A 63,244-nucleotide genomic window follows, 5' to 3' on the forward strand; every position below is an offset into this window, starting at 1 on the left:
AGTTGAATTCTCTAAACTCTTCCTATATAAAGAGAGCCTTGGGTCATTATTGACTCGCTTGAATTCAAGAGAAAGTTGTAGAAAGAAAATTCTCTAAAGAAATTATTTCATAAAATTTATAGAAATATTTTTCTTATTACAACTTGGCCCAAAAAATTTATAGAAATTATGAAATTACCCCACTAGTAATTTTTGCGAATTTTTTTATTCAAAGCGAGCCCACACTCGACAGACATGAGCTTGAGGATAACCGAGAAGACTACTCGGTCGAAGCATTCATCCTATACAAATCGAGAAGGTACAATTTTAATTAAGTGCTTACTACTTTAGATATCACAACCAAGTTCTTATTTTGAAAAAGTTATTTAAAACTCTGGTTTTTTTCTAAATTTATTTTCTATTGCGTTTTCCAAACCTGATTTTCCAACAGATACCACTGAATATGACCTCAATTCTTTTCGTTTCAACATTTCCAGAGGTATCACGATTTCCAAGCTTTATATCACGATATCCCCCTTTTGGGTGATGTTTTCTTTACGTTTGAGCCACCATCAACTCCCTACAACACTCAATCAACTCGTTAGGTTTTCTATGATGCATTTGACCAACTCGGCTCTCAAAAATAATATAAATCACACAAAATCAATTATTTAAGCGAAAAGCTAAAACCAAATAAAAACATGAAAAAGATATCCAAATTGTTTGAGAATAAGCTCTTCAAGTGTAATGGAGAGCATAATTTGACGTATCAAATTACGACAAATTAGAAAACTTTTGGGCTAACATCGTGACGTCACCTACTTAGTAAGTCACGTCATGACTTCATACTTACCAATATCACAATGTCATTTACTGTCAACATCACGTTATGACGTTGGAAGTTGGTGGTCATGATGAGTACCCTATTTTTTGAAATAACAAAAAATACCATTTTGGTTCCATTTCAAGATATGCAATACTACCTAATTAATTCATACAACCTTACACCATCAAAACAAATTCAAATTCATGTCATTTCATGCAAAAAAAAAATCACCTAGCCAATTCCATTTAAAACTAACTCAAACATGAGCTTAGCCTTTTCAAAATCAATTCATTTCATAACATGCCATTAAACTTCAATACATACATTTCTATACAGGATATGCATCAATGACTCATAGGACTTAAGCATGAATATCAACAATCATGTACCAATTACATATTTCAAACATACTTCCAAAAATCACTTTCAAATATATCAATTTCAACCATTCATTTACTTAGCTACCTTTTCTACCTCATTTTATATCATTCCACATTTCAAACATATAAGCATATATCATTACTTATTCTAACATGAAACATGACTAATACCATACGTTTACCAAGTCACAAAGGAAACATATTAAATAAGATGGTTTATGTTACATTTTCCAAGTAGTAAACTTTTTTAAAATGCCAAGGTACACACTAATACCCTTATATACATGCCAAAACCTTGAATTCAAAATAACCATATAACTACCAAACCAGTGATAGCGTGAGCTTCAAGACAATTCGACTTAGCGAGTTCCGCAAGGTGATGTTCTACAGGAGGAAAGAAAACAACGAGATTAAGCATATAGAATTCTTAGTAAGTTCAAATGAAAAGTATTGTGCTTAACTTATTTTCACCTAAGCATGTTAGTTACCTTAGTTTGGCATAATGTTAGCTAAATCATAGCACTTTACAACATTCACAAGTTGAGCATATATTTATACATATATATGTCCATGACATTAAACATTATAAGCAACTCAAAGTATATCAATTCACCAAGGTACATATAACCGATCATAAAATATATTCATCCAATAATTCATAAGTGTAAGTTTTTCCTTCATAATTCATTTCAATCCCATTCCCTATTATCATTACATAATTATGTAACATTCACACTTAAATCATTTCAATAGCATTTCAATTGTTTAACAAGTTCATTTCATCATGTTTTCAAGCTTTCAATTTCGTTTATACTATTTCGCATGATGAAACTCAAGCAAATAGAACCGGGTACATGGGCAAACTACACCACTCCAGGGCACCGAAGTGCGAAGCCCGTAGGCACAATACACATGTTCAAATGTTAATATATCCCTCCGCCACACCAGGGTCTCCATGGAGACATATAAAACTCAACGATCCATAACAAATGTTAGATCTCGATAAACTTGTGACAATCTTCGTATAATCACATATCTCATACAAGCATGCGTAAGACTCTATTGGCATGCCAATCATATCCTAACCCTTTACTAAGTTCATATGGACATCTTTTACATATATAAGTATCACATATCCTTAGAATTATCTATTTTTAATATCATACTTTGTGCGTATAACATATTTCATATATACGCTTGTAACAAATCAAACTTTCACATTTGAATCATATACCAATATGAAATAACCAATTCTCACAAAACATTTTAATTTGGTCCATTTCTAGCCTTTCATGTCAATTCACAAATAATCAATTATATTCAAACATACATACATTTATATATAAGAAATCAATCATAAAATCATACATAAAAAAATAGTAAGTTACATATGAAGTTACTTGTTCAAAACATGAAAAGAATGGATATTTCAAGGACTAATTGCAACTTTAGTTTTTCCCCTATTAGCTCCACTTGGATCCAAATCTTGATCTATACAATTATTTTATACAATCAATCAATACTAAACACTTTCATATTATTTCATGATATGAATGAACCTATATGAACTCATTTTTTAATACCCCTAAAATTTCACATTTTATTCAATTTAGTCTTTGAACTCAAGATAGTCATAACTTTCGAGTCCTAGCTTCGGATTAAAATTTGATTTCGCATATATTCATTAAGGGAACTCTACTCCCAATTCTTTCTGAAATTTCATAACAATTTTTCATTTTCTTCAATTTGGTCCTTAAGGTACGAAACTAACAATTAAACTTTACAATCTAGTCATTTTCATAATCTAAGCTTAAAATCTATCAATTTCAAGTCTAATTCTTCAAGAAATAAATTATTGAAACGTTCTAAAACTTTAACAGTTTTACAAATTGAAACATAGACTAGTTAAATTAAGCTTTCATGACCTCAAATCTATAAAAATTACAAGAAAAAGACTTGAATTTCATACGAAATTAAGTGGCCAAATGTTGAAACATCCAAAATTGGTTTTTATTTGGATTCAACAATGGTGGATGGTGAGTTGATGAAGGAAATGGTGGGTTTTTCCCACTAAGTCACTTTTTATACTATAATTGATAGTAATTAACCTAGTTTAATTGTTTTAAACTTAGTTTTATTAACTTAATTTAACAATTATTTAATCATAATGGAATATGGCATCATCATCCAATAAATTTTACTTTATAATAGTTTATTAACCATTTTCTTCCTTTGGTTAATTGTCATTTAAGTCCTCAAGCATTTTGTCAATTAAAATTCTCTAGTGATTGGACTTTACAATTTAGTCCTTAAGCCTTAATTAACTATTAATTCGACACAATTATCGAACCAAACTTTAATATATTAATACATTAAGCCCGTAAATGTTTATATTTAAATCTTACAAACTTGGCTTACCGAAATGGGATTCTAAAATCATATTTTCTAGTACCATTAAAAATCTAATCATTACATGTGTAGCTAGAGGTAATTGTACGCACTGCGTAATGTGGGTGGGTTAGGGTTCAAACTGTCAGATGTCATTAATGATATGTTATTATGTAACACAAGCCTAAATATTTCTAACTAAGACGAAGTCCTTGACGTAGTCCATGCAGTAGACAAAATATTGTAGTCACTAGCATTTATTAGAAATTCAACCTAAAGCACAAAATATTGTAGTCACTAGCCTTAATTTAGGGGCATTGCTGGAATTGCTTCTAATGTGGCTGAGTATTGGATAGAGGCCACGGAGTATATTATGGATGATCTTGATTTTACTGTCGAGCAGAAGCTCAAGGGGGCTGTTTCGTTGCTTTGCGATGAAGCATATCAATGGTGGCTGACGGTTAGAGATGGCCCTCAGCCTGACAGTCTGACATGGGATTTGTTTAAGACAGCTTTTCAGAGTCAGTATATGGGGGCTAGTTATATTGACGCTAGGAGGCGTGGGCTCCTGAATCTTACTCATAGAGACCGTTCGGTGGCTGAGTAAGAGGCCGACTTTCTGATGCTGAGCCGTAATGCACGAGGCATGGTGGCGACTGAGTATAAGCGTTGCGTTCATTTTGAGGACGAATTTAGGGATAACTTGAGGGTCCTGATAACTCCTCAAAGGGAGCATGAGTTTACCGTGTTGGTCAAGAAAGCCAAGATTACGGAGGAGGTTAAGCGCGCTGAGCTCTAGAACCGTGACAGAGGGAAGGCTAAGAGGGATGTAGAGTCTTCAAATCCTGGGTGAGGCCTAAGAAAAAGGCTAGATCTGATAGGCCCGTGAAAGTTGGGCCTATTGTTGCACCTGCTGAGGTGGCGATTTGTCAGCTTTGTCATAGACGCCATCCGGGAGAGTGTTGGAGGTCTATTGGAGCTTGTTTTAGATATGGGTATACGGATCATCGTTTTAAGAACTTTCTATTGAGGACTAATCAGATGCAAGCTCCGACTACTGAGACTGTACAGCCACTGAGGGTAGTTCAGCAGCCACCTAGGGGCCGAGGTCAGGCTAGGGGTGCTAACGGTATGGGCCAAGGACAGAGAGCACTGGGCCGAGGTACTGGGCTGACTGAGGCGAGGCAGCCTGCGCTTGTGTATGCTTCACGTCGTCATGAGGATGGAGACGCTCCAAACGTCATTACGGATACGTTCTTAATCTTTAATGTACCTTATGTTGCTCTGATAGACATAGGTTTTCCACATTCCTACGTTGCATGTTCTGTGTCTAAGACTTTGGGAATATCGTAGGTGAGCGCTTCCAGTGAGATTTCAATGGTGAGTCCATTGGGGCAGTCTATTAGGGTTAGTAAATTGTTTAGGGACATTCCGTTGGCAGTTCAAGAAATGATATTTCTGGTTGATCTGATGGAACTTCCGTTTAGAAAGTTGACTTAATTCTGGATATGGATTGGTTGGTGAAGTATCGTGTAAGTCTGGATTGTGCTGAAAATAGGGTTATTCTGAAGACCGAGGAGGATAACGAGATAGTCGTGATTGGTGAACGACAAAATTATTTGTCTAATATGATATCTGTATTGGTAGTAGAGAAACTGGTGAGGAAAGGATGTGAGGCATTTTTGCCTACATCAGTGTCTCTGATTCTGTAGACTTACCGATTAAGGACACCTGTGTTGTGAGGGACTTTCTAGATTTTTTTTCAGAGGAACTACCAGGATTGCCTCCGAGTCATGAGGTAGAATTTGGGATTGAGTTGATCCCTAGTCAAGCTCCGGTGTCTACCGCCCCTTATCGAATGGTACCGAAGGAGCTGGCGAAACTGAAGGCTCAAATTCAAGAGCTGTTGGATCGTGGGTTTATTCGTCCCAGTGTGTCTCTGTAGGAAGCACCTGTTCTGTTTGTAAAGAAGAAGAACGGTACAACGAGAATGTGTATCGACTACCGTTAATTGAACAAGTTGACGATTAAGAATAAGTACCCACTTTCGAGGATAGACGATTTATTCGATCAGTTCAAAGGGGCTTTTGTGTTCTCCAAAATCAATCTGCGGTCAAGTTATCATTAACTGAGGGTAAAGGAGGCCAATGTGCATAAGACAGCATTTAGAACTCGTTATGGGCATTACGAGTTTCTAGTCATACCTTTTGGATTGACTAGTGCACCAGCGGCATTTATGGACTTGATGAACCATGTGTTTCTACCCTACTTGGATCGATTTGTGGTGGTGTTCATCGATGACATTTTGGTGTATTATAAGTCTGAGGACAAGCACGACGAGCAGTTAAGAGTGGTTCTGCAGATCCTTTGTGAGAAACAGTTGTATGCGAAGTTCAGCAAGTGTAAGTTCTAGCTTCGGGAAGTGACATTTCTGGGTCATGTAGTTTCTGCTGAGGGGATTCGAGTGGATCTTCGTAAGATTGAGGCTGTAATGGATTGGAAACAGCCAAAAAGTGTGTCAAAAATCTACAGTTTTTTGGGACTAGCAGGGTATTACCGACGCTTTGTAGAGGGGTTCTTGTTGATCGTAGCGCCGTTGACTAAGTTGTTGTGTAAAGGAGTTCCTTTCGTTTGAACTGACACGCAGCAGGAGAGCTTCGTGAAACTCAAGTCAATTTTGACTCAGGCTCCGGTTCTGATGCATCCTGAGCTTGGTAGGGACTTCATGGTTTACAGTGATGCGTTACATGTGGGTTTAGGTTGCGTCTTGATGCAAGACTGTAAGGAACTGCCTATGTGTCTCGATAGCTTAAAACTCATGAGGCTAATTATTAGACGCATGATTTAGAGCTGGCTGCAGTGGTCTTCGCATTTAAGATTTGGAGGTATTATTTGTATGAAGAGAAGTGTACCATCTACATTGATCATAAGAGCCTCAAGTATCTCCTCACTCAGAAGGAGTTAAATCTTAGGCAGCGTCAATGAGTTGAGCTGCTCAAGGACTATGACTGCAGTATTGAGTATCACCCTGGAAAGGCCAATGTGGTGGCCGATGCATTAAGTCGTAGGGCTGTGACCGATCTGAGAGCAATGTTCACTCGATTGAGCCTTTTTTACGATAGGAGTCTCCTGTCTGAGTTGCAGGTTAGACTGACATGACTAGTTCAGATTAAGGATAAGCAGTTAGGAGATGAGTCTCTTCAATTGCTATTTCGTCAGGTTGAGACTGGGACTATTATAGATTTTGGGTTGAATAGTGATAGGTACTGTGTTTTCGAGGTAGGATCTGTGTACCTAATGAAGAATATTTGCGACTGTCGATTCTGAGGGAAGCGCATAGTAGTCCTTACGCTATGCACCCTAGTGGGAACAAGATGTATAAAGATGTTCGAGAGTTATACTGGTGGCCAGGGTTGAAACGTAAGGTTACCGACTTCGTTGCCTGTTGTTTGACGTGCCAGCAGGTTAAGGCTGAGCATCAGTTATCGTCGGGTTTGCTACAGCCAGTGAAAATATCGATGTGAAAATGGGAGTAAGTAAGATAGACTTCGTTAATGGTTTCCCCTAACACCCACTAAGGACTCTGTTTAGGTCATTGTGGACCGATTGACCAAGATCGCACATTTCATTCCGGTTAGGACTGACTTCTATCTACAAAAGTTGGCCAAGCTTTACATTTTTGAGATAGTAAGGTTGCATCGGATACCTGTCTCGATCATTTCTGATAGGGATCCTCGTTTTACGTCTCGATTTTTGGGGAAGCTCCATAAGGCTTTGGGTTTGCGACTTGACTTCAGTACTACATTTCATCCTGAGACAGAGAGGGTGATTCAGATACTGGAGGATATGTTAAAAGGGTGTGTTATGGATTTCCGAGGTAGTCGGGAGGAGTACTTGCCCTTGGCAGAGTTCGCTTACAACAACAGTATCAGTCAAGTATACAGATAGCACCGTATGAGGCACTTTATAGTCGTAAGTGTTGCACTCCTTTATGCTAGACTATGTTGGGTGAGCGACGTGTTCTGGGTCTGGATTCAGTATCAAAAACTGAGGATAAAGTCCGTTTGATTCGAGAACGTCTGAAAGCGACTTCTGATAGACAGAAGTCCTATGCTGATCTGAAGAGAAAGGAAATCGAGTATTCTATGGGGGACATGGTTTTCCTTAGAGTCTCACCATGAAAAAAGGTTCTGAGGTTCGGTCGCAAGGGTAAGCTGAGCCCTTAGTTTATTGGGTCGTACTAGATTCTAAAGCGAGTAGGGCTAGTCGTATATCGGTTAGAGCTACCTCTAGAGTTAGATCGTATTCATGACGTGTTCCATGTCTCGATGTTGAGACGCTACCACTCTAATCCTACGCACATTATGCCTGTGGAGGAGATTGAGATTAGACCGGATCTGAGGTACGAGAAGGAGCCTGTTCACATTCTAGATCATGACGTTAAGGTCTTATGTAGGAAGTCTATTCCCTTTGTGAAGGTGTTGTGGTGGAATCATAGCATTGAAGAGGCTACTTGGGAGCCAAAAGATTCAATGCGAGAACTAGGGGTGAGCATTCGATCGAATCGAATCGAATCGAAAATTTTTGAGTTAATCGAGTTTTCGAATCTTATTTTATCATCCTAACTTTATTTGAAATTTTCTCGAATCGATCGAGTGAGATGGAATTCGAATCGAATCGAATCGAATATATTTGTTCGAGTTAAGTTTTAAAAAAAATGACTAGCGTTATTTATTTTTATGTAATTTTTCAAAAAAATAATTTTCTTTAAAGTTTTTAAACATGATCATACAACAAAAAATTAAAGTAAATAAGTGAATAAATACAAGGTTTGACATTTATGACGTTAATACAAATTCTAGTTCAGGTATTCCAACTCACCATGTTTGATTAGTTCTTCCTTTAGTGGTTCAGGTATTTGTCGAATAAAACTGGCATTTGCATCTGCAATCAACTTCTTCCTACACAAAAGTAGTTGAAGGTAAGAATCAAGGTTTGACATTTATGACGTTGATACAAATTGTGGGGATATTATTGCAATAAAAAGAAAAGGAATTAAAAGAAAAAAGAGTGTGTAGTGTATCTAGCAAAGGAAATAGAAAGGCCATTTGTTATGTTTTACTCCTGGAAAATTCAAAAACTTGCTGCAAAGAAAAAGGCATACAAATTGAAATCCATGGTGAAAGGGAACCAGACATCACACAGCATCCCTCATAAAACAAACATTACATCTCAAAATGACCATTTATCCTAAAACGATACATTATGAACAAAACCAGCAGCATTTTTGCAGGCAAGAAAGCAAACTAAATTCTTGCAAACTAAACATAAGCTCAAATCAGTTCAATCACAGCAACACTTCTATCTCATTATCCAGGTCCATGTATGCGCATGTTTATATCAAGGTTGAGTAATAAATAAGCCTTAGGTTTGAAAAACAATGCTTGAAAGCATTTTATTGACTCAAAAGCTCTGGGGAACCAAATCAGCCTTAGCTTGGGAAAAGAAAAAAAAAATTGTCTTTCTTTGCAAGTATATGCTTCTACAGAAATTTATCATACATGCCAACAATTTACACCATTTTGATGAAAATCTACAGCAAGGAGATTGCATCAAAATTCCTAAAGAAATCATGCATGCAAAGTAAACATAAAAATTAAATTACCCATACATGGGCGTATTACATAACAGTTCAACAAAGACAAAGACTTACCCAATTTGGAGTAAAGATTTTAATTTGAAGGTTGGAATGAATTAAAAGAAGAAGAAGGATGAGTTTAATTTTAGGGTTTCATTTCATACAAAACAGAGTCGGGGGCGGGGAGAATCAGAGAATAAGAAAAATAATTGGAAATTGATATTAGCTGCAGCTGGGGTATGGGGGGTTTGAATTAATTTGGATTTAGGGGAGGAATTGGCCAATTGGGTTTGGAAAAATAATATTTTGGGCAAACGGGCTTGGGTTGGGGTGGGAAAAAAATAGGATAAAATAAATTAATAAAATATTTGGGCTTGGGTTTATAATTACTAAAAGCTTAAAATCTAAAAAAATTAAAAATATAGTTTATATTCGGTTTATTCGAATTATTCGAGTTATTCGAATTCGAGAATTCAACTCGACTCGAACTCAAAATTCGAAAAAAAAATTCGAGTTGATTCGATTAATTCGATTAACTCGATTAACTCGATTCGAATAATTCAAAATTTGAATTTTTTTATTTTTTTTAATCGAATCGAATTTTGCTCACCCCTAGCGACAACAGTATCCTCACCTTTTCTGATCAGGTAAAATTCGAGGACTAATTTTCTTTTAGGGGGTAGCATTGTAACGCCCCAAAATTTTTGTAATTTCGGCTTTAGTAATTGTTGAGCATGGAAATATCAAAACTTTTATTTTAATCCTTTTTGGTATGAATATATGTGGTTTAAGAGGTTATGTGCTTTGGGGTGTAGTTGGGAAGTCCCAAGTTTTAGCCTTAACTTGGGCTTAAATTTTGGTTTTTATTTGGATAAAATTGACTTTGTTTAATGGGCTTATAAGAAGTTATTTGTAAGATTATGACAGAATGGGCCTGCTGGTCTAGTGGTTAAGATGTGTGTTGGTGTGTTGGAGGTCTGGAGTTTGATTCCCTGTAGTCGTGATGGGATTATTTTTGCTGCAAGTTTCAGTTAAGTGTTGGGTTTTATTAAAATTATGAGTTGAGGGTTTTAGGGAAATATTAAGGGGTTTTCTTATTTCCTTCTTTTTGGCAAAATATTTTCGCTGCCGTTCTTCCTCTTTCAAATCTTAGCTGCCAAAATTCTCTTCTTCTTTTTCTCTTCTTCTCCATTTTTCTTCTCCTTCAATTAGTTGTGGCAATTGCTAGTGATTTCGTCGATTCGGTAGGTTTGGTCTTTAATAAGTTAAAAGATTTCCTTGAAGATTGTTTAAGAGAGATTTTGGTTGCTGTTTAGGGAATATTCTAGGGTCTGTGGATAATTATTTGAGCTCTTAACAGTGAGGAATCACCGTTATTCGTTGAAGGCTTTGAAGTGCTCGTGGTTGGATTAGCAGCGGAAACAAACCAGGTATGTACTCTGATTACGCAGAAAACGAGTTTTGGCGAAAGCCAAAAAGTGGCCCGTCGACGTCACACGGGCGTGTGGTCTACCAGTGTGGTAGCCTACGTCGCGAGACACGGGCGTGTCACTAATGAGTCAGGCCGTGCACGCGCCACACAGGCATGTGAGGCTGGCAAGGTCGTGTGCGAGGCACGGGCTCGACCTTTTAGGCCGTGTGGCCTACACGGGGGTGTGGGTCACATAGGTGAACCACACAGGCATGTGGAAGTCTGGGCTAGGCCGTGTGAACCACACGAGCGTGTGAACCCCTTTAATCTAAAATGTTCTATAATGTTACACGGGTCGCCGAAGTCGACTGTGACCTGTAGTAGGGTCGGTAAGCTTTATCTAGACTCTTAATTCTATGATGTATGTGTTTGCATGATATACTTAGCATGATTATATGATCTGTTCTGTAAATAAATGTATGATATGTTTGTCTGCATTACAGCATGCCATATTTGTATGATGCATTGCATCGGGGTGGGCCTGACGAAGTGAAGGGAGTATTTGAAGGGCTTCATAAGCCAGTTATCTGGCAGCTAGGCTGCATACTTATGATATGTGTTGCGATGCGGTACCTTATGGTGTGTAAGATTGGATGGGTCGATTATATCCACATATATAGTGTGCAGGGATGGGTGGGTCAATTTTATCCCTACATGGTGTGATAGGTTGGACGAATATGGTGTGCAAGGTTGGTGGGCATGATATTTCTGATATCTAATATGTTATGAATATGATATCTGTATGGCTAAGGCCGAAATATTTGTATTCTGTTATCTGTTTGTATGTATGCTGTTATGAGGATGTACACACTGTGTTTGTGAAAACTCACCCCTTTGTTATTTTATGTGTCAGGTAATCCTCAGTAGTAGATGGATCGGTGACGAAGGGCTCGATGGTGACCACTGGTAGACATTTACGGATTTTTGAGTAACATTTCATTTTGTCTGCTTTAAATATTTATTTTAGGATTAATATGTATTTGGACTCGAACTATCATTGGGTTTATTTTGAGGATTTTAAATTATTAAATTATTTGATTTATGAATTAATGATGCTTTAGCTTCCGCGATTAATGAAATGTTTTCACTTAAATTTGGAATAGAGATTTCATGACTTAAGTAAAGATAACAAATTGGACGATTTTTGACTTGCTAAGATTTTCTAAAAAGCACTCACATGTGACACCGTCATATTCGACCATAGTGTCTTGGCCGGGTTTGGGGGTGTTACAATTTTTCTTGTATTGCTTCTTTGACCTTTGTTTAGGCTATCTTATATAAAATTTTGGCCTAGTCTATTTGTAATTTCCTCGTCTCTTTTTTTTTTAATCTTAGTAATTGCATTAAGTCCAATTACTTTGAAATTATGTAAAATTGGAATGTTAAAAAAAAATTCTATTTTTTTTGTTTATTTTTTATTCTCAAAACTTAAAATAATTTTATTGCATTTCCAAAGTTTAGCTTTATTCATTACAAATTTTTGAAGCATCTAAAAGGAATAATGTTGATACAAGTGTTCAACAATGGAAGAGATACGGAAAAGAGGGTGGTGGTGCGAGGAAGGTCAGTTTACCTAAACAAGCGAAGAGCTAAAGAAATGAGGAAGATAAGTAGAAAAGGAGGCTGAATGCTGGGAAGTGCTTAGGGTTGCTAAAAAGCTAAAAAAATATCCTTCCTGCATTGACTTGAAGTGTATTGATTAGGGGAAAGACCCCTAGTTGGTAGAGCCACATCACCAAGTGGCAAATCAGTTGTCCTCATGCATGGTATTGTTCTGACATTCCCTTAACTAAGGTAGTACGAGATTATTACACCTACTGATCTCTTTTTTTGGAGGTGAGTGCATTGTCATTAAAAGTGGGTGATCAGGAGGATGAGGTGTCCAAGTGTTGTAAGGTAATAGACCATCTAGATACTTTTCAAGTGAGAAGCTAAATGATTTGAAGGAGAACCGTCTATAAGTGTCTCTTAGATACTTTCTTAGTGTGCCATGTGTCCCTGTCGAATAGGCGTATAACAAATAATAATTTAAACATTCTTATTCTTCATTATCAAATGGTCCAAGTTACTTTACTGCTACCGAAAATAAGTCATGCTTAAACCTATAAAACCCTTCATAAATGCACTAAATTTGGTAATATAAAAATTATGGATTTACAAGTATAAATCCTCATATTATACTGCTACCAAAGAGAGAAATAGTTTCAAACATGTTCTTACATTAACAACCATAAATGAAAAACTTAAGAAACACTAGCTTGAAATTACTAAGACGCACCAAAACTCAGTTAAAAAAGAGATTTAGGGTCAGTTCTACATTGCTTTTCGAAAGCACTTCTGGCTCTAAAAACACTTCTGGAAGAAAAGCTATGCAGAACAAGCTGCTTTTTGCTGAAATTTTTAGCTTTTCAGAAGTACTTTTGAAAAGCACTTCTGAAAAGGAAAAGCTAAAATTTTTAGCTTTTCCTCTCCCAAAAACACTTTTAGTGCTTAATTACTTTTTCACCCCTCCAATAACATAGTACTTCCCCTTTTTTTTCTTGGTACTTAATTACAAATGTGTTAAAATCATTAATTAAAAATAAAAAATATTTTTTAAAATAATAATTACAAATATTTAATAGCTATATTTAAATATTTAAAATATAGTTTATATATTCTAATTAAATTTTATAAATAATTAATATTTATTGCTTAAAAATATTTAAAATTTATATTTTATATATTAAAATATTAACAAGAAGTTATAATAAATTTTTTTATATTCTTATAAAATATAATAATATTAACTAATTTAAATATTATTTAAATGTATATTTGTTACTTGATAATAACATGTTTAAAATGACCATTTTATTTCTCAAAAGTATTTTTTGACATCAATGCTAAACACTCAAATTTTAAACCAATTTTTCAAAAGCACTTTTCCATAGCACTTTTCAAAAGCACTTTTCCAAAGCATTGTCAAACTTGCCCTTAATCGATGTTATTCAGTTTAAGCAGTCTGAGTATATTGGTTTTATTTTATACTAAAGATTTTATTTCAATATTATTAAAAATAGGTATAATGACTTTTTTGGCCCTCCAGTTTTACAAAAAAAAATTCATTTTAGGTTTTCCATTTATTTTTTTTCTTTTTTAACATTGTGTTTTTTTTGTCAAATCATCTCAAAATAGATGAAAAAGTTAACGTTTTTTAACTTTGTTGATGTGGTATATACGTGGATGATACATCAACATTTAATTAATTTTTAAAATTTTAAAATTTGAATAAATTGTAAACTTTATTTTTAAAAATTTAAAATCATTAAAATTATTAAAAAAGTATAAAAAATATAAAAAATATTTTTAATAATTTTAAAAATTTTAAAATTAATTAAATGATGACATGCCATCCATGTGTATGTCACATCAGCAAAGGTAACGAACGTTAACTTTTTATTCATTTTGGGTTGATTTGACAAAAAACGTAAACTCAAATATTAAAAGAGATAAAAAAAATTAAATAGAGGGCTAAAATAACATTTTATTTGTAAAGTTAAAAGGGTAAAAAAAATTAATTATGACTTAAAAATATTTAAAAGATAATAAATGCATAATCCTTACATATTAACCTAAAGTCTGAACCCAATCAAATATTTTTTTTAGTTTAATGGAGTTAACAAATTAACCTTTTAACTTAATTTCAAGAGGATCTATCTTAAAGGACGAGAATAAAATGAATTATGGAGTTTCTCGTAGATGAAATAGTTGGGAAGGCTTTTAACTTTGAAATTAACCATATGAGGATGTAGCCATTAAAAATGATAAAGTATCTGCTACTTCACAAAATTTTAAAATTTTTGTTTGCTTTCGAATTTTAAGTCTTGTCAAAGAAAAAAAAAGGAAATTAACTACGAATTATATTCCTGGAATTTACATTTTTCGTTTTCGTTTTCAAAATGAATTACTACTCTTAGCTAAAAATAATAATTTACTAAGATGTATTAAGAAAAATTGTATAGAATGTATCTGTCTAGATTTAGTCCCTTCATTCTATTATTTTCTTTATTTATTCAAAATATAAAAAAATATAAATACTCTTAAAATAATATTTATTTACCTATAAAAAATAATTTATAACTGAATTAAAATCCGATCAAACTAACTAAATTATATTGATAGACAACATATGACATTCAAAAATTCTTTATGATCGTAGTTCATATTAACTAACCACTGTGACTGGTAAATTGTGAACATTATATTAAATGTGCTGACTGTTTGTTTCAAATATTCCGGAAAAGAAAATCAAAACAAAACAAATCAAAAGCTGATATTTGAATGACTGGTAGATATCGTGGAGCTTCCCATTAACCAACCAGTCCAAACATGAAACTGAGTGACTCACCGAGTTAAAAACTTCCATGTTTTTCAAACACTGGATTGGGTGAAACAGCCAAACTAAGGTTTAAGCTGAATAAAACAAGATATTTCCAAAACGATGGAATCATACACTAACTCTCACTTTCACACACACACACACATATTCGGATAAATATAAAAATCCTACATCATTATATATAAATTTTAATTTAGTGTAATTATACATATAAAATATTAATTTTTAATTGATTATACACACAAAAAAGTTTTGATTTTTAATTTAATCATATACAATTAAAAAACTAATAACTCTTCTTATTTTCACATCAAACAACTATAATTATTTCTGTAATAAGTAAGCATAAAATTATGCTAAGTTGATAACAGGGTACAGTATAACACATTAAAATAAAATTTATTTGTAGTTTTGATATTTATCCTATTTTTTATAAAAAAAATTAATATTTATTGTAATTGAAGTGTGAGTAGTTAATGATTTGTAAATACTAAACTCACATTTTATATAGAAAAAAAAACATAGTATGTTACGAATTAATATAAAAAAATGAGTGAATGTGATAGTCAAAGTTTTAAGAATTGGACTCGATCACTTGAATTAGTCAAACTACAAGTTTTAAGTTGTTGGGTCCGATTAATTTATCTAGTTTAATCAAATTAAATTAATTAAATTAATTTTTTAACTTGATTCTAAGCAGTTCACTAATCAATCGATCTAATCTCTCTTTAATTGATATCTTTATTAATTTTTTATTTAGTCGATTCGGATAATTAATCTAATTCAATTCTAATAACATTAGTGATAGTAATTATAAATTTTAAGGCAGTATGCTTAACATTGTTGTCGAAAAGATGTGTAAAAAAGAAAACGTGGGTGGGAGAGAAGAGCTTTAAAAAGTGTGATAAGAAATTGAAATGAAAGAAATATACATGATTGAAAATAATAAAAGCTAGATCCGAATTTTTTTTTTAAAAAAAAAAAAAGTCAGATGCGAAGATAGATAGGTGGGTTTTATCCAAAAATTCAGGTACGAAGTAGGAAATAAAAAAGGGTTATTTTCAGGACCTTTTAAATTTTAAAACACAAAACCAAAAACATTTTAACCATTTAACATTGGATTTCAAACTTGGCCAACAGCGTTGCAATACGAGATCAGTACATGCAATAATTGCAAAACCAAAAGAAACTTTTTTAATGTAAATGGTTTACCTTCAATTTTTCAAATTAATTACTCTCAACATAAAAAAAATTTGCAGTCCAGCAATGTCTAATTGAAGTTGACCTGACTTGGTTGAAATTAATTTTTTTAATAAAAAAAATATGAAAAAGAATTTATTAATTTAAAAATAGTAAAATGAGCAAATTGGACTTCATCCATGCATAGTTGGAGGTTTTCATTGGTGCGTCTTTGTCAACATAACTCCTCACAACAGCTCATACGAATTATGCAAAGAAATAAAATATGTTAGGGACTTGGGGCAGTTGGGTGGTAATGTGATTTTTCTTTAAAAAAATCATTTGAATGAGTTATCATATAATATAAAATATAACAACCTTAATATTTTAGGAATGTTGTAGTTCTACATGAATTCTCTTCTTCACAACTATAGTATTTATTTTATTCACAAATCTAATTTAAAGGTCAAAACATATTTTTGAAAACAATTCATTATTATATAATCACTTTAATTAATTAGGGTAATATATATATATATATAATAAGGTATACATTCCTCCATTTGCTACAAGTGCCACATTTCCCTTTTTTTATTTTTAAATATAATTAAATAAATAATTTATTTATATAATTTAATTTTTTCAAATTTGTGTTTATTTAATTAACTATTTATCTTAAACATAAAAATCTTAACTCATGCATCTCACAAGCAAAAAGAATTAGTATATTATATATTATAAGGTTTTAAATTTTTAATGCATCCTTATTATAAAAATTTGACCTGCAGCAAGTAAAAATGTAAACAGTTGTAGAGGGAAAATTTGCAACATAAATCCTTGTACTTTATTTATATAATTTAATGATGTTCTAACAGTTATATTTTTAATTCCGTTTAAATAAAAATCTTTTTTAAGCTTATCACTATTTTCACAAATTAAATACATTATTAAAATTAAAATAGATATTTAAAAATATAAATAATTATTTAGCAGACACAATATTTAGATTTAATTAATAATCTACATTCAATAACTAATAATTAAAATTAAGCTAGACACTATTTATAAAAAATAAAAATTCACATACCTACTATTATAATATTTATATCTTAAAATTAAATTTATATATTATTATGTTTTAATTTCTAACATGTGTCAAATAAGTGTTGACAAAAATTTTAATCATTGCTCCAAAAAAGTCAAGACACATATTTTATTCAATAAAATATAATATTCATGTATTTTAATTTTTAATAATTTTTTATTATAAAATATTTGCGATGAATAATAATATTTTAATTAGAGATTGTAGAGACTAAAAGATAAATATTTATTTTAGAAAAAAGAAAAACTTTGGAAGAATCCATAAAAGGACTAGCTGCGGAAATTAATTTTCTCACTTTTTACGATGGAATCACATTTTTAGGGGTGTTTTGATTCATGTCATATTATATATTTCGGCATAACATTTTTTTTAAAAAAAAAGGGAAATTTCCTGATCTTCTTTCGCACGCATCCCAATCTTAAATTCTAACACAACATTCTTATGTTTGGTTTAGAAACATCATCTTGAGACATTAATTTTACATTCTTAATGTGCCAAAATTTCATAAAATAGAGATAATTTCAATTTCAACTTTTCCTTAAGCAATGTAAAATTCCAAGGATAGTATTTATTTCATGAAATTTTTATACTTCTTTTTTTTTATATATTAAGTAAATACATTGTACATATATTTTTAAAAATTACTATTACTTAATATATTAATAAAAATAAAATAAAATTATTGATTATCATATTTAATAAAATAGTATATTAACCAAATTTACAAATTATTTAAAATACTTTTTCATAAAAAATTATAGGTAGTAATAAAATAAAAGAAATCAAAATTAATCTATTCAAATAGGCCCGGCTCAAAGGCCCGCCTGAAAAGTGAGAAGGTTTGGGTAAAAACATAAGCTCGAAAAATAGGTTTGGGAAAAAATAAGGCCCGTTTAGAAAACAGGTCGGGCCTCGAGTAAGGCTTTTTTAGCTCGAGCCCGACCCATCCCGAATATCCAAAAAATAAAAAAGCTGTTGTTTTTTTTACTATTTTCTTTTTTTATTGTTTTGTTGCTATTTTCTTTTTCTTTTTTTTTTACTATTTTGCTACCATTTCACTATTATATTGCTATTATTTTGTTATTATTGTTTGGATATTATATAACTATTGTTTTATTGTTAATTTTGTTACTATTTTAGAGACATTTACTTGTTAAGTTGCACCTATCTTAGTGTTATTTAAGTTTTCATATTTTTTAAAAATTTATTTTCAATTTGCTGAGAAACATTTACTTTGGTGCTTTTAGTATTTTTAATATATTATAATTTTTTAAAAATAATATAAAAAAGTAATACAATCAAGTCAGGCTAGGCCCGAGTCTTAGCATTTTTATCCGAGCCAAGCTCAAGCCTAGCAAACGGGCCTAAAATTTTGGTTGAGTCCGACCTGGCCCATGGACACCTCTATTAAATAATAAAGTAAAGTTTATATTTAAAGAAAAATTAATATATTAATTATAATAATGCTATATTAAATGTAAAATTTAGGGTTATGAAACAAAAATAAGAACATAAAGTTTTAGAATTCAATGGAAGAGCTCCATGAATTTTTAATAAAATATACTTTTAAGTAATTTTATATTATGTCAACCAAATAACAAAATCTTATATTTTAGATAATTGAACCAAATATGGTAATATATCATTCCTAGCAATGTATCAAATAATCTTATATTCTAATAATTATATTATCGGAAGTAATCTCATATTCTATTAACTAAACATTCTTATGATTTGTGAGAAAGTAATTTCCAAGAGATTGTTACATTCTAAGGAAAGTAATTAAATTTCAATATATAAATGTTAGAATCACATTCCAAATTGATTGCTTGAGTTCTTAAATTAACATTGATATTTTAAAATAAATCTAATTGATTTCAAGTTAAATGTTTTGTTGAGTCCAAATTGGTATTTGAAAGCAGAAAGTAAGAAGTGTTTAGAGCAGTTCTAACTGCTTTGGGCACCAAGAATGAAAAGTGTAGAAAACATAAGAACAAACAATTTACTTACGCAATTCAATTTCCCTACATTTATGAGGCCTTATCCAAAGAGAATATTCACTATCTTACTACCATGTACTATAAGTGTTTCTAAGCTCTAACACTCACTAATTCAGACTACATTTAAAGAAGTCGCACACTTGATTATTTTCACTCAATGCGCTCACATAAACATTTCAGAATGAACAAAATAAAATACTCTTTCAATTCAATACAAAACCTATACAAGTCTCCACAATATATAAACAAGTCAAACTTACTAACATATTACATCTTTTACAATCAATTTCCCTCGAATTAAGCAAGATAACATGCACAAAGAATATCTTCAAAACAACAGAAGATAAGTCTTGAATATTTAGAATATACATTCTGCTTTAGCCCGATTCACTTGTTCCTACTTCACAATCATGAGAAGTTGATTACTTTGGTCTAAATTAAAAAATTATCTCCAAATAAATTGTTATGAGCAAAAAGTGGTACTATTAATTTGCACTAATCTGGAAACTAGTTGATACACAGCTTGAAAAATAGCTCAATAGATTTAACATATATTAGGTTAAAATTTAGATTTAATTCAAGAATTATTGTTTAATTATACCTCGAATTTCTCAAGTGATATTTAGTCAAGTAATTCAAAAAGTGTAGTTGCCAAATCGAACTACTTACCTCTAAACCGTAACTTGAATTATTATTATTATTTTTCTTTAATGAAGCTCTTTTTTAAGTTGACTGGTAAGATTGAATTTACTATTTATTTTGTATTAAAAATAATAATATTTATTCATTCACCAAATAATAATAATATTTATATTTATTGATAATATTAATATAAATTTATCCCTTAAATCGTATTTTAGTATCCGTCACTATTTATATTAATATAAGAAATATTTTAATTATCAAGAACTTTACTCAATCAAATTCAACCTACTAAACTAAACAAAGAATGGGTATGTATAAGCTTAACCTATATATATATAAATTTGTCATCAACAAATTAAGCTACCATGAATTTGACTAACTGGTTGCTGCCAACTAGTCTTTAGAAGCATCACCTTGCAGTTTCTTTTCCCACCTCTCAAAGTATTATATGCATATAAACAATTAATAAAATAAATAATATTTATATCCAAATAGAGTAAGTTTCAAACCTAATTAAACAACCTATGGTTTTGGTAACCGCTATATATAATAATTAGTAGAATAGGAAAGGGTTGTACATTCTTGAATTTGAATCCTCACTTATAGAGTTATACAAAAGTGGTTAAAGTATTATAGAGGTCTTTTATTAGAAGTGAAATTATATTTTATTTTTTTATTTAAAAATAAGTAAATTAGTATTTATATGTTGGATCAAATAGTAATTTGGTAAAAATCCATTCAATTTTACTCAGTTTTTAACAGTAGAAATGGATGAAATTAACAGAAGAGCCGGTTTACTTTTTAATCTAATGTACAAGGACTAATTTGTTCTTTTTTTAATAAAGGAAGCAAAATGCAATCCAAATCTTAATATAAAAACTTCTATAATACTTTTATCTACAAAATTTGAATCTTAAATATTTCAATGTCATATTTTAAGAGTAGCCATGAACAAACTAAGCTCAATAATGAGTTCAAAACTATAAATAATTTGAAGGTTTTAACTTTGATCAAAACAATGTAACAAAATACATATAAACATAATTCTCATAGTTACTTTTGTGAACTTATGATTCATATGTTTATACAATTCCAAAATATAATCGTAACGAATTTCAATTAATTTTCACATTCACATTTTTGCCTACCCATTTATATTTAAATTCAAAATCTCAAATTTATATTCTAAAAAAGAAATTTTACAAGACGAGTTTTTTAAGTGACATATTAGGCTTTCGTCACCAAAACAATGCATACGTCAAGATATTTTTATAAGACATTAGTAAAAATTCATCAAAAATGTTTTAGTCATTGTATTATGATTAAGTTTCGGATTCAATTATTGTACCCTAATTTAATTATTTTTAATCTTTATGTAATATTATCACATGTATTATATAATGTCAACTTATTATTTTCATGTAATATTAAAAATGTGTCATTTGAGTTAAGGGTTTAATAGCTACTTATAGAGTTATGATTGGAATTTTGAATATATAAAAAGTAAGTGGGCTAAAATAATATAATTAGAGAATATAGACTAAATCCACAACTTACGCATAGTATGAGATTAATAATAGAATTTGACCTAATGAATTAATCGCTATCATTTGGGTTAAGACTAAAATTTAAATTTTAAAAAGTTTAAAAACTAAAATTAATCAAATTAAAGTACAAAAACTAAATTCACGACTTACATATTTTACAAGAATTAATAATAAAATATAACCATCAAAACTCTTACTTTAGTGTCTTGAAAATATTATGTCAAGATTAGAGAGGGACGGAAATACTTTTAGTCTCCCCGTAAAAATATAAATTTGATGTATTGATAATATATAATTTAAATGGTACATTATTAAATTTAAGACTATTTTTAAGGTTTTTATCATATAAAATTTAAATAAAACGAAATGTATATTTATTATAGATGAATACAAAAAAAATATTATAGTCAATAATCTTTATATTTAGTGACAAAAACATTATATTATAAACATGAAATTTAAATTCGATCCGAGCAACCCTATACTCCTCCGATTATTAAAAGAAAAATTTACTATAAATAGTCATTGAGAATAAATTATATAAAAAAGAAATAAAGTCGTAAAACTTCTGTACATGGTAATGGACCCATTTAAATGGGGTGGTTAAGGACATGTCTGGACCATTGCCTTGAAGTTCAAAAAATTTTCAAAGTTCAGATAATGTTCATTGGTGACAATTCCGAGGCAATTGACAAAGAATTTGCTTCCCAAAAGTTGGACTCTAATTTATGTGTAAACTATAAAATATTGGTCAACGAAACTAGAATTATATTGAATTGTATGTATTGGTCTACCAAATAACAAACAGTCAAATATCTATTTTCTTTGTTCGAAGTTATAAAATCTAATTTTTGGACAACATATTGGATTAAATTTTCATAACCTTCCCCTTTTTTCCCCTATGCTGCATAAATAGATTTCTTCATGATGTTTGTAGACAAGTATATCGTGTTACATTTTACGTCATATTAATAATTATTTTTTTGTGTTTTAAGTGTCGAAAATGATAAGATGTAGTTTTTTATTGCATATAGCCGCAGATTTGTTCATGAACACAAGCAATATTTTTTTACCCGTAATTGATTGGGTTTAAGGATATTTCACATTTCAGACCAAAAGGATTTGAATTACTATTTATGCAATAAATTTTTTTATTTATTTAAGCTTAACTACAAAATTGATATAAAAATCTTAATATTAGTTTGAAAGTGAAAAGTGAAATTAACACCTCTACTAAAAAACTAGTTAATCCCCATACTTTCACCTAAGTAAACCATATATAAATATACTGGCCTGAATATCAAATAATGACGTGAAAATAATAAAACATATGATGTGGGCAAAAGAAATAATAAAATACTTGAAATATGAACAAAATACCACAAATTTGATGGCATTTTAAACAATAGTATGTTTAAGCAACACAGTGGACTTGCATTTTCGACAAAATAGTATTAGACCTTCCTTCCCAAAGCTTATTTTACTTACCACTATGACGACTTAATGACATAATGAGCAATCATAAAGAACTGAATCTATTGAACATCTACCGAGGATGGGTAAAACCGAAACCAGATCAAGCCGATGCAAAGACCGAATCATCAAACAAGAGTTGGTGACATATTTAGAAGGAAAATGAGTCACTTCAAAGAAAGCTGACTCGAAAATCTCTTCCATGAGTTCAGCTTCTTAGAATATCTATTCAAAGTAATACATTCTATTGTACTTAGTTCTAAGTAAATCCCAAAATTATATCAGGCCGATGCAAGATCGAATCATAAAAAGCAAGAGCTAGCAACATATTTAAACGGAAAATGAGTCACTTCGGAGAAAGCTGATTCAGACTTTCCTTTAAGTGAAAAGTAAAGATCCATGAATTCAGCTTCTTAGAATAACTATTCTGTATCTATGGCTACTGGAAGTACCGCATTCTATTGTACTCAGTTCCAAGTAAAACTAAATTACATCAAGGCAATGCAAGATTGAAATGAGCCGCTTCAATGAAAGCAGAGTCGAAAATTTTTTCTAGGTGAAGATTCATTAATTCAGCTTCTTAGAATATCTGTTCTATGTTTATAGGAATAAAAACTACTACTTCCTAATGTACTTAAAGTTCAAGTAAAATCAAAATCAGATCGAGCCAACGGAAGATCAAATCATAAAAGTATTTAAATGGAAAATGAATGGCTTTGAAGAAAGCTGACTCAAAAATTTCTTCAAAAGTGAAAGGTGATGTGAAGATGAATATATTCTTCTTGGAATATCTATATTGAAAGTACTACATACTAATGCACTTAAAGTTCCAAGCAAAACTGAAATTCAGTTGACTCAATGAAAAATCAAATCATAAAAACAAGAGTTTATAACATATTTAAAAGGAAAATGAGTCGCTCTGAAGAATGCTGAAATTTTCTTCGAAGTGAAAGGCGAATATCGCAAATTCAGCTTCTGAGAATATCTATTCTATATCTATAGCTATTCAAAGAACTACATTCTAATGTACTCACTGTTCCAAGAGTCTTATTAGTTAATTATCTCTTTTATTTATTCTAACACGATAATATAAACTTGTAGCAAAATACCTTTTACAAAAAACCAAGAGGACTATTGTAGTTCAATACGGATTACTCATCATGTATTGGCTTTCAGGAGTATTTATGAGCTTTGAATGTCAATTTTGGTTGGCGGATGTCATCTTGACTCTGAATCAACCGAATCTCTAAGCTGCTGGATTTTGAATCAAATCCAGCACTTGTATAGGCATTCAATGTCCTCTGCAAAAGTGCCTATATGAAAGTTGAAACATGAATTAAATATGATTTTTAACATAAACCATTCACTCAGAACAAAACTGCAAGGGTTTTGTTGATTAAAAATGCTGAATCAAACTGCACAAGATAAAGGTAGCTTTGCCCTCATATGTGAGGTTCAAATCAAACCCTCAAATTGTAAGGAGCTTGAGCTTAATTTGTTGACGTTCCAATAAAGCTGCGCAAGATAAAAGGTAGTTTTTCCCTCATATATAGGGGTAAATCGAGTCGAGTCAAGCTCAAACCATAAGAAGCTCAAGCTTAACTTCAAATTCAAGGCTTGAAAATAGACTCAAGCTCGATGAAGTTTCACTTTTAAAGCTTAAGCTTAATTCAAGAAAAATGTCAAACTGCTTGAGCTCACTTGATTAGGTTTGACTAAGTCTTTTACCTGGTAAAAAATAAGTATGACTCTCATGCTTAACTTCAAACTCAATTATTTATTTCAAGTTGAGAAATTTTTTTTAAAGAACTAATTAATAATAAAAAAATATTAAAAATAAAAAATCCAATTAAGCTTACGAGCTACTCAAGTCAAACACTAAAATACTCAGATTCGCAAGGATATAAATGATGCATTATGTTACTCTGATTATAGATACAAGAAAAAACCCTCAAGATTATAACAATCAATACCTGCAAACTCGACACTGCAAGCTCTGCTGCCTTATCAAGGTTGTCAGGATATTTCTGAGCAGAGCAAAAGGCATATGTCTAAGAAACTATACTTTAATATACTGATTTCAAGGCAGGAGTAAAAACAAGAAAGTTACATTACTCCACCCAAGTAGAAGTGCGGTCATTAGATCTCCTGTTCCCTACAAAACATTTGGATGTTCATCAACATAATTTCCAACGAAGAATGAAGTACAACTAATAAAAGAGAACAGAACATCAATATCCTACTATAGTCGCAAATAAAGCTCACATGCAAGCAGAAGTGACCGTAATTTATGAAACTTCATGATCTAAAAGAGAGGGAACAACTGAAATGCATTTTTCTTTCTTTTAAGTAATTCTTTAAAGTGGATGACCAAGCCTTCTAGCAGGATTAATTGCACATGTAGTAGTGAAGCCTTAGTTTGTACTATTCAAGAGTTAAAAAATTATCAGAAAGTTTAAAAGATATTCCATATGGAGTTCAAGTTCCACCGATAATGTAATATATCAAGGGAACATATGCAGATATCTATAATGGCCCTAATAGGTCTAGAGATCTACTATCTAACCCAATACTCCGTGGCTCTTTCAAGGATACAATTTCCATATATAAAATGCCGGGTTCGCAATCTTAGTAGAGGTCATTACTATATAGCAGTTTGGTTAAATTGTGGAAAACAAAATGCTGCTTCAATTACTAATCCAGAAAACTACTCTGTCATCGCAATCCCAGAATCTTCAGTCTATTTCAACCCCAAGAATAAAACTAAAGCCTGAGTAGACAATTCCTTGAATCTGTCTTATGCCACTTCCTCACAACAGCTTAAAATAAAACTGTTATGCTATGCACATAACAAATGGTTATACTTTGGCCTTTTTCAAAGCAGCTCAAAGATTTGATTTCAAGACTTAAACCGAAAGCTCTGAAGTTCCAATCTTGTGTAGGCAGAAGACGATAGAGGGTCCATGTGTACAAAAAACTAGTAGCACCTCCCTCCAAATGTTCTGGTTTTCATTGAATTGCACAAACTTTAGAAGCAAGCCAGTAGTTCATTTAATTGAATGTTTTTACTTTATAAAAAGTTGTTTTTTTGCCTTTTTGTAGCTTTTAACAAAATTAGGTATAAAAGCTGAAGTAACAGTACTTTCTTAATTTTTTATTCATAACTGGATAAACAGTTTGTAAGAGGATGAAAGTAAGTGTCAGAAAAGCACTGGTTTAAGGTCAAACTTTGGGTCCAAAACTCAGCAACAACTAGGCTTTCTAACAATCCCAGGTATCAACACAAACAACCATAAGAGGAATGGTGAGCAAAAAACAAGATAGAATAGCCTCAAGACTAAATTCTCAAAATATGGAAAGGTTCATGCTCAATTTACAACAGGAAACTTCGCATACCGTAAAATATGCAGGAATTCTTGGTATGACAATCTTAAACTGCTCAGGAGCTTGTTTCTATCAAACCAACACCACAATAAACGGAGACAAGCTTGTCAGCAGGCTTGACCAGTTAAGAATAAGACAAAATAACCAACCTAAAGGGTGTATTAACTTACACATGAAAAAAAGGCATAAAAAACAAAGCAAACTTATTTCTTGTTGCATATTTTGCAGATATTTATGAATCTATAAATCATATTGGAGTCAAACATTACCTCAGGGTAAAAAAAATTTAAAGTGAGTGTGATCAGAAGCAAAAACCATAAATTCTACCAGTTGAATGTTGATTTTATAATTTCATTTGGTACAGAGAAAAGAATCACTTTCATTTACTGCAACAGTTTATTTCTCTTAACCCCTCCCCCCCCCCCAACCCAACAAAAAAAAAAAAAGGATCAAAAAGAGTAGCAAATACATTTTTTTATACAAGTGCTGTTTGGAGGTAAATAGCAATCAATGATAAATATGAACTAGTCATTTTCATTCAGCCAAACTTCATACACCGCATTGCAATAACATTAATTAGGAAATATCTCAACTTCGAATAAGTTCACTTTGTAAATGGTACAAATTTATGAATGAGGTACTTTATTTCTTACTCTCTAATTTTACTCTTTAAATTTCACAAAAGCTAGAGGGTGGCCCAACCAAACCAATGCTGTTTTTATGAAAAAGAAGTGATATTCTACATGTTGGTAAAGTAATGGAAAATTTTATCTACTCTTATGAAAGCAGAAATCCTGTTAAGCGTACAGATACAGTGAGACAGATATTCAAGTTGAAGTGAAGGGAGGTACCACTTTTCTCTTCTCAGTATAAAGCATGCATGTGAAATTCTTAATACCTACTAGAGTCATGGTAGCTAAGAGTCTTATATTGATATCCTTAATCTTTTTATCATAATGAACCCACAATGATCAATTCTATGGTAGCACAGATGGTATTGGTAGGATGCTAACCCTAAAATCCATTATATGCTTCCTTATTTCAGAACAAAATATCAGAAACTTATACCCTATACTTTTACAGTGTCACTCCTTCGTCAACAGAATACAAAATATTCAGCCCTCCTTTGAATCTTCAACTCACTAGGAAAGACACTTAAAAATCAGGACACAGTCCTCTAACCAAATATATATCTTTATAACAAAATATTAACACAAACAAGAAGCGGAAATTTCATGAAAAAAATGTCTGTTTACACCTTCTCAGTTCTGAAACATGTTTAAAAAATGCACCAGATACAAATGACAGATTTTTAAATGAACCTGCAGCTTTAAATGTGAAGTCAAGCAGATCACATTCAGCAAAAGACTACCTTATCTTTCTGATGACTGCCAATGAGAAGAAGATTACCATCTATATTGATGCTAGTAATCACAACCTGAGACAATCAAAATTAACAGAAAATGGTGTGAAGGCTATATGAGAACTAAGTTCTAAAGGCAGGAGCTAAACTGTGGAATGAACCATATAATTCTATATGTACAGAAAGATATTGCTAGGTTTTCTTATGACTTCAAAAGAAAAACTGGACTGCAAGAGACCACCAAAAAAAAAAAAAAACAGTAGATTTATTATAAAGTAATTTTCCACCAATCATAATATGAGCCACAGAACCCATTCTACCTTCTTCCCATACAAATTGCAAAAGTTATTTGAGAACAACGGACTACTATCATCTTCTCCAAGTATCTACATCTGCATGTTTGTGTCTCTACACTCTACGCACATTTTAGGAATAAGAAAATTTCCATACTTAATTTTGAGTTCAAATTGTATGATATGAGCTCTAAAGCAGATTTACATCCCATCAAACCCTAACTTGTTTTTATGTTAGTCTTAAATCTGTCTGTAATCATTTAACCGTTGCCAGAAAATCTGCCCCAGTTTAAATTACATTTCTTTTTCATAAGGTTCTAACAATGGAAAAGAAAAAAATTACTCAGCCTTACACTAGATTCATAGTGATAAGGGAGAATAAACTAAGAAAACTGGTTTTTGTGTAGAAATTTTTAAGCCTTGAATAGGTACAAAATGCAGGAAGGAAAACACACACACAACCTTTGAAGGCCCAGCAGCATGAAGAATCTTGCATGCTTTCCGACCATCTGTTTCAGAACCAATCCTGCAGCAACAATATATTCTAAGAAACTGCAACAGAAAGATGCAGCAAAAGAAGGCTTACTACCATGAAATATCACAAGACAGAGGTCTCAAATAGTAACTCCATTCTGATACAAATTACCATCAAAGCAAAATTGATATAAGGTTTAAATCCTAGAGCAACATATAGGAACACTTGGTGCAGAGAGAGATAACCAAGAGAACATTCTCGTGCAACCTTACGAGACAGACAAGAAAAAGAATACAGGTTGAAAAGAAAACAAACCAAAAACCTCTTTTTAGACCCAAGAAAAAACAAGTTGGACAGTCTCTGGAATGCCTGAAGAAAGAAACTCTCCTTTTAGCCAATATCAAGGATGTCAACTCCTAGCAGGCCAGATTGCATTTTCATTTTTTCAAAGCACGTCCACCCCACAATAGGGTAAATAAAAGCCAATAATCGCTAAAGAGGGCATAGCCGTATAAGCCTACAAATTTTTTGTTTATGGTCCTATTTCTCTGGTAACAATCTATTCATTTGCACTTTAAAAATTTGCTTATCCTGATTCAGCTTTGAACCCGGTGGTTTTGCCAGCAGACAATTATCAAAATGGCGGATGCATGTATAATAATACTAACAACAACAACAATGATACAATTTAAAACTGAAAGGTTACAATCAAGCATACATGAAAGAACTGCTTGTTTTGGGTTTCTTTCGTTCCTATTAATTATCCAAACCTGAAAATCGAAGAACCACTTGTCAAAAAGCATGACTCTACATCTCATGGTTTATAAAGATGAAATTTTCTTCAAAAGATCTAGTTTGTAAATGAAGCTATATGAAACCCCAGAAACGCTTCTGTTGACATCCCAATGAACTATAATCAGTGATTCGTATGACCTCTGACTCTAAGCCATACCAGTTATCCCACTCCCTAAATGGTATCTATTTTGTCTTTTGCGCCATGCAAGGGGAAGATAAACCAAGCAATTGCCTTGAAATCATACTGATGCATTGCATTAAACATAAACAAATACAACATTGAAAAATCCGGCTCTTTCGAAAATATAAGGCTTGAGAATTCAGATTTCGGGAATCTTATTTTAGTTCAAATTTTCTAAGATATCAACAATTCTGCCTTCTACATGCAGCTACCGAAGTCCCAAAAGGTTCCCAAGAAAGCGTAAGCTAAAAGGAAACAACATGATTGTATACAGACAATGGAATTTTACAACATAGCAAATGGACTTCAACTATTTTTATCATATAGTCGAAAATACCTCAATTTAGTCAACAGTTCTGCTTCAAACTGGTTAGGAGTCAACATTGAAGCCACTGGGACAACCTAACCATAAGGAGTGTTACTAAGAAGTTTAACAAGTTTCCAACTATATAAGTTAAACAACTAATTGTGCATCAAGATAATTATGTATATTTCTTCTAATATGAATAAACAATTTACTGCTATTTAAGCTCCCAATTTAAAAGTGTAATAAACTAATACATCAAAAGAGCAATTCCTGATTGTTTACTGTATATCAAAGTATGAAATAACCAAATCAGCACAAAGGATATAGAAAAGGAACACTTGGAAGGTTTCAGACAAAGATTGATCACTCACCTTTTCACGATATACTGATACTAGATCTTCAGGAACATAAAGCTTTCCTTCATCACCCATCACTGGATCACAAACTAGAGAAAAAATGCCATGTCTTAGAAAAAAAGGGTATCCCCTTTGTTTTGCCTTTTTCTTTTTTGGTGGTGAGGGGTGTACAGTGGGTGGGGGGTGGGCAGTGTATATCAAGCATTATTGAATACCAGACAATGCTCCAAGTGGAAAGAATTTTATTCAGCATCAGATATAGTAAAGAAAAAGGATGAGGAATTTTTTTCTAGATCCATCAAGGCAAGCTTTTTCATTTCATTGTTCCTTCAGTATTAGTTATTTTTGAAACTTACATTTCTGTCTCAAATTTGTAGTTTCACATTATGTGAACAAAAGATGAAGAATACAATGCCAATTATTTATATCGTTATGGATTTGAACAAATCATCTTCTGTAATCATGAGTTAAACTTATTTCAAAAAGGACAAAGCACATGCAAGCAAGTGAGCGAGCTTAAAATAAGGTCCAATAGCTTCTGGAGATTAGAGTAGACTTGCCATAAGTAAGATTTGGATTAATAGAGCGAAGCTTGTCTACAACCTCCAATACAGATTTTAAGAAAGAAACAGAGCCAATATAACCTGCAAATTCACCATGAAAAAAATGAAGCAATAGATATTGAAACAGTTAACACTGTTGGCATGGAAATGTGATGAATTTCAGGCGACAAAAAGCAAATTCGCTTGATGATTACAGAAACAGAGAAATAACAAGTGAATAGAAACAAACAGTTCTGCACAACTTTTTCTATACCAGAAATAAAGAATATCATTTACATTTCTGAGAGATGATTTGTAACATACAACTGCCCAGAATATTCAACTCTAATGTCTCAAAGCAATGATGAATTATCAACTCATTCAAATTAATTACCAATGAAAGCACAAATATATTAAAATGAAGTTGCATTTTAGTTATTTGTTAAATTTTTAATTGATTATGATTTTGCCTTTATACCATTTCTATTTACTTAGTAACTTTTGAGAAAGTGAAAAAAAGTCAACAAACAAAAGGAGCCTAAACAAATTAAGAGATTATTTAAATCAGAATTTGACCAGAATAAAATGATTTTTATATCATTCAAGCATTAATTGTTAAGAAACTATTATTTTTACACCATTAAGACATTCATTGATAAGAAACTATAACTTTAAATGCAATTTTCTCCCCCCCCCCGGGTCCGGTATCAAGTCAAATATCTAAAAATTAAAAAAGCTACATTAAAAAAAAAAGAATGAAAAAAAAAAAAATCCACTACAGAAGCATCCTAGTGAATACCTTTTTGTGACACAAATTACTAAATACACAACATAGGATGTCTTATTTACTTATTTTGTTTCCTTTCTCTATAGTGGGTAGATAATTCCAGAGAGAACCACTCATTTAACACAGAAGAGAATTTCTCTTCTTTGTAAATAAAGCTATATGTTCCTTTTCCTTTTAAATATTGTATAACAATCCTGTTTTCCCCCTCATAGATGAATATTATAACAATCTAGAGAATTTTATATCACGGAGAAGCTGTCATCGTCAAAGAGCAACCAGATATAAAATACCTGTTAGTAAATGGGTGTAGTACAATAAATTATTTGCTTCAAGGCCTTCTATTAAATCCAATAATTGTTGCCCGTTTAGAACTTGACCCTTAAAAGTTGGGTACCCTGCACAAATTTCAGATAGATTAAACTATGCTAGAAGATGCTGTATTTTGGTCAGAACACCAAACCAAAACTTATACAAATTTACAGCTGACAGCACTCCATATATCAGGTCTCAGAACTCTGAGACTTTCCCAGTAGTAGTATAAGCAGCTTGCCTGTATGATTTGAAAACTGTACTGAATTGATTGGATCCACATCATATCCTAATAGTTGAAGAGGAAAAACTGCTGACTTGTTACCAACATATCCCTAAGGAGGAAAAAAAAGAAGAGAAGAAATTAAGTTAGAATAACAACAGAACTTAATAGCAAAAGAGTAATATAGAAATGCTTTTTTTTTTCCACGAGGAAATTAGGTGAAGGTAAAACCAATCATACAATTACTTCACTTGTAAACTTCCAAGGATCCTTTAATTGTTAAAATGGAGAAAACAAGAATTTATTCCAAATGTTTTCAAAGATAGATAAGAATATTTCAGTGTACAGGTAATTCACGATATATTAAGAACATAAAACAAAATTTGTACCCAGCTCTTGATGATTGAAACAATTATTAGATAGATATTAAGTGCTACAACAAGACAGATAGTGATCGAAGCCAGAGCATTTTCTACTTATAGTACGAATCTAAGAACAAATGTAATTCTCTTAATGCACAGACATTGACGCAGATGAAAAAAAAAACAAATCATGCTGAAAACAGAATCAAGATTATCATACTGCCTTAAACATTTTCAACAACCAAACAAAGAATAAAAAAAAGTGCAAAGAGTAGAACAAAAGGAGAAGAAGTACCTGAACTGTGTGGGATTGAATGCTGAGAACTCTACCGGTATTTGATGGAAGAGCCAAGGATAAAATTGGAGGCGATGCCATTTCCGACTTCCTAAACAGCTAAACTGTTCCGATCTTTGACAAGTCCAATAAATTCTGAAATCAATTCAACATCATACAAATCACTAAAACAAAAAAGGATAAATTATAAATTAAATAAATTAAAAATTTCCAATGAATTTATTATTATCTTTGCAGTGAAATATTGAGTTTTTGTCATAAATAAAATGCCCAAATCAAAATTAGATATTTATTAATTAGTTTATATTAATTATTTGAAAAAAAATTAAAATCATAAAAAGGCAAAATAAGTTGTAAAGGGAAGAGTTATTTCCGTCCATGTACTAGAGATTTGAGAGAGAAGAAAGACAAAGAAAAAAAAGCAAGGGCATTTTGGGAAGATTAGGGGGAGAATTAATTTCTCCACTGGGATTCTTACGGCACAGTCGAGAAAAGGTCGAGCGTAGAGAATGCACCCACAGCGCAGGGCCAATGTACTTAAACAGCTTCCTAGACCGATTTGGACGCCAATGTCAACTCTGATGAAAAAGAAAAAAAAACTCTACTAAGACATCGAGTTCCAAGCTGTCCCGGCCTGATATGAGTTTTTTTTTTTCCTTTTCCGATCGACATCAGATTTTAGGACAAGGGAGGTTGGGTTTTTTAAATTAAAAATATTACGGATTGTTGAAGCTGATTCCTTTTTTCGGTTCTCACTTCCCAGTGAATACTTGTAATTTTTTTTTTTTAATTTATAAAACTTTACAAAGTATCTTTGGCTTATTTTTTGAAACAAATATAATGTTATAATAGTAAAAATAACCAAAACATATAAATTTTATCTGAAAATTTACGAGTAAAGAAAGAGAAATTTACTCTATTGAAAAAATACAATATAAAAAGAGTTCAACTACGTCTATTTTAAAGATTAAACAACTCTATTATAATTAATATCTAATGAAAAAATATAATTATATACGAATTCAACTTTTACAGTATAGTTTGATAAGGAAAAGCTATCTAAATTATTTTAAATTTTTTAATTAAATAAAAAATTAAAAGCTACCACATTGAAAGTTTTTCATTGTTAGTAAACCGAGTATGACCGACAAGTAGAACTCATATTAGTTATCATGATTTGAGATCCGCCCTTGTTATAATGGGAATAATTATTGGATACAAATCCATCGGTATTTTTGGCCCACGTCGGCATTTAATTTAGGGAACACAAGTCCAGCAACTGGTGGTGGCTACAAACACATATACAGATGGGGTCAGGGGTGAGGGGTCTATTGGCTCAAATGTGGGTACTAGAGGAATGTCTATCACTTTGATGCATGATACCATTGAAATCGATTCCAACATCGTTGAGGATTTCACAAATAGTGGAGATTCCATGGTGCTAGAAAAAGTAAGGGCAGATCTATAAATATCAAAATAATATATATCTAACACTTTTTATTATCTGATAATCATATAAAGTTTAATTAAATTTACAGTTAAATTGAATAAAACATCTAAATAAGAATTAAAACTTTTCCAATATTATTTTCTCGATTCACATTACTCGAATTTAAAATTTAAAAAATTATCAAGATCCTTACCCAATCACGAGTAATACCCAAAAATATTTTTTTCATTTTATCACCCTAGGCAAGATAATAAATATCATATTTGTGAATGTACCATTTTTATCTAATATTGGTATGTATTAATATCAGTTTGTTTCGCATATCATTTTAAATTTATCAATATTTTAAAATATATATATTATATATGTATATAAAATTTTTTATAAATATCAAAAATTAAATTAAATAAATCTTATGCTCATTAATTATATAAAATACTTTTCAATAAACTTCACTATATAAGATTAAACAAACTTAAAATAAACAAGGAAAAAATTATTTCGTAAATTAAATAATAAAAGCATTTCAATAACAATTTGTCATTTAAAAATTTAAATTTGTATAAAAAATCTAAAATAAATAATAAAAATTTTATTTTTACATTTATATTTATATTTCAAATTTTATTTTTTTACTGATTGGTATAGGTAAAATCAATTAGTATGCATTGGACCGCTCAGTATTAATTAGAATTTACACAAAAAAGAAATCTAAAATTTGTTGTTCAAGTTTACTACTAAAACAAAATATTTCAACTAATACAAATGATACCGAAACAGAATTGATTACCTTGCACCACATAGCTTAAAGTAATGTCCAAAGTAGAGGTGAGCAAAATCCGATTCGATTCAAAAAACTCGATAAAAAATTTTAAATTTTGAATTAAATAGTTCGAGTTATTTGAGTTAATCAAGCTATTCGGGTCAACTCGAATAAAAAATTAAGTTTTTTTGTTTAACTCGAATATGAATTACACAATTTAAGTTATACGAAAATTTGAATAAGAAAAGACAAAACTACGTCACTTTGATAAATGTTTACTTTTTAAAAAGTTAAAATTAAAAATAATTAAGTTAAAAGGCAAAACTACGTCGTTTTGATAAATGTTTACCCATTAAGTTAAAAGACTAAATCATTATATTTTTCATATAGTTAAATAATCTTGTGTTTTGTCTGCTAGTTAAATAATCGGTTCATCTAAACGCAACATTAACTATAAATAATAGGATTCATTAACTCGACTTGATTTGACTCAAAAATTTTTTGACTCAATTTGATTCAATTCGAAAAAAAATCAAATTGAGTTCCGTTGCTAAAATAGAATTTGTCAACTCAACTAACTCGAAAATTTTTTATTCGATTTGACTCGACTCGATCGAATACTCACCCCTAGTCCAAAGTGTTTACCTTTTGACAAGTGTTAATCTACCTTTGTGTTTGCTTTATTTTATTTTTTTACATTATAATACAATGGTTAAATTTCAGTTTTGTTAAAATTTAAATTTTAATCTCTATATTTCAATTTTTGATGTAGTTTGATATCTATATTTTAATAATGCCATTAGTAGGCTAAACCACCAATATTGTTAACAATTAAAGTACTAACACCGATTTTTCTTTAAGAATATTATTTCAACAAAAAAATTATTTTATCAACATGAGTTTGAATGAGTATTTTTAAGATTAAATCCGCATTGACATTTTATCTGAAATAGTTAAGAATGTTAATTATTTAGATTAACTAATGTTGTTATAATAGTATAGAGACCTAATTTTGCCTCAAAAAAGTATAGGAACTAAATATTAAATTTATACATAGTAAGGGACCAAATCCATAATATGACTAAAGACACTTTATACCTAACGCAAATTATACCAAATAAAAGTATAGGGATTAAAGTTCAAATTTAAGTATGTTAATGTGACCAGAACCATAATATATCTAAAAATAAATTGTAGCTAATACGATCATCCCTAATATATATAGTATAACAAAAAATTAAACATTTGATATTATCCAATCTAATTTTCATGGATTTATATATTGCAAATTCAACTATTAGATTTATTATTCGATATTGATTTGTAATGCATATGAATATGAATATGAGATAAAGAATGTTCACTACCCAAATTGACTTTCATTTTAATACAAAATTTTATTACTAAAATTCGAGTTGCCGATAGAAAATTTAATAGAAAAATTTTAATGATATTAAATTTTTAAATCCAAAAAATAAATAGATCAAATTTTTAAAAATAAAATGTTAAGATTAAATGAAAATATGTAACCTTAAAACTTTTACTCTCAATAATCCAATTCAAAGGCAACCCTTAATAATTTGACTGCCCGACTCTAACACACTACAAAATCTATTTAAATATCCACTTACGAGAAAAGTATGAACTCTTAGAACGTATTTCATCGTAATTCAAAACCTATCCATTTTAAAATACAAAAATTAATAGATTGGTGAAAGGCTTGTGTTCAAGTCGACTTCTATTTTTTATATTTAAATTTTAAATCTCTAATTTAAAATAAAAATTTAAATTTTTGTTCAATTTAAAAACAAGTGGACTCACCTAATTTATCTACTCATGCGTAAAAATAATCAACTAAATGTCAGTTGCTCTTAAAAAATTTGTGGAAAAATAATTTTAAAATTTTTAATTTAAAATTAAATTGTTTAGTATTGTTGCTAAATAAAATATTTTATTTTAAATAATTTATTATTATTTTAATATATAAATTTTAAATTTTAAATATTTACAAACAATTTAATATTATTTATTTGTAAATTTTAATTTGAATATATAATTTATATTTTAAATATTATTAAATTATAATATTATAAAGTTAAATATTATATATTATATATTTGAAATAAATTTCATAATATAAATATTACATTAAAGATAAAAAATGTTATTAGGAGCAAAGTTAAATCAAAAGCACTTTTAGCTTTGAAAAATGTATGTTTAGTATTGTTTATTACGGTAACTATTAAAATGGTCATTTTTGTTTGTCTCAAGTTACATTTTATTTATTTATGTTTAAAATATTACATTTTAGTCAGTTATGTTATTGTATTATAATATTTTAGTTACTGAGCCGCTAATTGCCATTAACGGTGTAATGAAAAGCTAAAATGACACATTAAATCATCATTTCAAATAAAAATTTTAGATTAAATTATACAATTGGTCCCTATATTTTTTTCATTTTAAGCAATTTTTTTTATTTTCTATTTTCTTTTACTTCTCCTCTATTTTCCTCTCTTCTTCATTTCTTTTAACTTAGTTTTTCTATATTTTCCATTTGTTAAAACTAGTCCACAAACTCGCCTCACACAAAAAAAATTAAATTGTTCAAAAAAATTAAAAGTACAGAGACTAATTTTAAGAAATGGAAAATATAAAAAAAAGTACGTTAAAAGAAATTGGGAAGTGAGGAAAAAGTAGAAGAGAATTGAAAAAAAAAGTTAAAAGAACATAAATGGAAAATTTTAAATTGCTTAAAATAAAAAAATATGGGATCGATTGTATAAATTAACTTAAAATTTTTATTTGAAATGATGATTTAACATGTCATATCAGCTTACCGTTATATCGTTAATGGCAATTAATGGCTTAGTGACTAGAATGTTACCACGCGATAACATAATAAGTGACTAAAATATAAACTGAGGTAAATAAAAGTGAGTATGTTGATAGTTTAGGCTTGTTTATTACTTGAGAAATAAAGTTTAAATATGTTAATCTGGATCAAATTTTACCTCCACGAAATGAACCTAACCAAAATTTGGATTCAAATAGGTCAAAGAATCTAAAACAAAAACAAAGAAAAGAGAAAAAATGAAAGATGAAAACCCAATTTGACGATAATCAAATCCACATAAAGATTAAGGTTACCACCAAAAAGAAAAAGGTTTTCGTAAGCTAAATATTAGAGGCAATTAAGACAGTGCCGCCATGTCTAAAAGTCAAAAGTTTCATCATATGACACCAACGGTTTAGTTTTACATACCAGGCAATGTTGGAGAAATCGCCGGGTCCTGAGAGATCCTCGGCGGATCTTGTCAACTCACGGCCTCAACCAAACGAGAGGCTACGGACGTACGGCCGCGTCGGGGCACTGGTTGGCTGCAGGATTTGGGGAGTGGGGGAGATGGGTATGGCGCCGGCGCTTGGAAGATACGAAGGAAATGAAAAACTCAATTACTCAACTATAAAAAGTAATAGGATTTGAATCAATATATTAAAATCAAAGTGTTGACTATTGAATTTGGAATATTGGATTAATAAAATATAATTCTAAAAATACTACATTTTTTAGAAAAATAAAAGAAACCTTAAATCGCCAGTCCGTCGAACCATTTCTGGCCGACCTCGTCAGCCCTTGACTGGCTCTCAAAGAACAATTGGTTGGCTGATGTGTTAACATTAAGCTTCTTTGTCCCTTCTTCTTGTTCGTTCATGTTTTTTTTGGATGGTGATGGTCTGAGTCTACGAGTTGGGTTCTTGGACGACGACTCGGTCTCAAGTTTTTTTGTGTATTGAAGAACAACCGAGTCAGCCATCATCCACGAACTCAGGATCTACCATGCCAAAACACATCTCTTCCATTTACAAAGCTTTCCAAACATAGCTTTCTCCCTTAAAAGAAATATAAACAGAGGTTATGTTCATGTTTTGTGTGAAAATTTTTGGATTTTAGATTCTATATTTCTCTCCCTGGAGTGCAAAAAGTAAAAGCGGGAGCTCGTCATCCATCACTGACGTCATCGGCCTGAGATAAAAAAAAAACAACACTTCATGAGTTAAGTTTGCGCTAATTTAATTAAAGAAATTGAAAAAATATTCTTTCAAAATTAAATTAAGTTATACCGTTAAAAAATATTTTAGTATTTTTATTTTAACAAAAATTAATAAAAATATATATGGGAAGATTTAAATATACCATTTGAATTAATAAAACCTTAAATTTACCTCTCAACTAAAATTTTATTTTGATGTTTTTTATTTTAATATGCACAATTCACTACCTTCATCAGTGATAATGTTGTTGATTAAATTAGTATCTCAAGTTAACTCGACACTCAAATTTGATGGCAACACCGTAATAAACAATTGTATTAATTTAGTATTCTTAATATGATTTATTTATGTGTTTAAATTTTGTTTTATTCACAATTTAACCTAATTTTTATCATTTTAATTTTGTATATATTTCATGCATTTCATTATTTGTTGTATATTTTTTTCAAACATATCCATGTGTTTTAAATACATAGTTTTCACATGCATACGCAAATAATAGAATTTCTAGTATTTTGATAATTATTTTTTGACATACAAAGAAAAAGTTAAAAAACAATATATTTATAAAAAGAGTAATTTGGAATTTTAAATTTTGAGTTGGAGTTATTTCGAATATGAATTTTCGTTGGAATTATTTTGAATTATGTAATTTTAGATCTTAAATATGTAAAGTTGAATTATTTTGAGTTTGAATAATTCAAGCTTGACATTTAAGGTATTTAAGCACAAATAATTTGGATACACATTTTATTAGAAATCAAATCTCATTTTGTTACTTTTTACTCAAAAAAATGAACAAAACAATCCTTCTACATTAGATCAAAGAGCACACTAATCTTTTCTGTTAAAAATTTTATCTATTCCTATTGTTAAAAGCTAGCGTGGTTGACGAAATAACCAGACAATTACACATGGTGTGTTACGTGTATCTCATGCTAATGTACAAGGTCCAGTATTTAACAGTAGAAATGGATAAAACTTTTAACAGAATAACCAGTTTATTCTTTGATCTAATATATAGAGAGTAACTTGCCAATTTTTTGAGTTGAGGGGTAAAATGCAATTTACTCTTAATACAAACGCCTTTACGATACTTTTTGCTCATTTTTGTTTTTGAAGTGTAATAAATATAGTATGATTATGAATACAAGTTCAAATAACTATAAGTTTCAAACTATTACAATATACACAGAGTAAAATCTGATATAATTCATATTAAAACTAATAAACTGGAATAAAACTTTCATACATTATGTGACTCAAAGACCTATATATATAATTATGCATGCTGTATGATAAGTAGTACTTTTACCTTTTAAATACACACTAAATGCCCATATTAACTCCAAAACTATATGCTGACTACAAAGTCTTTTTATCTTCTTTTTTTTTTAATAGCATAGTCTTTTATCCTAAATAATATTAATCACATAAGATAAAGAGTTAAAACATTTTTTCTTAATTAAATTTAATGATTAATTTTTTAAAAAGTATTAAATCATTTTTTAATAGAAATATTGATTAAAATATTAAATTTTTAATAATGTTGATATGACAATTCACATATTAATTCACATGTATTTCATGTTGATATGATATTATTTGTCTTATATAGCACATGGACAAATAATTTAAAAATATAAAATATTCAAAAATAAAAAAATTATAAAATTCAAAAGAAGAAGAAGAAATACACGTTAATTGCTATGTAGATTATCATGCTTAAAGTTTCAAATGTTTTAGTTAGTATTTCTACTAAAAACAATCATTTGATTATTTTTAAAAAATTGATGATCAATATGATGAGAGGTTATTTCTCCCGGAACAAAAAGATCGAAACCTTCCACGCCCCACGTCGGATTTACAAGTTGGACCTTGCTAGTTAGTCTATAAGGGTCCGACATCCATATTTCAAGACCATACAATTCTGTTACATGAAATGCGCCAAAGCTAAAGCAAGCCACTCTTGAGAGAAATAAATGAATTCCAAAAATCTTGGGCAAATCCAAAAAAAGTTTTTCTGTGCACTCATCACAAAAAATTTCTAGATCCCAATATACCCAATGATTGATAGCTGCCAAGAAGCACAAGCCAGAAAACACAATATGTGCTCCGGCCACACCGGTAAAAAAAACTGAGAGCTAAATTTAACTTAAAAAGAAAAAAGAAAAAAAGCAAAATTAACAAAAAATAAAATAAAACATTAAAAGTTAATTTAGGATTGTTTTTATGGTAGATAATAGATTTTCTTTTCTCTTAATTGCTCATGATATCCCATATAAATGGATAAGAAATTATTAAGAAACGAATATTTTATATTTTATATTCTATTTATACAAATTATGGGCACTAAAAATAGGGTTAAATTTAATATATATTTATTTGTTCAATAAAGAACTGTTAAATATAATTTAAAAATATTCTCCAACAATATTATAAATAGAAATATTGGATCCATTTAATAGTTTTCATGTTCCACAAACATAATTACATTACTGAATCGAATAACTAATTTGTTACATAATTGCATTTCTAATTTTAAAAAAATTGTTAAAATAAATACCATATATGATATTATGAAAACAAATAAATTTATTTATTACCAGCTAGAAACTTGCATGGGAAAATTAAGTATTCATATCAAAAGCATGGTTGAAACTAACCACCCGAAAATGCAGCTAACATGAACATGTCATTTGTTTGGATTTGTCACTTAAAAACCATTTTTTCCTCTGTAAATTTCTTTATGAACGAGAGACAATTTGGTGAGGAAAAGGATGAAATTGGTGGTGGAAATTCTGACTGGAAACCTGTTTTATGTCCAAGTCGAGGACGATGCCACGATCGATGGCCTGAAGAAAGAGATCGAAGCTCAAGAGAATTTGGCCCGTGAGCGTATGATCTTGATTGTTGATTCTAAAGACGAAAACCAGCTTATAACTAAAGAAGATGATGGAGCTTCTCTAGCGGATTTTGGAGTGCAAGACGGATCTCACATTTATCTCTTCTTTAATCCTTTAAATATTGAATCGCCTTATTATCATCTTTTCACTTTACCTGAAACTCTCTTGGGATAGTAAGTAGTGTTTTGAAAAGAAAAAAGAAATCAAGATTGATTTTTAAAGAATTTAGTTTCTTTATAATTAAGCATATTCAATAATAGGTTAGCATTTTGAGAGGGAAAAAATCAACATTGAAAATTTCATCATAATTAAGTATATTCAATTAGATTTATTGTTCAAAAAAATAGAAAAGAAAAAAATATATATGGATAAGTGTTAATTGTAATGGTATATCATATTATACTATCAAAGAATTTTAAATCAAACTCTAAAACTCTAGAGACACATGATTGAAAGAGTCGACCTTCATAAACAGTAAAACAAACATTAAAAACACTTTAATCCTACAAAAAAAATCCTATTGTAAAATTATTTTTATAATTTAAATAAAATATTTTATTTTAAATTAGACTGAAAAAATTGAAAAATTTAAAACTGACCAATTAAAAAAAGTTATTTTGTTCAAGTTATTTTATTATAGATATTATTGGTTAGATTTCAGTTTAATTTTTAAAATATCAAAGCATTCATAAATTTTTTAATCATTTTTTTCACAGTTCTTTTTAACTTGTTACATCATGATATAATCGAGTTTTAGTTTTTTAATATTGAGGTTATTCACTTCGGAGAATTAATAAAGGTAAAGATTATAATTTTTCCATTTTCATATAGTTTCTTTTTATCCAACATATTTAATTTCAAACCGACAATTTAAAAAACTAATTTTAAAATTAAATAAATATAAAGTTGATTAATTGATACAACTTTCAATGCAAATTTCATATAAAGATACCAATGTAAAAAAAAATGAAAAAGAAAAGAAAAGAAACGAAGAGAAAAGAAGAAGAAGAAGATACAAATCGATCAAATAGGCAACCGTTTTCCATTTCAATGGGGCAGTTACTTTTAAAACTGGTCTTACCAAATTCTATCTTACTTTTTCTTGAGAAAAGGGGAAAATTTTCCTATACAAAGATCTCAAGCTTTAAAAGAGACTACAATGTTGAATAAATACTATCATTATTGCTGAAAATTGTACATACCACTAACCTTTGACGCCACCTCCACTTAGGTTTAGGTTTGCAAAAGATTAAGGTTTAACTCCAATAGGTCCAGGTAAACCACTCAATTTCATCATACATAAATACTTACTTGGAACAATAGCACCTGCCTGTGAGCACAGATCGACCACCGCTGGTGCGTGCCCGTAGTAATTCCGACCTTCATCCAAAAGCACTTTTGGATCCTGAGGCCGTCGCCGCCACACAATCTTTGGAGGGACCAAATTGTCAACCCTTGCCTTTATCCAATAATGGGTTCCACGCCAACTCTCGTATCTAAATACTCCACAATGACGAGCTAGATGGCCGGATGGCCCGACATGAACTTCTGAACAATATTTGCAAACTTTTGCCGGATAGACCAGTAGCAGCTTCTTAACACCGGATCTAAGGGTCTCCCATGCTCTCAAGGTGCCATTTGCTATCACCCTTATATCATCATCTGACAAGGACTCGATTCCACTGATTGTACCAGAAAATTCATGGGTTGTTAATGAACCAGATCTCAAAATTTCATCAGTTACATCGGCCCCTGCTTGCATGCATAGCTCCACGACCGCGGGAACACGATCGAAATCGAATCTTTGCTGGTGGTTGATAACACCTTGAAACATGTTGTGTAGATGAAATGCTTCTACAGGGACTAGTATGTCGGTCAAATCACCACGGACCCATTCATGAACCCGGTTCTTTCCAATGCGCCTGTATCCGTGGCAAGTTTGGATTAAGTGACCTTTCTCACCAATGTACACTTCTGCACAGAACCTGCAAAGTATCAATTAATGTTTTTTTTTTAGTTTTTTTTGCATGAATAGAGGTTAGAGTAATGCAGTAAAATTTGGGGAATTTTCAAACTGGATCAGAAGTCGAATCAGTTAGACCTCCAATTTCCGGTCCAGCCAGTTGAGTGGGGCATTTTGATGTTTTCTTGACTTTTTAGTGTTTAAGTACTTTAAACACTTATTTAATGTAAATAAATTATAAAATAACTAATAACTAATAAAATATGCATTTAACTTGATGCTAATACCTTTCATATAAAACTAAGAGATTGTAAATCTCATTAATAACAAATAAAGTTTGAAACAAAAAGAAGATATATAGAATATCAATCTTTTACTAGTCCAATCCATTTTTTTGTCGGTTTGTAGTGATTGAACTGGTTTTTCACCGGTTCAATGTTTATCTGTGGTATTTTCGCCAATTTTCAATTCAACCAACCAATCCAATCCAGCTTCTTATTCCCCTAATCTTCTTTAATGTACAAAGGTTCCCTTTCCACTCTCATCAGTCATAGAAACTTGTTGATTCCACCAAATGCAAAAATAACCATCCGTGTAAAATTTCAATCCAAATGAAAGAGAGGTATTTGACTTGTGACTGCAAACCGAATTTTTTTTGCTTGAACGACTCTTGAAATAAAGTAGCTCTTTCCAAATGCTCTAACTGCTAGGAGTAGGAAAATTGGACTCTTTATTACATGATAAATTTTAGAAAAAATCTAACCACATATGTCTGGCATGAACCCGTATTTGGCACTCACACCCAAGCTAAACAACTTAGGTATTTACACCTAGGGTCTTTCCGCAAAAGATTAGGACTGTATTTCTAAACCATTTTAAAAGCTATCAACGATTAGTGAAACTTCCAAACAAATTATCACTCTGTTAGCCTAATTAAAACTAAAAGTCTTTGTTTGCACATGCTGTAGCAGTTAAGTCTAAGCATGAATGAAAATTTACTTTGTATATGTAAAAACGAGGCAAAAGTTGGATTAAGGCATATTTGAATAGATAGAGGAAATGAGGGCGGGTCTTACTTGCAAGCAACAACGGGGAATAGTTTAATAAGGGTGAAGACTCCTTGGAAAAGCATTTCTCTGGCCTTGAGAACCTCTTGAGCCACCGGAATCATTCCAGGCACCGGATAATCCTTGGCTCGATTCTCGATTCTCTTGAGTATCATTGGCCTAAGCTTCTTCAGGTCTATTTTCGAGCTGTATGATCTCCAATGACCCCTGAATGCCATTGGCATAGATCCTGCTAATAGACATTGTATCAAACAACTTGAAAACAGAAGTAACAAATAGAAGCATAATCAATATGCTTTCTAACTTCCAAAAACGAGAATCTGACTTTATCAGTTAAAATTCTAGATTTCAAACACTGACTTTGGAGAACAATGGAGGACATTTTAAGGGGTGAAAAATGAAACTAAAAAGGGGTCTCATAATGGAACAACATAGATGAACATAAAAGCAAAGTGAATAAGTAACATGGCTAGAAAACACCCAAAAAACCCTCAAAATATATCATATTATCAATATTCATATAATTCACACTTCCATCAACTTTTAATTGCAATCATTAGCGGGGTTAAACCAGTATCCATGCTTACGAAAAGAATAAAAAAGAACAAAAAAATTTATAGCAGCAATTCGTTGTCAACCAAAGAAAAGCACCCAATAATTCACAACAGAGCAACTCATGATATCCTGACTCTTCATTTTTCTTAAAGTACTCGTATTCAACTCTCATGTCATAGATAAGAGATGAGGTAAAGATTTTCCAACTACATTAAAAATCCGACAAATCGACCCACATGAAATCTAGTTTATAGCAATACATAAAACAAAGCATAAGAAATCAGCATCTTGTTTTATTGGGTGTCGAGTTTTCAATATTCTGATTTCTTGGCTCATAGAAATTGTAGTCTTACGTACCTGGATGTGGATAGTAGATACAACTTGTTCAACGTTAGCAAAAAAGCGACGTCCCTTCTACTCGGCACTCTCCGACTATCGCCCCTGCTGGACGGATGGGTCCTGCAGCCAAGCTCCCTTCTTCCTTTGCAGTCGCCGCCGGAATCAGAGAAATCCTTCAAGGATTTCTCAACTAGCATACAAAATCGAGGGTGACGATGACACCATCTTAGGCAAACAAGGGGCAGCAAGCGTGCAGCTGTGGGAGTTGCAGACGGAGTGCTGGGTTCTCGAAGTCGCTTGGAGTTTGGAAGCGGCGGTGGGGGAGGTGGTAAATCGGTATGCAGCCGGCGGTGGAAAGCAAAAATAGAAAATAAAATGAAATGAAGAAACCATAACTTATTAGTCGACCTATTCACTCGGGTCAGCGTCAGGGTCAGGGTCAGGGTCAGGGTCAGGGGCAGGGTCAGGGTCAGTAAAAGTTTTTTAAGGGAAAACTATAGACCACTCTACTTCTATTAAGATAACATTTCAATTACTAAATTTTCAAAACTGACAAATCAGTCATTAATATTTACAAAAAGTGATAAATCAGTCACTTGAGTCCATTTTTCGTTGCAAACCTAACTGGATAGCTGACGTGCCCGTTACGATGCCATGTTGGACATGACTGGATATCCATTTAATGGGTAATTAATCTCCATCGAGTGATCTGAAAAAAATTAACTTAATGTGCCAAAAAAATCAATTAAAACATGAGAAGAAAGTAAAGAGGCAAAAACAAATTGGTTAAAAAAATTTGTTCAAGAGAAAAGGGAAAATGACTGAAATTTTTAGGGAATCGTTAGAGAAGGGATTGAAAATATTCGAAATTGGAGAATTATTGTGCTAATTTTCAACATTGTCGGAATGATTAATAGAAGAGAACTACCCCAAGGTCTTCCATTGATTGCAATAGGCAAATTTATTTCGAATTTGAGTTATTTTTCGATTTAAGAAGGACATAGTTCAAGTTTGGTATAGGGTTTAATAATGTTTCTAATTTGGGTTCATCGTTTTTTTATTTTAAAGGGATTTGAATTTATGATTTTTTGGAATTGTTAGTTCAAATATGTTGCATTCGCCCAGGCCTAACATGGGGTTATGCTTTTATACTATCAATTTGTAACAACTCGCCCAACGAAGCCTTTATATTTGGTTATTGTTTGTTGTACTAAGCATAGTTTTGGCTAAGTAAAGTATTAGTTATGACCAAGTATAGGATTTTATGTATACGCCAATCGGTGGATCCTGTGTTTTGGCGAGAGTTGTGGATTGGCGGATTCTTCTGTTGGGTATACGCCACCCCAGATGTTTTGGCAAAGTCATTAAATCCATAGTTTAATAGATTTGTTTATTATTTTAGTAAGACTGGTTAGTTAGTCCAGTGAGAACTGGTTAGTTGATAGAACTTAAAGTATGATAAACACACTTAACCATAAGAATCAAGGGTGTTAGTGGAATAATTTGATTCTCCCACTAAACCTTGTCTCCATGCCTAAGTATATAAGGGTATTGGTGTCTTCACCAATAAACTTTGCGCTTTCTTTACATTTTTCTTCTTTTTGATTTTCTCTGCACTCTTTTTGAAAATCTTAAGTCTAGAAATCTTTTTGAAGTTGGGTTTGTTGTACTCAGTCAACTTCTACGTTTGTCATTATCTCTCTGGTAAATATCGATGAACCCTAGGTTATTTTCATAGTTATGCACGTAATGTTAGTTCTGCATGCATAAGAGTTAGGTTTTTATGTTAAGAAGAAAACTTATTGATTCTGGGTTATGTGTTCATGTTTCTTGCATGAATGTTTGGATTTAATAGTGTAATGATCTGATAAGCTTATGTAACATCCCCTTAACACTTATCCGTTCCCGGAACAGAATTACGGGGCATTACCAGTCAATACAGTTCAATTACGGTTATTAATTAAAAAAATTGTTTGCACTTATCATAAATTTAACATATCATCCCTTTAATGGGCCCTTGAAGCCCAATATGAACAGTAAAATCAATTCAGGACTAATTTAAAATTACTACAATTTTTTCTCAAAATTTCAAAATTTTCCTTATGAGCAGTACCCACACACCCGTGTGGATTGCCCGTGTGACTCACATAGCCGTGTCACTAGATCACAAGGCCATGTCGTTAGGTCACTTGAGAGCCCTTGTAACTACTCTTTGACTTGAAAATATTAAGGTGCAGTTTCCACACAGCCAGTCCACACGCCCATGTGCTAGGCCGTGTGGACTCAAAATGAGTCTTAAACAACAAATTTACCAGCCTTGCAATTTAATATACCAAACATTCCAATAACCATTCATTCAATTACTTTAAATCACATTCAAACCTACTCAAAACATGTTAAATTAAATATTTTATGTGCCTATATGATAAATCTTTTTAAGTATTTCACATACATTTTCAAATAGTTCAAATTCATGCTAATCAAGCCAATTCTTACCATATACCATTACCAAATCTAAAATTTACTTATTTCACCTTTACTTTCATAATTCAAAAGAACACTCATATGAATAATGTAATATCCCGAATTAGGGCCTAATGAGAATAGTGGTTTCGTGACCACAAATCCGAGATAGAAATAATTATTTTATATTTATTTTGAGGTCTATGATATGATTGCATGATTTTGTGAAAATTTCGTGAAGAAATTCTATGCATGAAGTGCTTAATTTGAAGTTAGGGACTAAATTGAATAAGTTGCAAAACTTGCATTCTAGAAGTTTCTAGTATGAAATTGCTTTGAAATATTAATTAGGAGGTCTTAAATAGCAATTTGACCAATTTCAAAGTTTATGGACAAATATCGGACATGAATAGAATTTTTGGAAAGTTTAGTAGTAAGGGCATTTTGGTCATTTAGGGGTAAAATGAATTAAAATACAAAATTAAAAGCCAATTTTGCTCATCTTCTTCACCATGGACGTGTATACCAAGGGAGACTCCATGGCTAGGGTTTCCAAGCTTCCAAGCTCGATTGTAAGTCCGTTCTAGCCTCGTTTTTAATGATTTTTACGTTTTTGGAGTGTATTTTGGTGTTTTATGAGAGAATGTAAGGTTTTAAATTATGTTAGACAACTTGTGCTACTCGGTTTTAAGTGAAAACGAGCAAAATGGCTTAATCGGTAAAAATACCTAATAGTCATAAGTACATGTTAGAGTGAGAATTTGATGTTTCCATAGAAGGGAAAAATGATCAGCATGTCATAAAACATAAGAAAATAGGAAAAATTATCAGCATGTCATAAAACATAAGAAAATAGGATGAAGTTTAATTTCCGAACCTTGGGGCAAAAGTGAAAATATGCAAAAGTTTTGGGGTCAAAATGAAAATTTTTAAAAATATGATTTTTGGACCTGTATGAATAGTGTGAATAATTATTAGGCTAAATGTGATATTATAGATGAAGGAAATCGAGATTCGGGCTTAAATCGGGACAATACAAGGTTATGGACTAAAATGGCAAATTGTTGTTTCTGGATCGAGGTAAGTTCGTATGATAATAATAATGCAATGTTATGTTTGAATTATATTTCTTACTATTATTGCATATATTTTATGATTTAATATATTGGAAAAGTTGATGGAATGGTGTTTATGATGTGGAAATATGACATGAAAGAATGTTACATGAAATGTAAGAAAATGAAGATACATGACAAGTGATATATGAAATATGTGATATATGTTATGTAAATTCTTAAAAGCTGATTTGATATTTGAGTTGTGTCTTATTATACTATGAATGGACAATTGTTACTATGGATAGTGAGATCGACACTTCAAGTAAATTCGTACATAAATAATCTATTGATTCTTTTTATGTTATTATATTTTGATATCATATGAAATGTGGCTGCCTATCAAATGGTTATTTGATGTAAATTATGAATTTATATTGATTACGGAAAATTTAGTAAAATGTTGAAAAGTGAGGAATTTCCCTATTGAACCTTTGGAATAAAAACGACACGAATGATCTATTGTGAGGTCGCATGTGAAGTACTAAGTGCAGGCTACTATGCGTACCCGAAAACTGTGATCACGTGTGTAGTACTAAGTGCAGGCTACTACGCGTATCAGATGGTTAGGTCACGTGTGTAGTACTAAGTGCAGGCTACTACGTGTACCGGATAATTGGTCGCATGTGTAGTACTATGTGCAGGCTACTATGCGTACCAGATAGCTTTGGCTACAAGTTGAAAATATGTGCAGGCAATTGAGTATCAGTTATTATTCTGAAGAGTTCAACGGGAAAATCGATTAAGCAAAAATACAATTGAACATGATTATATGATGAATAAGTGTAGGTATATGTTTATGAAAAATTATGAGCAATGTGCTCGATAATTGGGTGAATTTCGATAAGACAAAATGGATTAAGTGGAATTATGTAAGAATGAATTTTAGTGGTAAAACAGTGTTGGACAGCAACAGTTGCATGACTTTGAAAATTCACTAAAAATTGTGGAAGTTGAATAAAAATGCAAATGATATATGAAAATAAAGCTTAATGAGTCTATTTTCACATGAAAGAAACAGGGGGAAGCAAAAGTTGAATTCTTGTGAAATAGGGTCTGAATGAATTCGAGATTCCCTGTTCTGACTTTATAAATTCACCATAAATTGTAAAAAAATTATTTAGAGTCATACCTTACATGGATGGATTCCTTATTGAGTCTATTTTTAACGGAAACAAACTGCATGGTCGTTCAGATTCTGTACAGGGAGAAATTTGGTTCGTAGTGCACAGAGGTCAGATTAGTTGTACTCTAAAACAGGGGAGACTTTAACTAATAAACTGTACTAATTGGCTCAACCAAAAATTCTGGAAATTTTATGGGGGAAATATATATGAATCTAGTTTGAAGGAAAATTAACGAAACTAAATTTGGAGTTTTTTAGCTTCAGATATGAATGATTTAGTAACTGTAACTCGATAACACATCTTAACTTGAATATGTGTAATTGTACAATTATAGTGTTTTATCTTGAAAAGCACGGTAGTAATTGCTTATTATTTTCATATGAACTTACTAAGCGTAAAGCTTACCCATCCTCTCTATTTCTTTAGTATTGGCAAGTTGGCTCGGGGTTGGAGATCGTCGGAGGCAAAATCACACTATCAAACTATCATTTTTGGGAAAATTAATTCAAATATTAGAAATATCAAGTGAGTGGCATGTATAGGAAGTTGGTTCGTGATATGTATTTTTATTATGATTTTGACCTTACGTATCAGTCTGCATTAAGTTATCGTATATGATCATGAGATGTGGTCCTTATCCATTATGGTTTATAAGTTTAATTAATCGTGCCATGTCCTATGTTTTGATGTGATGATATAGTTAGCTTTGTTTGTTATGCATGTGTTCGAAAAGTTTTGAATTAAATGAAATTTTATGGCCCCGTTTTCGTCTATGTGTATTGTTAAGTCTGGTAATGCCTCGTACTCTGTTCCGGCCTTGGATACGGGTAAGGGGTGTTACAAATAAGATATCCTAGGTACATGTCATTACCAATAAATAATATACCTCTCCACTTAGAGTTCGGGATTGGCCTGGGATGCTGATCCAACGATCTAATTTTAACTTATCCTGCGCACGAAAATAAACCGTACGCTGAGTATGAACTCAGTGGTATTTCTATAATCTGAACACTTAATGATATGAAAATATAACATTCACTTAAAAATCATATAACAATCACAATTATATAATTGTTCAATTCATAGATAAATCCTTTATAACTCAATCAATTCTTTCATCTACTAACTCGTATAATTTTTCTACAATATGTTTACAATTCACTTGAATAATAATATTATTCACTTATATCCCATTTAGAGTTACATAATTCATGTGTTTCAATCATGTTTCAGTTCACTGTTCAATATCAATAAATAATATTCAACAATTCCCATTTCAATCAACAATCCGTTTTATTCCAAGCTCAATATCAGTCAATATTTTTCAATATTGATCAATTTATCAATATCATTCAGTAACAATCAATTTTTCAGTAGCAATCAGTTATTCAGTAACAATCAATTATTCAGTAGCAATCAGTTATTCAGTACCTTTATTCACCCCTATTAACATGACTTGGATATTGACGGATACACGGATCCAACCAACACACCAGTACGGCACTCAGTGCCTCATCGGCTTTGCCGAAGGAAACAATAACAGTACGATACTCAATGCCTCATCGGATTAAACCGAAGTAACAGTAGCAGTACGACACATATGGTGCCTCATCGACTTGAAGTCGAAGTACAATACGACACTTATAGTGCCTCATCGACTTAAGGTCGAAGTATCCCTAAACACTTCTAATCCCATGGCATGCCAATTATATCCGACTTAGCCCGAATACTGTTAATAGGGTTTTCAATTCACTTTCAATTTTTCAACCAATACACATTTCAGTTAATCACATATATTTTCAATTCAATACAATTCACTTTACTTTTCAATAACAAATATTCAAATTTCACAATAATCACACATTCATATTAATTTCATCACATTCCCAATCAATATATTTTTCAAATATAACATACATCCAATATTCAATTTTCACATCAATCACATATGTCCATATAAATTCAATTCAATAACAATTTCTAATACTTACCTTAATTACTTACAATAACATATAAACCAAACTATAACAATTAATAATTAAAAATTAAATACCAATTCAATTTAAATTCAATACCAATGCTCAAATATCACATAAATCATAATTTCACAAATACTCAATTCAGTATCAAATATACTACACTTATCTTAATTTTTCTTTCCATAAACATTTAAATTAAAATATAAAAATTAATAATTAAATTCGGATTATAGAAATACAAATTGTAATTTCTGAGCTAACCCTCGTTGACTTTGCCTTTTCCTTCCTTAGCCAAGGTTTTTCCGAAACAACGTTAGCTATGTAAATTAAAAAATTTTTCATAATCATTAATACAATACTAATTTACATTTAATATTTAAATTTCTTATTCAATTTCTATTCAATTTCTACTTTAATTTCAATTTTAATCTTAACTAAATTCACTTACCTTTCTATCTCAATTTATACTTTGTTTCTACTCAATTTTCAACCAAACTTAGACATAACTATCTAAATTTTATCATAAAACCCTAATTTCAAAATTCTTACAATTTAGTCCCTACTATGTAAAACTAATAACTTCTTTTACAATTTAATCCTTAAATCAGTTCTAACTAAAAATTCTATCAATTAAACCCCTAATTCATCATTTTGTTCAACACGAACTATATATGAAAACCTATAAAACTCTAAAATATTAACTTAATTTCATCAAAACTTTGTTTTAAAACTTCAAAAACATCAAAATTAAGTAAAAGGACTTAATTGACTTACCTTTTAAAGCTTAAAGCTTCAAATCCCTAGTTTTTCCTTTTTCTTTTCTTTTACTCCTTTCTTTCTTTCTTTATCTATTTAAATACAAATATTTAGATTACAATTGTCACCATTTAATTTGTCAATAATACAAAAATCTTATAATATAATTATTTAATTAATAAATATTTTTTAACTTAATAATAGTAATTAATAAATATCTATTTACTAATTTGATATAAATATTACAAATGTATGTATTTTTATTAATACACTTGTACTAAATCATCACCCTACATTTGTCAAAATCTTAATTTATTTTATAATATAATATAATATAATTTAAAATATGATATAATAATATAATTTAATATTTAACTAACATAAAAATCTAAGATTTTTATGCACATTACCGCCTCTTTCATTGAAATAGGCTTAATTGCCTATTTAATCCGTTTTATTTTCTTTTAATCTATAATTCAACTTTTACCCTTTATTCAATTTAGTTCTTTTTCCTAATTACCATTAATTAAGCTAAATTCACCTAATTAAAACTTAATTAAGCTCACTACTAGATTCATAATTACTTCTAATAATTATTTACTAATTCGCTTTACTAAGATGAAGGCCTGATATTGCACTTTTTCTATGCCTGTTAATTTTGGGTCATTACAGCTTAATTATCCATATTTTAGCTCAAGATGTTATAGAAGGTCCAAGTGACAAAGGCAAATATCCTATTATCTAGACTTTGTTGTGTTTCTGGTGAGTTCCTTCTTACTTCCATGTGTGTAACATTCTTTTTTTATATTTCGTGTAAGGTAAGTACTCATACTCTGTAAATGTGTAATGTATATATGAAAAAGGGTGTTCAAGAGTTGTCAGTCTGGGTCTATTATGTCAGTATTAAAGTCTAAGAACCATTCTTCATGCTTAAGTCACAAATTTTTACTTTTAACAAGAATGATATTGACTGATTACTGGAAATGATGTTAAAGAAATATATTCATGGTGTTGCCTTCGATAAAATGTACATTGAACTAGCAGATCACGATACATAAAAATGGTTGTTTAGCCTTTGGTAGGGCAAATGTATGTTGCAAACCAGATTGCCAAATCATGACAAATGATACAAACTAAAGAAATATGCATGGAATGAATGACAAGAATCTGAGAATGGATTTGGGTACGTGGCTAACATGAAGAAGGTTCGTCCAAATGGTTATATGGGTGTATTGCATACACCAAAGGAAAAGTAAAGTGGCGTATAGTCTGTCTATCTGTCTATGGTACTCGCCATATGGGGAATTGTGTGATTGTGTTCGAATCTTTGAAAGGATCTGCTTGAAGTATTAGCAATTATTGATATGCTTTCTTCTAAAACTTATTAATTAAGTTATTTTGAACTTACCCCATTTCCCTTTTCCTTCTCAAGCTTACTGTTGAATGAAGACTAGTTGAAGGACTACACTAGAGGACATTTACTGTTGTGAGATACCTGTTTATTTGTATTATGTATGATGATGGGGGTGATGTCTGATTGTATTTTGAAAAGAAATTGTATTTAAAACTTATGTTAAAGAATTTATGATTTAATGAAGTTTCATTAAAGTTTATGGAATGATTTAGAAACATTTTATTTTGGGTTGATAAAATACCTTACAAAATTCTATACGTCATTTGACTTATACTCTATTTTCCATATTTTATTAAAGGTTTATTTCAAACACTATGGTTTTATAAAGTTTACGCCAGAATCAATTTCGAGGATGGATAATTTCTTTGCAGTGACACGTCTTACTTGGATCCCCCTGAGGGATCGGGTTTGGTGTGTTACACAATTGATTAAATTTCTGAGAACTGCTATGAGTTTATGTTTTATTGGTGTAAGCTATTCGAACTAAAATTTGTTTAAAAAAAATGTTAAGGGTTGTAAGCTATTCAAATTTAATGGGAGTGAAACATGTTTTCTTGATGTCATTTGTTTTGTGTGATGAAATAAGTTGTGGATGCATGCAAAATTTAGATAGTGCACTATGTATGTTTGTATTATATAGTTTGCGCATGTGTTGCTTGGTTATTGTTTGCCATGTGCATGATAGAACTGAATATGTTTGTATTAAATTCTCTAGCATGTGGACTTAGATTATGGATGCTTGCCAAATATTAAATAGTGATTGAATATTATTTTTCATTAGTGTGTATGAAAAAGTCAAAGACCTCACTGCCTTTATTGTGACTTTTGATGTTAAATTTTTTTGGCAGGTTTAGTTGATGATGAATTTAATGAGAGTGAGAGTGAAAAAGAATTGGGTGATTTTGATGGATTTGATTGTGTAATAGGTGATGATGTGTTTAATAATGCTGGAATGAATGTATGTGATATGGCTACGGTTAATTTAGATGGCTTAAACATGGATGATGTACAATTAAGGGAATTGTCTGATAGTGATAAATCTGAAACATTAAATAATGCTCATGAATCTGACTCATGTGGCAAAACTTGACTTGAGTTCAACATAGAAATTGGCATGAATAATCCAAAACTTGAGATCGGATTGTTATTTCCCAACAAATACAGTCTAAAAGAAGCCACTAGATAATATGATAGGGTGAATAATCACTTTTTAAAGTTCCCTAAAAAATGATCACAATAGGTTAAAGGTAGTTTGTAAGCCACACTATTCAAGATACGTACAGGCCTCTAGAATTAACCCACTTGACCCTAGTGATCACATTTGGAAAATTAGGAGTTTAAACCCTAACCATATTCGTTCTAAGGTATTTAAAAATAGAAATATAAACTCAGCTTGGGTAGCTCAACATTATAAATAAAAGTTCATGGTTGATCTTAATTATTCTTTGACATCATTGTAATAAAATGTCAAAACAAAGTTCCTTTGCCCTGTCTCACTAACCAAATGTAGGAGGGATAAACTCAGGGCACTAGAATTAATTGACGCAGGTATAAGGCATATTATGAGAAGATTTATGAGTATCTGTTGGAGCTTAGGTCCCAAAATGTTCGAACAACAACAAATTGTTATCTGCATAACAGATTGTTTCAAAGGACATGCAAAGATGGGTATAAGACTAGCTGTAAGAGGATAATATGTTTAGATAGATGTTTCTTGAATGGCTACTTTGGTGGTTACCTATTGGCAGTTGTTGGGATATATGCAAAAAACGACATCTATCTTATAGCATATGCTACGGTTGAAAGTGAAAACCAAGCATCATGGTGCTGGTTCTTGGAGTTGCTTTAATTGAACTTGGAAATTGTGAGCTCATATCAAATATATTTCATGTCTGACAAACAAAAGGTAAAATTCAATTTGTTTGTTTTTTTTGTTTTTGTTTTTGCCAAGATGTCAAAAAAATAAATTGTTTTTTTTCTGTTTTCAGGGACTTGTAGAAGCAATATGTTTGTTATTTCCTAATGTAGAAACAATAAACTGTGTTAAACACCTACATCAAAATTTCAATAAAGCTTTTTCAAAACAAAGGCTTTGAAAGATTTGCTCTGGAAAGATGCCAGAGTAAGCACTCCAAGAGATTCTGAAGATCTTATGGCTGAACTGAAAAATACTAATCAAGATGCTTATGATTGGTTGAAGGGAAGAAATTTGCCCATTGGTTAAGGCCTCACTTCTTATTAAGGAGCAAGTATGATATTCTGGTGAATAATTTTTGTGAATGCTTTAACAAGGTAAACCCCTAAACTTCTTTTTTCTATATGCAATTTATTTTTGATTTGTCAACTATTTTATGCTTTAGTAATTGATATTCCTTTCTGCTACATACACAAGCCGATATTGGAAGCAAGAGGGAAACTCATTCTGACCATGATGGAAACAATTAGGACCAAAATTATGCTACTGATTGTCAACAATAAAGAAGCTGAAAATTTTAAAGGAAACTTGTTTCCAAAGATCAAGGAAAAGCTAACTGCCAATTTCAAAGATTCAATGAGGTAAATAATTATTTTTTAATAGGCTTAAGGGTGTAAAAAACCCTTAAAACTTTTTCAAAAAAAGTAATTAAGCCTTGCTCTTTTTTTTTCACTTCATTGGGTACTTGAACTTTCAAAATGCATAAAAAAGCCCTCAAACTCTTTCAAAAAAAAGCAATTAAGCCCCTACTTTTTTTTTGCACTCAATTGAATACTTGAACTGTCAAATGCATAAAAAAGACCCTTTGATCGTTAAATTTAATAGTTAACCGTTAAAGTTAATCACCCTTAATTTTTTTAGGTAAAATCACCACGTGTCATAACCACGATGTGACATGTGACAAAAATAATAAAAAATAAAATTAATAAAAAATAAAAATTATTAAATTTTAATAAAAATATAAAAATATTTAAAAATTATAAAAACTGTAAAAGAATTATATTTTTTTTAAAATTTTATTAAATCGTAAAAGAATTATAAAAGATATATATATAAAAAATGTAAAATTTTATAAAGTCGTAAGAAAATTATAAAAAAATGTAAAACAATCATAAAATTCGTAAAAAAAATTATAAAAATTATTGTACCAAAAGAAGTATGTTGTAATTTTCTATAAATTTTATTCATTTTTATTTTTATCATTTTTCGCCACATGTCACATTGTGTAGCGACACGTGATAGCTTTAACTAAAAAAAATTTGGGGTCGTTAACTATAACGATCTACAGTTAAAGTTAATGGTTAAATGATATTTTTTATACATTTTATAATTTTTATAAAAAAAATACATTTTTTATATTTTTTATGATTTATATTTTTTTTCTAATTTTTTTATTTTTAATATTTTTATTAAAGTTTAATAATTTTTATAAGTTTTATTGATTTTTATTTTTTATAATTTTTCGCCACATGTCACGCCATGGTTATGACACGGGGTGACTTTAACTGAAAAAATTAGGGGCAATTAACTTTAATGGTCAACTATTAAAGTTAACGGTCAAAGAATCTTTTTAATGCATTTTGATAATTTAAGTACACAATTGAGTGTAAAAAAAGTAAGGGCTTAATTTCTTTTTTTGAAAAAGGTAAAGGTTTTTTTGATGCATTTTGAAAGTGCAAGTACCTAATTGAGAGAAAAAAAAGGGGCTTAATAGCTTTTTTTGAAAATGTTTGGGGGCCTTTTTATGCATTTTGAAAGTTCAAGTACCAAATTGAGTGAAAAAAAAAGGTAGGAGCTTAATTACTTTTTTTTTTGAAAAAGTTTGAAGGTTTTTTACACCCTTATGAATCTTTGCGAGTTCAGATGGCAGAACCAATTTATAAGCAACCGGCCCTATCCGTTCTGCTATCTCGTACGGTCCAATAAATCTTGGGCTCAATTTGCCCTTACGGCCAAATTGGAGTAACTTTTTCCAGGGTGAGACTTTCAAAAATACTTTATCACCAATTTGATACTCAATATCTTTGCGTTTCAAATCTACATATGATTTCTGACGATCTGATGCTGCCTTCAAACTATCACTAATCACTTTCACTTTTTCTTCAGCTTCTCTGATCAAATCAACCCCGTATATCTTATTTTCACTGAGTTCGGTCCAATATAATGGTGTGCGGCATTTGCGACCGTATAAAGCCTCGTATGGTGCCATCTTGATACTTGATTGGAAGCTATTGTTGTATGCGAATTCAATCAAAGGTAAATATCGTTCCCACGAACCACTAAACTCGAGAATGCAACATCTCAACATATCTTCGAGTATCTGATTAACTCGTTCAGATTGACCATCTGTCTGGGGATGGAAAGCAGTGCTAAAATGTAGCTTAGTACCTAACGCTTCATGCAATTTTCTCCAGAATCGGGATGTAAATCTGGGGTCTCTATCAGAAACAATAGAAGTAGGTACTCCATGTAGTCGAACAATTTGAGAAACATATAATTTTTCCAATCTATCGAGTGAAAAATTTGTACGAACAGGGATAAAATGAGCAGACTTCGTCAATTTATCAACAATAACCCAGATTGAGTCTTTCTTGCTCTGTGTCAATGATAAACCAGATACAAAGTCCATCCTTACTCGATCCCATTTCCACTCAGGTATCATGATCGGCTGTAATAATCCCGAAGGCACCCGATGTTCCGCTTTCACTTGTTGACATATCAAACATTTAGAAACAAAGTCGGAAATGTCTCTTTTCATACCATGCCACCAATATTATCTTTTTAGATCGTTGTACATTTTTGTGCTACCAGGATGGACTGACATAAGACTACAATGAGCCTCACTCAAAATCATCGAAATAAGTTCTGAATTTCTCGAAACACAAAATCGACCTCTGAATTTTAAACAATCATTGTCGTCAATTTGAAACTCTGAACCCATATTAGAATCACATTGAGCTCGTTTAGCAACCAATTCTTCGTCAATTTTCTGTGCTTCACAAATTTGCCGTATTAACACTGGTTCTGCTTTTAATTCCGCTACCAGCACATCATCAGCGAAAATAGACAGATGTACATTCATTGCTTGAAGAGTAAACAGAGATTTTCGACTTAGGGCATCAGCCACCACATTTGCTTTACCAGGATGATAATCAATGACAATTTTGTAATCCTTTAATAATTCAAGCCACAGTCGTTGTCTCAGATTCAAGTCTCTCTGAGTCATTAAATATTTTAGGCTTTTGTGATCAGTATAAACATGACATTTCTCTCCAAACAAGTAATGACGCCAAATTTTAAGAGCAAACACAATCGCAGCTAGCTCAATATCATGAGTTGGATAATTTTTCTCGTGAGGCTTTAGTTGTCTCGAAGCATATGCAACAACTCTACCTTCCTGCATCAGCACACAACCCAAACCATTCAAAGAAGCATCACTGTAGACTACGAACTCTTTACCAGACTCTGGCTGAACTAACACAGGAGCCTTCGTCAAAAGGGTTTTCAGTTGGTCGAAACTTGTCTGACACTTCTCTGACCACTCAAACTTGATATCTTTCCGGAGTAGTTTCGTCAACGGCGTTGCGATCATCGAGAAACCCTTAACGAATCTTTGGTAGTACCCCGCGAGTCCCAAAAAGCTCCGAACTTCAGAAACATTCCTCGGAGGTTTCCAATCAAGAATGGCTAAAATTTTGTCCAGATCAACTCTAATACCCGAAGCGGATATAATATGTCCCAGAAAGCTGACCTTCCTTAACCAGAATTCACATTTACTGAATTTTGCATACAACTGATTATCTCGCAAAATCTCCAGTACAAGCCTCAAGTGTTCGGCATGCTCGGACTCGTTGTGAGAATAAATTAGAATATCATCTATGAACACCACTAAAAATCGATCTAAATACTTTCTGAATACCCGATTCATCAAATCTATGAAAATCACAGAGGCATTAGTGAGCCCAAACGGCATCATTAAAAACTCATAGTGTCCCTATCTCGTTCTAAAAGCAGTCTTAGGAACGTCAGAATCTCTAACTCGCAACTGATAATAGCCAAATCGCAAATCAATCTTCGAAAACACGGAAGCTCATTTCAACTAGTCAAATAAGTCATCTATCCGCGGCAATGGATATTTATTCTTTGTCGTCACTTTATTGAGCTGACGATAAGCAATACACATTCGTATAGTCTTTCTTTTTCACGAACAGAACTGGAGCACCCCAGGGTGAGAAGCTGGGTCGCGCAAAACCTCTGTCAGTCAACTCTTGCAATTGAGCTTTCAGTTCTTTTAACTCGGTCGGTGTCATACGATACAGAGCGATTGAAATCGGTGTCGTACCCAGAACCAATTCTATGCCGAACTCTACTTCTCTAACAGGTGGCAATCCCGGTAATTCCTCAGGAAACACTTTTGGATACTCACAAACTACAGGCACAGTCTCGAGCAGGAAACACTTTTGGATACTCACAAACTACAGGCACAGTCTCGAGCTTTCATTCCGATATCTTGCTATCCAGTACATATGCAAGATAAGCTTCATAACCCTTTCTCACATATTTCTGAGCTAACACAGAAGATATCACTGCTGGTAACCCACTCAGATCACTGACTCAATTCGAATCATTTCACCACTCGAACATCGCAAGTCTATAGTCTTTCGCTTGCAATTTACCACAGCATCATGTTCGGTTAACCAGTCCATTCCGAGAATAATATCAAATTCGTCGAAGGGTAATAGCATCAAATCCACCGGAAAACAGAAATCTTTAATTATCAACGAACATCTCTTGCATACTTTATCAACTAACACATATCGACCCAAAGGGTTTGACACTCGTATCACAAATTCAGTAGACTCAACAGGTAGAGTCTTACTGGACGCTAATGTTTCACATACGTAAGAATGAGTCGAACCAGGATCAATTAAAGCAAGTACACTAGTACTATAGAGAGTGAATGTACCAGTGATAACATTAGGGAAGGATGCCTCCTCTCGTGCACGGATGGCATAAGCTCTGGTGGGGGCACGAGTCTCAGATCGAACCGCCATATTAGAAGTCCCTTTCTGATTACCGCCCCTGCCTCCAGTATTTCTCGGTGGTCTACCTCTAGTTGTTGTACCACTCGATCTCGCACCTTGCATCTTATTTTTCTCATCAGGTTCCGTGCAATCTCGAATGAAATGATCCCGCGAACCGCATCTATAACAGGCTCTGTTAATAGACTTACCCCAACATTCACCTTCATGTTGTCTTCCACACTGTGGACATTCGGGTTTTTCTTGCCGATTGTTGCCAACACTAGCAACCGAAGTAGCTCGAGAGTCCGTTGATGGTCGCTCCTTAATAAAAATTCCTGCAGTCGTCTTTGATCTGTTAGTATCATCTCTGAACTTCTTTGCAGCTGAAAAAGAATTTTTACCCGCCGATCTTTTACGAAAGTCCCTAGCTTCATATTCAGCTTTCTTTTTCTCCTTTCCAAGCTCTTCAGCCTTGCAAGCTCGTTCAACCAGTGTTACGAATTCCTTTATTTCTAGAATACCCACCAGCAGCTTTAAATCTTCGTTCAATCCCTCTTCAAATCTTTTACACATGAAAATTTCATCAGCTACACACTCCCGAGCATAACGACTGAGTCTTACAAACTCACGTTCATATTCGGATACCATCAAACGGTCTTGTTTAAGCTCCAAAAATTTTTTGCGTTTTTGATCGATGAATCGTTGACTAATATACTTCTTACGAAACTCCGTCTGAAAGAAGTCCCAAGTAACTCGCTCCTTTGGAACAATCGAAATCAGGGTTCTCCACCAATAGTAGGCTGAATCTCGTAATAAGGATATTGCACACTTTAGACACTCATCGGGTGTGCAAGACAGCTCATCGAAAATGCGGATAGTATTATCAAGCCAAAACTCAGCCCTTTCAGCGTCATCAGTAGCTGTGGCTCGAAATTCCTCGGCCCCGCGCTTCCTAATCAAATCAACAAGAGGTTTACTCAGCCTCAAGGGATCAGTAGTTGCTGGTATTATAGACACCTGAGGAGGATTATTTAAATTCGGAAATGGTTGAGCAGCCGGGTTTGTTCGGGCATATTGTGCAACCCACTTATTCATCATGGTAAAGAAGGCTTGCTTAGCCCCATCATCTTGATTACTCGCAGATGGTTGAGGTTCAACAGGCGTTGTCCCTTGCGCGGGAGTAGGCGCTACACTCTCAACGTCATCCGCTAAGGCTCTTTCTGGAGTGGATTCCATTTACTAATCAAAACAACAATTTCAACCGTCAGAAGTCATCACACTATCATATACTAGCATTATGGCAAGTATAGCTAGACTCTCACGCTCTACAGTAGTCCTAGAATCGACTAAACCGTAGCTCTGATACCAATAAAAATGTAACATCCTAATACCCGTGTCCAATATTAATTTAAGTAATTACAACAGTAATAGCACGTTTTCATGAGTAACTTCTATAGTAAGCACATACTAAAACAAGGGTAAAAATGTAAGGTGATTTTTCTCCTCTTGACCGAATACATACATAATGTATCTCGAATGCTTAACATGTTAGTTCAAGCATAACATAATCACACTCATATCACAATATAGATTCATATGTCAAGTTGA

The 63,244-nt window shown here is 31.5% G+C and overlaps 2 protein-coding genes across 6 annotated transcripts; both read right to left on the minus strand.

The window, feature by feature from the left end:
- Positions 1 to 23,883: 23,883 nt before the first annotated feature.
- On the minus strand, positions 23,884 to 38,640 carry LOC107912709 (pyridoxal kinase). Of its 4 annotated transcripts, XM_016841016.2 has the most exons (14): positions 38,487 to 38,640; positions 38,163 to 38,321; positions 32,685 to 32,819; positions 32,046 to 32,139; positions 31,786 to 31,890; positions 30,727 to 30,810; positions 30,182 to 30,255; positions 29,841 to 29,905; positions 28,515 to 28,578; positions 27,769 to 27,834; positions 26,409 to 26,465; positions 25,123 to 25,167; positions 24,986 to 25,039; positions 23,884 to 24,325 (listed from the first exon to the last, which is right to left on the minus strand). In XM_016841016.2, exons 3-14 carry the CDS (start codon positions 32,763 to 32,765, stop codon positions 24,185 to 24,187), a joined length of 930 nt encoding a protein of 309 aa, XP_016696505.2. In that variant the 5' UTR covers positions 32,766 to 32,819; positions 38,163 to 38,321; positions 38,487 to 38,640; the 3' UTR covers positions 23,884 to 24,184. The 4 variants fall into 4 exon arrangements, with proteins under 4 accessions (XP_016696505.2, XP_016696503.2, XP_016696506.2 ...); XM_016841014.2 differs by lacking the exons at positions 38,163 to 38,321; positions 38,487 to 38,640 and adding an exon at positions 33,163 to 33,481; XM_016841017.2 differs by lacking the exons at positions 26,409 to 26,465; positions 38,163 to 38,321; positions 38,487 to 38,640 and adding an exon at positions 33,163 to 33,449.
- A 4,238-nt stretch (positions 38,641 to 42,878) lies between these two features.
- LOC107912710 (APO protein 4, mitochondrial) lies at positions 42,879 to 46,165 on the minus strand. 2 transcript variants are annotated; one of them, XM_016841018.2, is made up of 3 exons: positions 45,802 to 46,165; positions 44,899 to 45,118; positions 42,879 to 43,844 (listed from the first exon to the last, which is right to left on the minus strand). In XM_016841018.2, exons 2-3 carry the CDS (start codon positions 45,111 to 45,113, stop codon positions 43,109 to 43,111), a joined length of 951 nt encoding a protein of 316 aa, XP_016696507.1. In that variant the 5' UTR covers positions 45,114 to 45,118; positions 45,802 to 46,165; the 3' UTR covers positions 42,879 to 43,108. The 2 variants fall into 2 exon arrangements, with proteins under 2 accessions (XP_016696507.1, XP_016696508.1); XM_016841019.2 differs by having other exon boundaries at positions 44,899 to 45,121; positions 45,802 to 46,159.
- Positions 46,166 to 63,244: the final 17,079 nt, after the last annotated feature.

This window comes from Gossypium hirsutum, chromosome A11 (assembly GCF_007990345.1).
Source record: "Gossypium hirsutum isolate 1008001.06 chromosome A11, Gossypium_hirsutum_v2.1, whole genome shotgun sequence".
Taxonomy (NCBI): Eukaryota; Viridiplantae; Streptophyta; class Magnoliopsida; order Malvales; family Malvaceae; genus Gossypium; species Gossypium hirsutum.

Excerpts from the sequence above, each read along its gene's own strand:
- LOC107912709 (XM_016841016.2), bottom strand. The coding sequence starts at position 32,765 with ATGGCATCGCCTCCAATTTTATCCTTGGCTCTTCCATCAAATACCGGT. Across the intron at positions 29,906-30,181 it reads TATCAGTATATCGTGAAAAG|GTTGTCCCAGTGGCTTCAAT; the intron begins GTGAGTGATCAA and ends CCTTATGGTTAG. Across the intron at positions 25,168-26,408 it reads GAATTCCTGCATATTTTACG|GGAACAGGAGATCTAATGAC; the intron begins GTATGCGAAGTT and ends AATGTTTTGTAG.
- LOC107912710 (XM_016841018.2), bottom strand. The coding sequence starts at position 45,113 with ATGCCAATGGCATTCAGGGGTCATTGGAGATCATACAGCTCGAAAATA. Across the intron at positions 43,845-44,898 it reads TTCCCCGTTGTTGCTTGCAA|GTTCTGTGCAGAAGTGTACA; the intron begins GTAAGACCCGCC and ends GATACTTTGCAG.